The sequence below is a fragment of the Lolium rigidum genome, chromosome 2 (assembly GCF_022539505.1).
Source record: "Lolium rigidum isolate FL_2022 chromosome 2, APGP_CSIRO_Lrig_0.1, whole genome shotgun sequence".
NCBI lineage: Eukaryota > Viridiplantae > Streptophyta > Magnoliopsida > Poales > Poaceae > Lolium > Lolium rigidum.
This window is the reverse complement of record NC_061509.1, coordinates 254,990,134-255,062,222: the sequence shown is the minus strand read 5'-3', so window position 1 is coordinate 255,062,222 and position 72,089 is coordinate 254,990,134. Positions and strand designations below refer to the sequence as shown.

Sequence of the window (72,089 nt, the reverse complement as noted above, 5' to 3'; positions counted from 1 at the left end):
TCCTGGATCACTTTGATATCTGCTAGTAAAACTAACAGCATGTGCTATATCCGGTCTAGTACATAGCATGGCATACATGATAGAGCCTACTGCCGAGGCATAGGGGATCTGATTCATCCTTTCTCTTTCTTCTGCCGTAGCCGGACCTTGAGTCTTACTCAAGACCTTACCTGGCAACATAGGTAAGAACCCTTTCTTACTTTCGTCCATTCTAAACTTCTTTAGAATCTTGTCCAGGTATGTACTCTGTGATAGCCCTATTAGGCGTCTTGATCTATCTCTATAAATCTTGATGCCTAAAATGTACGATGCTTCACCAAGATCTTTCATTGAAAAACTTTTATTCATATAACCTTTTACACTGCTTAATAGTTCTATATCATTCCCAATCAATAATATGTCATCTACATATAATATCATGAATGCTACAGAGCTCCCACTCACTTTCTTGTAAATACAGGCCTCTCCATGACACTGTATAAACCCGAAGTCTTTGATCACCTTATCAAAGCGTCGGTTCCAACTTCTGGATGCTTGCTTCAGTCCATAAATTGAACGCTGAAGTTTGCACACCTTGTCAGCATTTTTAGGATCGACAAAACCTTTGGGTTGTACCATATACAACTCTTCCTCAATGTCTCCATTAAGGAACGCCATTTTGACATCTATCTGCAAAATCTCATAATCGAAAAATGCAGCTATTGCTAACAAAATCCTCACAGACTTTAGCTTCGCTACAAGTGAGAAACTCTCATCGTAGTCAACGCCTTGAATTTGTCGGAAACCCTTTGCGACAAGTCGAGCTTTATAGACAGTAATATTACCATCAGCATCTGTTTTTCTTTTGAAGATCCATTTATTCTCGACAGCCTTGCGGCTATCGGGTAAGTCTACCAAAGTCCACACTTTGTTATCATACATGGATCCCATTTCGGATTTCATGGCTTCTTGCCATTTGTTGGAATCTGGGCTCATCATCGCTTCTTCATACGTCACAGGGTCTTCATCATTGTTGTCCACAATCATGAAATTTCGACAAGGATCAAACCAATCAGGAGTGGTACGTTCCCTTGTCGATCTGCGAGGTTCAGTAGCTATCTCGTTCGAAGTTTCATGATCATTATCATTTGCTTCCTCTGTTACCGGTGCAGGCGGCACAGGAACATCTTCCGGTACTGCGCTACTCTGATCAATGAGAGAAGGTTCAAGTAACCTCGTCGAGTTCTACTTTTCTTCCAAGTCACTTCTTTAGTGAGAAATTCTTTCTCAAGAAAGGTTCCGTTCTTAGCAACAAAGATTTTGCCTTCGGATCTGTGATAGAAAGTATACCCTATAGTTTCTTTAGGGTATCCTATGAAGACGCATTTCTCCGCTTTGGGTTCTAGCTTGTCTGGTTGTAACTTTTTTACATAGGCTTCGCAACCCCAAACTTTATGGAACGACAGCTTAGGTTTCTTATTAAACCATAATTCATACGGTGTCGTTTCAACGGATTTAGATGGTGCCCTATTTAAAGTGAATGCAGCTGTCTCTAATGCATAACTCCAAAACGACAATGGCAAATCAGTAAGAGACATCATAGAACGAACCATATCTAAGAGAGTTCGATTACGACGTTCGGACACACCATTACGTTGTGGTGTTCCCGGCGGTGTCAACTGTGAAAGTATTCCACATTTCTTTAAATGCATGCTAAACTCATAACTTAGATATTCACCTCCGTGATCAGATCGCAGAAATTTAATCTTCTTGTTACGTTGATTTTCTACTTCACTTTGGAATTCCTTAAACTTCTCGAAAGTTTCGAATTTATGTTTCATGAAATATATATACCCATATCTACTCAGATCATCTGTGAAGGTTAGAACATAACGATAACCACCGTGCGAGGCTACACTCATTGGTCCGCACACATCGGTATGTATGATTTCCAATAAGTCTGTAGCTCGCTCCATAATACCAGAGAATGGAGTCTTAGTCATTTTTCCCATTGGACATGCTTCGCATCTATCAAGTGACTCAAAGTCAAGTGATTCAAGTAATCCATCGGAATGGAGTTTGTTCATGCGTTTCACTCCAATATGACCAAGACGACAGTGCCACATATAAGTAGAATTATCATTCAATTTAATTCGCTTAGCATCAATGTTATGAACATGTGTATCACTACTATCGAGATTTAATAGAAATAAACCATTCTTCTCAGGTGCGTGACCATAAAAGATATTATTCATAAAAATAAAACAACCATTATTCTCAGACTTGAATGAATAACCATCTTGCATTAAACAAGATCCAGATATAATGTTCATGCTCAACGCAGGCACAAAATAACAATTATTGAGGTTTAAAACTAATCCCGAAGGTAGATGTAGAGGGAGCGTGCCGACAGCGATCACATCGACCTTGGATCCATTTCCAACGCGCATCGTCACTTCATCCCTCGATAGTCTTCGTTTATTCTGTAGTTCATGTTTCGAGTTACAAATATGAGTAACCGAACCAGTATCAAATACCCAGGTACTAGTACGAGAACCAGTAAGATAAACATCTATAACATGTATATCAGATATACCTTTCTTCTTCTTCTTGACAAGGCCGCTCTTCAGATCAGCCAAATACTTGGAGCAATTACGCTTCCAGTGTCCCTTCTCCCTGCAGTAATATCACTCAGCATCAGACTTGGGGCTAGTCTTAGGCTTCACAGGAGGCGCGATAGCTTTCTTGCCGCCCTTCTTGAATTGCCCTGTTTCTTGAAACTGGTGGTCTTGTTGACCATCAAAACTTGGTGCTCTTTCTTTATCTCAATCTCAGCAGATTTCAGCATGGCGAAGAGTTCAGGTAACTCTTTATTCATGTTCTGCATATTGTAGTTCATCACAAAGTTCTTGTAACTAGGTGGCAGTGATTGAAGGACACGATTAATCCTCAGTCTGTTAGGAATCACTATTCCTAAGTCACTGAGTTTCTTTGCATGCCCAGTCATGATGAGCATGTGCTCACTAACGGAGTTGCCCTCTTCCATCATGCAACTGAAGAAGTGTTTCGATGCTTCATAGCATTCCACGGCCGCATGAGTTTCAAAAATAGCTTTCAGCTCATTGACCAACTCATGAGGATCGTGGTGCTCAAAATGTTTTTGAAGATCGGCTTCCAGACTGCATAGGATGGCACACTGAACTTGAGAGTACCGAGTTTTCCGAGTCTCGTAAACATTCTTTACTTCATCGGTTTCAGTCTCGCGAGAGGGTCACCTAGCGGTGCTTCGAGCACATATTGCAAGTTTCCACCAGCGAGGAAAATCCTCACATGACGGAACCAGTCGGTGAAGTTGCTACCATTGCTCTTAAACTTTTCTTTCTCTAGGAACTCGTTAAAATTGATTGATGGGGACGCCATCATCAACAACATATATTTGCAATAGTTTAGACTAAGTTTATGACAAATTGAGTTCAAATTTTAATTCAACAAAATTAAAAATCTAGGTGAACTCCCACTCAAAACAATATCCCTCGAATTGTCTTGGTGATCACACGAACCAAATCCATCACACCAAGTCCGATCATCACGAGACAAGATGTAACTTCAATGGCGAACACTCAAAGTGTTCACCATATCAATCATATGATTCATGCTCTACCTTCGGTATCCCGTGTTCCGAGACCATGTCTGTATATGCTAGGCTCGTCAAGGCAACCTTAGTATCCGCGTGTGCAAACTGGCTTGCACCCGTAGTATGCACATGTTGAATCTATTACACCCGATCACCACGTGATGCTTCGAAACAACAAGTCTTGGCAACGGTGCTACTAAGGATGAACACTTTATTGTCTTGATATTTTAGTGAGAGGGATCATCTTATAATGCTACCGTCGCGATCTAAACAGAATAAGATGCATAAAAGGATTAACATCACATGCAATTCATATGTGATATGATATGGCCCCTTTGTCTTTGCGCCTTTGATCTTCATCTCCAAAGCACGGACATGATCCCCATCATCAACGGGCATGATCTCCATCATCATCGGCGTAGCGTCAAGGTCAATGGCGCCGTCTTCATGATTGTTCTCCCATGTAGCAACTATTACAACCTTTTTGAAATACTACTCAACATGAAATTTAAAGACAACCATAAGGCTCCTGCCGGTTGCCACAATACAATAATGATCATCTCATACATATTCATCATCACATTATGGCCATATCACATCACCAAACCCTGCAAAAACAAGTTAGACGTCTCTAATTTGGTTTGCATATTTTACGTGGTTTAGGGTTTTCGAGTAAGATCTAATCTACCTACGAACATGAACCACAACGGTGATACTAGTGTTGTCAATAGAAGAGTAAATTGAATCTTCACTATAGTAGGAGAGACAGACACCCGCAAAGCCACTTATGCAATACAAGTTGCATGTCGAGCATGGAGCAAATCTCATGAACGCGGTCATGTAAAGTTAGCCCGAGCCGCTTCATCCCACTATGCCACAAAGATGCAAAGTACTCAAACTAAAGACAACAAAGCATCAACGCCCACAAAACAATTGTGTTCTACTCGTGCAACCAATCTATGCATAGACACGGCTCTGATACCACTGTAGGGATTCGTAGCATAGAAAACAAAAAAATTCCTACCACGAGAACGCAATCCAAGCCAAGATGCAATCTAGAAGATGGTAGCAACGAGGGGATGAACGAGACTAACTCTTGAAGATTTCCAAAGCCTACGAGATTAGATCTCGTTGTTGCAGAAGATGATCACTTGCCACTTTCAAAAGCGCGTAGAAGATCTTGACGGTGCCACAATCGGGCAGCACCTCCGTACTCGGTCACACGTTCGGTGTTGATGAAGACGACGTCCTTCTCCCCGTTCCAGCGGGCAGCGGAAGTAGTAGATCCTCCTTGGAATCCCGGCAGCACGACGGCGTGGTGGCGGTATCGATGGAGATCTCCGGCGGAGCTTCGCTAAGCGTATGCGGGAGAGGTGGTGGAGGAGGGGCGGCTAGGGTTTGGGAGAGGGGGGCGCCGGCCACTATAGGGGTGCGGCCAACTAGGGCTTGGTGTGGCCGGCCCCTCCCCTTGCTCCTCATTATATAGGTGGAACCCCCAAGAGTTGGTCTACAAGTCTTCGAATAAGACCCCAACCCAAAACCTTCCATGTGTAGGGAAACCTACCCAAGGTGGGATTCCCACTCAAGGTGGGATTCCCACCTTTCCTTGGAGGGGGGTGGCCGGCCACCTTGGTGGAGTCCACCTGGGACTCCACCCCCTTAGGGTTGGCCGGCCAAGCTTGGTGGAGTCCCTCCGGGACTCCGCCTTCCATAGTGATTTCTTCCAGACTTTTCTAGAACCTTCTAGAACCTTCCATAAATGCACCGGATCATTTTCAAACTTATAAAATGACTTCCTATATATGAATCTTATTCTCCGGACCATTCCGGAACTCCTCGTGATGTCCTGGATCCCATCCGAGACTCCGAACAAAACTTCGAACTCCATTCCATATTCCATATCTACTTAAACGACATCAAACCTTAAGTGTGTCACCCTCGCGAACTATGTAGACATGGTTGAGACTTTTCTCTGACCAATAACCAATAGCGGGATCTAGAGATCCATAATGGCTCCCACATATTCAACGATGACTTAATGATCGAATGAACCATTCACATACGATACCGATTCCCTTTGTCACGCGATATTTTACTTGTCCGAGGTTTGATCATCGGTATCTCTATACCTTGTTCAACCTCGTCTCCTGACAAGTACTCTTTACTTGTACCGTGGTATATGGTCTCTTATGAACCATTCATATGCTTGCAAGTTAATTAGACGACATTCCACCGAGAGGGCCCAGAGTAGGGATGGCAATGGGTACCCATGACCCGCGTACCCGCCGGGTAAAAACCCAATAGGAGTACGGGTATGGGACAAAATATTACCCATGGGTTTGTAAATGGGAAAATATTATACCCATCGGGTAGAGTGGGTACGGGTATGGGATCATAGAACCCATACCCGCGTACCCATGTACCCATCTAAAATTAACAAGTAGGTCATTGTAATATTCTAAACTACTTAATTTTTTCCTAATCATGCCTTCATGTTGCTAGACTGAACCTCGCGATTTCCGGTCTCACAATCGTTGGTAGGTTAGTGAGGATTAGACCCCTATTTATGATCGCTTCACCTCCTGTCATTTTTTTTTGATCAATTTGATGTGTTGTAAGCGCGAGTATTTTCACCCGCGGGTACCCATTTACCCTGTCGGGTGACGGGTATGGGAAAAACTTGTACCCGTTGACGGGTATGGGTACGGGTGACGGGTAAGATCAAATGTGATGGGTACGGGTATGGGATGGCTCTACCCGTACCCATACCCTGCGGGTGCCATCCTTAGCCCAGAGTATATCTATCCGTCATCGGGATGGACAAATCTCACTATTGATCCATATGCCTCAACTCATACTTTTCAGATACTTAATCCCACCTTTATAACCACCCATTTACGCAGTGGCGTTTGATGTAATCAAAGTACCCTTCCGGTATAAGTGATTTACATGATCTCATGATCGAAGGACTAGGTAACTATGTATCGAAAGCTTATAGCAAATAACTTAATGACGTGATCTTATGCTACGCTTAATTGGGTGTGTCCATTACATCATTCACATAATGACATAACCTTTGTTATTAATAACATCCAATGTTCATGATCATGAAACTATGATCATCTATTAATCAACAAGCTAGTTATACAAGAGACTTACTAGGGACTCCTTGTTGTTTACATAACACACATGTATCAATGTTTCGGTCAATACAATTATAGCATGGTATATAAATATTTATCATAAACACAAAGATATATAATAACCACTTTATTATTGCCTCTTGGGCATATCTCCAACAAGGAGGACCAAAAGAGGAGATTGACGTTCGAACAAGAGTCGCCATATGAAGAGAAGAGGTGAGGCAACTAGAGGGGCATGAGCGTCCTTTGGGGTCACATGATGTAGGGAGGTACATGTTGAGCAGTCGACCAATAGATGGGATCGACATGCTAATACGTAGAAATTTCCTAAGTTTGGTTAACATGATCAGCAATTTTTATGGTATTAATTAAATCACTTTACTTTCTTTCCAAAACCAATATATGTGTGGTCGAGATCCCCGTTGTGGTTGAGACTAGATTAACAATAGAAACATGCCAGTAAATGAACACAATCATTAGTAGTTGTACAAACACTTGCAATAGACACCTAGAGTCAGCGCAACATTTCACATGAGTGTTTGCAATAAAATGCCCATGTGTGTACAACATGTCAAAATAACATATGAAGCATTTGAAAATCTCAAATCAGTAACCTTTGATTAGGAGCATTGACCTAGTCAGAGCCACAACGGCACCGAATGCAGAAACTGCAAACCTATTATCAATAATCACGTGATTTCTTAGAGCTTGGCAATGTATGGTATTTAATTTGGATTTAAGATCTCGCTTGACATCATGGCAACAAGATCTTCCCCTTCTGGATAAGGATGGGAACCGAAGATGGATAAGTGGAGGAACACTAGCAGAGGAATGGCAGAGGAAATTCACTCTGGAAAGGAGACATCGTAGGAGGATATGAGGTGAGGTAGTGGGAGGGACGAGAGCACCGGTGGAGAATTTGGGGCGTGGGGGGTTTGCGGGAGCTGCGGGCCGATGAGATCAATGCGTTCATATTTTTTTTGCAGGGAAAAGAGGATTTAATTAAACCAAAGTAGAATTACAATCATTTGTTATGGTCGTTCTACCATTTACTCTACCATGACGTGCAAGGCCGTGAGCTATGATATTCGCCCCACGGGCGACCTTTGCACAAAGAGTTCCTCTTTCCTGAACTAGTTCTCAAATATACAAAATTTTAAAGTCATACACTGAATTATTTGTGTTGCCTATCTTTACAAAACCAAGCGCTACACAATAGTCTGATTCCATGACAGTTACTTCAAGTGTCCAAAGCAAAGCGAGCTTTAGCCCCTCCTCCATAGCTTCTAATTCTGCTTACGTGGAATCTCTACAACTTCGGAGCTAGCAATATGCATCGAAGATTGCATGACCCTCATGGTCTCATAGTACCATTCCAGGCCCGCTCCCCGTCACGACCAAAGGCTCCATCCAGATCAAGCTTCACCATCCATGTGTCCGGTGGCGTCCATTTCAAGCATATATTTTGGCAGCTGGTAATCATCCTTATGTCTGATTGGAAACCCTGATCATGCGATATGACCATCTTCCGTTTTGTTACATCAGCTGTCAGGAACTGTCTAATCAAGATTAAAGAGGTCATGTAACTGGTGAGGGATCGTCGAGAGCCTTCCACTCGTGGTGCTGGTTTCTGGTGTGTGATCTCGTTGTGTACATGCCAGATGCGCCACAAAAGCATCAGAGTGGCAGCTCGCTGAAACTCAGTCAGGACTTGTTTGGCGCTAGAGTATGGGGATAATCCGCAGAAAACTCCAAGTCCCCACTTATTCTAAATGCATGTTTGATGCTAGAGTATCGAGCGAGTTTAATCCTTGCTTATCCCCACTTTTTCTCAAATCTTAGTGTATTTTTTAAATCCCCAATACTCTACCACTACCTAGTGGATTGAGGATGAGGTTTTGCGGGAATTGGGTGACAATAGAGGTTCACCTAATACTCTAGAGTATTATCCCCACTAATTCCCATAAACACTCTAGTACCAAATAAGACCTCGGGCTTAGCAGTAGATGAAGCATCCAATCAGGTCATATATGCCTGAGGAGATCATCCTCCGACATAACCCACATTTCCCTCTTCACCTGGCACAAGTTCCTCGCGTGTGGGTAGAGGATAAAGACATGGAAAGTGTCCTCATCCGCTTGTCCACAGATTTGGCATAGGACCAGTGTATTCATTCCACGATGATGCATATTCACTTATGTTGCTAAGCCATTGCGGCAGCTGCGCCATGCTAAGTTCTGGACCTTTGGAGGCAAATGGCACTGCCATATCCTATCGTTCTCCAGATAGGTCTTTCACATCCTGGTCCGTTGCTTGTAGCTAGACCACCTTGTGCTTTTAATTGTTCACCGAACATCATTCGGTAAGCACTGCGTACAAAGAAAATGACTTTCTTCTCCCGGTACCAATCGATGAAACCATTTTCATTCCGCGCAGAGGTCTTGATTTTCACGATGTCTTCGGCTTCAGTAGGTAGGAAATATTCCATGTCCCATCAGCAATTAGAAAATCTGCTACACATTTAAAACGACAGCATAGCTTACGTGAGATGGCCTTGCGGTTGGTATCCTGGGGAATCCACGGATCCCTCCAAACTCGAAGGTTCGCACCGTTGCCAACCTGCCAGATTACTCTTTTCTTAGAAGAGCTATCCCATGTTCCATTGCATGCCATGTTGAAGAACCATTACGTGAAAACACAATGTCAAGAATATGGTCATCAAGATAATATTTAGCTTTTAAAAGCTAAGCACACGGGAAATTCGGGTACTCTATCAGCCTCCATGCCTTCTTGGCCAACAACGCTTAGAATTGAGTTAATCTAGTAAATAGGTGTAGATCTTTGAAACACATCCCCAATGGTCCTTAGATTTCATCACATGGTCCCATGCCAACCAATGGGTTTTGGCTTACCGTGTACTGCTTCCTAGTAATAGCTTCTTATCAGTTTCATAAGCTCGTCTCACAAACCATAAGGCAATTTAAACACCCCCATCACATAGACAAGTAGAGCTTGGGCAATCGACCTAATTAGAACCACTTTTGCAGCGTGAGACATAAACTATATCATCCTACACCATATTATGATTGCCCATGTTTTCTTGTGGACTTTAGAACTTTTGTTTCCCCATCCTTCCATCCGAAGTTGATAACCCAAGGTATTTGGGTTCAAAAGCTTCATATGTAACCTGCCCAAGTTGATAATTTTTTTGTGTTGTCAACTTCCCCGTGGTTGTTGAGAATAGCATTGAGAGCAGAAACTTACAATTCAGTGACACCGTCATATGTGTCATGGTAAAACTAATTATAGCTGACTTTCCGCTGTTCTTGCCAGCAGAATGAATGAACATACGGGGACGAACTGGTTTCTTGTAAAAAAAAAGGAACTTCTTAGGGTAATACAGTTGGCCTGTCGCCATCTAACCGTCACCATGAGATCAAGATCATGCAAAGCTAGCATAACAAAATATTTAACCAGCCAAATGCTTTCTTTCCAAAAGCGAGAGACACCTAGAAGAGTTCCCACACTCTGACGGCGACGTACGCCCGCGATTTACCGCCGCGCTGTTCGATCCGCTCAGGTCAGGGTCAAACCAAATCACATCGTCCGTTTCACATTCTATCCGAACGAAGTTTACCGGCTCCTTTACTTGTGGTTGGATGGTTAGGATAGCAGTGGCACCCTAGTTTATCACAGTTTAAATCTCAGATTTAATATTTTGGTGTCTCATAAAGTCATAAAGACGGAATATTCTTTAGTGGGAGGCGACGCCCCATCGACAGCGAAACGCATGTGATGACTTCATCAATATCAAGACCTGTCAGATCAGTTCTTCGACGCAGTCTCTTAGAGGTGCCCGTAGAGGTAGGGTGTGCGTGTGTGCGTTCATAGGGATGCGTGTGTACGCATATGTGTGAGCGTATATGATTGTAATGTATTTCGCAAAAAAAGGTAATTTCTGTCAAACCAACAGCGAGTGTAAATCGTGGTACGTTTTTCATTGACAATCACCGAGTGCTGGCCCTGTCGGGTGGGCGGGCGGTAAGACTTAGGTCAAGGCGTTGTTGAGCCTAGCTACATCAGCGGACTCGAGCGAACAGTGGTCTCGGCCTCTTCCATTTTTTCGATAAGGACTATATATTAATATCAAGAAGATACCAATTACACCCAGCCTCTGCAACAACGCAATACTCTAATAGCATTACGGATGCACACAGCCAAAAAAAAAGAATAACATAAAAGAAAAGTCCTGCTATTGTATTTTAGCCCTAGCAACAATGGTACATCCACCACCAAGACAACACCTGAACTCCAGACTCTTCAAAAGCGACGCCTCCAAGAAGGTAACAGTGCACAAAAACTATCGTCACCTGATCAGAAGATCTTAGGTTTTCACCCTGAAGCTAGTCCCCGCTTTCAAAATAATGCTTCCAACAAGGTCATTGTCAGACACAATCAGTTAAGGCCAGACCTTGGATTTTCATCCTGAAAGGTAAGACTCTGAAGTTCACCTATATTGCCGCCCCCTCTTGCATACAGTTGTTGCGAAACCCAGAATACCAAGCAAGCTCCTCAATAGCGCTAAAAAACTTGAACCTCCATAGCAAGTCCTCCAATCCGGCCCTCATGGTATTCTCCGCCTCTAACTTCATCATGGAGCATGTTTCCATATGGCAAGAAAGAACAGAGCTTCACGATGCTTCCTCCAGAACCAATCGGCCGGAATAAAAACATGGGTGCATCCGACCGAATACCACCGATCTAGCGAACTCCAGGCAAAAAAAGCGATGTTACATTCACCGGTGGAACTTTCCGGAACACACCACTCCGGCCAGATCAAGAGGGACTGACTTCAGGAAGGTCTCCATCTTCGCACAAGAAAGGCCCTAGGACCACCACCTTTATTCATGCCTGGCTAGCAGCCCCCACGCCACCAACCGGCTGCGGAGAAGACGATCGAGCACGGGATCCAACACGATTGCGGGGCAACAGGCGAGAAGCCAGCAGACATGCAACGGAACGATCCTCCGCCAAGTTGTAGACGCCGTCCCGGGCGCGAGCAGCTGCCGCACTTCGCATCCCGTCGCGGCGCCGCCCCACGTTGCACCGCCGACCACCGTGCTACCCTGGCCGCTCGCCTTCACCGCCTCGACCTGCCGCACCACCGTAGCCCTCCACCTCGGCCTCTTCCATGATTTGATCAAACTAAAAAAAATACTGTATTCGATTTTTAGAAATGGAAAACCTACATTTATTTGCGGACGTAGGGAGTAATTGTGTAGCTTTAGTGCTCAGTCCACTCGGGAGTTCGTCCATCAGCAGGACGACCCTGATCAAGCAGGACCAACCATAATTGAATTCAGTGCGATCGATATCGATCAAGCTAGCATATATCGATCGGTGGCGCGTCGGTGTGGCGCCTGATGTGACGAACGGTTTCCACGTTCTACCCGTGCACCCACTACGGGGATTCATCTGGCCGGGCGGTCACACTGAACTTCCTGATCTCTCCAGATTTGGCATCGGCAGAGGAGAGTTGTGCAGGGAGACGCACACACGGCAGATCGCGCGACGCCATCACACGATCACACGATCGGCTCGATCGGATTTCCATTTCCTTCCGTTTGGTGCGTGTTCATCGTCATCGCCGGTGTACGTTGCTTCTGTTTAGACTTGCTACACACACATAGAGACGCCAGTGGTAAGTTTTGACCTCGGAGTTTAGGAGTAGTAGATATGATTTGACGCGGCGAGAAAGAACAGTCGTACATCGTGTTGACCTCGGCTAGCCAAATTAAAGACGTACGCGTGTGAATGAATGAGTCGCTTCTCGCATCCGTAATTACCTGTAGAATGTCCCGATGACTTCGGTTCGGCGAAATGGTACTGGCAGGCGTACCTAGTAGATTGATGCATGCATGCAGTTAATCCAAGTTTTGGTCAATCGGCGCAGACGTTTCCATGGTCTCGGCAAAGAAGAGAGCTAAGCTGGCTGGCTAGCTAGCTTCGAGTTACCACTTCAAAAACTTTGAGCTTGCCAGATTGGGTGAAGAGAAGTTGCATGACCCCCAAAAAATGTCAATCTTAATTAAGTTGGTAACACGAGGGAAAGCAACGCAAGAGCTTTCTACAGATTCTCCTCGCAGAACCAAACAGCTAGCGCCCCACCGTAAAATACTACACAGACCAAACATATTCAAAGGTTGACAGGTTCGTTCGGATAAGGTTACTCCCTCCGATCTATATTAGTTGCCACTAATATAGATGTATTTTGACGTATTTTAGTTCTAGTTAGGGCATCTCCAGTGAGGCGACGCAAACGGTCGCTCCGTGCGGGCCAAAAATGCGTCAAGAACCAAGTCCAGCGGTCCGACGCATATTGACCGGGCCGTTTGCGGAGACGCAAACGTGGCACATATTTGCGCCTAGGATACGTCGCGGTGGACGTTGCGCGGACGCCCCAATTGACCGCTCGCTTTTCCACTGGGCCCGCCTGGCAGCCAGCCATAGGGCTGTATCGAGCGCATCGCTTCACGGAGGAAGAGGCCCTACGACGGGCGCTCGAGGACTCGGCCCCGCAACCGGTGCAACCGCCGCCTCCACCTCCGCCTATAACCCGTGGGCGGCTCCACCTCCACCTCCGGCGTGGGCTGCTCCACCTCCACCACCAGCGTGGGCCGCTCAACCTCCACCACTGGCGTGGGCTGCTCAACGTCCACCTCACCGGTGTGGGCTGCTCCACCTCCACCACCGCTGGCGGCACCGACGTATGTTCCGCCGCTTGCCAACTAGCCGTGACCGGTACCGGAGCTCATCATGATCGACGACGACGACGACGAGTAGGCGCAGGCGTTATTAGGTTTTATATTTTATTTTCCTTTCTTTACTATGTAAATTATGTTTTTATATTGTAAAAATAAAAAATCAAAAAAATGCGTCCAAAATCTCAGAAATGCGTCCAAAAATGGGCAAGTAATATGAATTGGTCCAAAAATGGGCAAGTAATATGAATTGGAGGGAGTACTAAAGCTTTCATTAGCACATGCTAGGTTATCATAGATGACAAGCAGCGATTCTTGCGTCTCCTTTTTGGGAGTCAACGCTTGATAGTCCCCGCAGAAAGAAGGATTAGATACTAATACCTCCGTTTGGAAATATATAAGCTTTTTTAGATACCTGAGTTAGCTTTCTAAAAACACTTATATTTTGAAACGGGGCCTATATTAAGCAGCAGTGACTACTTTGATGTTAGCTTTTCATTCCTAATGATTATTGAGTATGTGAAAGTAGCTCAAATGTGCATTACCATGTCCACACCACGGACGGACAACATATACTATATGGGGGAAAAACCTGATCAACAATAATTGGTTTAGTTAGGTTCATATATATTTTAAAACAGTGGGGTTGTTGCATTTAGCCTCAATATTTTTAGAAGCTAATAAAGGTTGTAGTCCAGCTATAGCAGGCTAATTCATTTAACTTTTTAAAAAAATAGGCAAAATTGATGTCGTTTTGCCAAAAAAAAAATAAGGAAAACTATGACTCAAACATGATTCAAGGTACAACTCATTCACCTATTCAGCATGAACAAATATTCAACTATTTAACTTACAAGTTTTATCGAATCAGATTGAAAGGAAATTCAGAAAACAGGAAATATAGAGAAGAGAAGGGACACTAAGAAAAAAAGGATTTCAACAGCTACACTAGAGGCTAAATAATGCTATAGCCGGATATTAGTGGATTTTTCTCATTTAGCCTATAAATGGGATAGCCATAGCGGGAGGTATCCAAAAGGACTATAGTTGGGCTATAGTGGGAAATGCATTTTGGCTCATAGGTGCAGATACACCTATTATTAAAAAATCTATTTTAAAATGTCAAAAAAATCTGAAAAAAAATTCTAGGTGTACACACATTCTATGTCCGCACACAAATTTTCGCGAAAGAATGATATTTTTGTGACATGTGTAAAAAAGACAACTTTTGGTGCTCCAAACTAGCTTCTCACGAGAAATTTGTTTGCCTAGAATTTCTTTTCTTTCCCCACAAAATTTTGTGTACGAACATAGACTGTCCGGATGTACACCAAGGTTTTTTGAGGAATTTTTGTTTTGGTTGAAATATATTTAAAATGCATTTTTTATAACAAGTGCATTTGGACCTATGAGCCAAAATACCATATCGGACTATAGTCAGTTATTTAAAAAAATTGTTCGGATGTTAGTCTCTCTAATCAATGCCCAAAAAGTAATAAGTAAATTCTGATATTTAATATATGCACAAATTTTAATTTGATAAATTAGCATGCGCTCTTGTACACATCACATGAAACTAAGTGCATTCATGTGAGGATACCTAGTAAGCAGATGGTATGCATGCCAAGTAGGATCTATGCAAATTTTATGGTCATCATCAATTACTATAATAAATGGTATTTCAATACCAAAGTGCAGAGGATGCACATGCTTTGAACTTATTATGATTGAGCAGGCCTTCAAGACACATTGTTCCAACGGCAGAAATTATATTCTAGTATTTTCTATAATTATACTTAAACTAATCATACACAAGAATCTCTACCAAGATATTTAGTCTGGGGTACGCTGTAATAATCTCTATATAATATTTGAGGATATAAAAATATATGCATGAAAAAACATACATGTTCACAAATACAACTATTTTATTTACGCAAACATTGAAAATTAGGTCAAAGAAAACTTTAATTACAATATATAGTTCAAACTTAACACCATCAAACTTCCACAATGAACTACATAAAATGTATAACAAATTACACTATAACTAATATTCTGATATATTGTGATGGGTTAACTATGGCATCCAAATAATAGAAGTTCATAATTATTAGGACTATATTTTAATGCAAACAAGTATAAATGTTTATTATAAAATATATGTTACAATTTTCTCGGAGTTCAAAACTTATTTGGCCGGTCGTGGTGGTAGCACAAATAATTACTTAAACCACTGTCCACAATTTGGGTTTGTGATCAGATCATCACGTATGTTACACGCACATATTGCATGCATGATTCCTTGAGTTCACTAATATCACGACCATATAATTTAAGGCAAACAATTAGGCTAGCGCAGAAGACCGTTTGTTTTCTTGGACAACGCGCTTATCAATCAAACAAGAAAGTTTCTGCATTGTTGTATAATCTTTGACATGTACATGTGTTTCATCTACACTAGTACATCACAATGTATCATTCAAGCTACCAGACTAGTTTTTGGAAAGCCAAGGGAAGACGCCTCTTGTTAGAAGTAAATTCATTAATTTGGTTTAGTTTTTTGAACTAAAACATATCAAGTAGTGATAGTCTTACACGCAATCAAGATGCCATGCAAGTTTTGCTTAATCACCTTGAATTCAACTTGATATGTCATATCCCCTCTATCATATCTCACTTAAGTGCAGGACCATCCGACTATTACAACATACACATTGCCGACGGAACACTTGGGTATATGTTTGCAACATTGTCGCAATAGTTCTTTTCACGATGTATTAAATTGATGAAAAAATAGTATCACAATATCTCAAAAATACTAATGAGATAAGATAATGTGTATATGCAATAGATCTCCATAATGCTCGCACTAAAAAATCCATAAAAGATTATTGCACCATGCAACATACAAACCAACGCTTGCAGCATGAACGCAATATTTTTAGGAGATACCAAGTCATCACAACATGTCACCTGAGTGTTTGCAAAAAATGCACACAAGTTGTTGTATCAAAAAATCACAACTCATTAATCTTCAATTTCGAGGGCCGAGCTCATAGGAGCCCCTTGCATGCGAAAAGTGACTACCATGAACCCCTTCATCATAGTCTTGTTCGTTCCCGGACCTTGGCGACAAAAGGCTTCCAATTTGATATCTAGCTTAGAGTCCAAGGCAACGAGCTCTTCCCTCTTGTGGATAAAGGGGACTAGTAGCGTGGGCTACGGGACGAAAGAGGAGACGTACATGACCACTGACCAATAGATCGATGGGATCGACAGGATGGTGCATAGCATTAATTCTCCTATGTTTAGTGAACACAATCATCAATTTTGGTTTTAAAAATTGAGTCAGACTTCCCTCTCTTTCCAAAAAAAAAAGTGATGTCCAGTTCCCCATTGTTGTTGAGAATAAATAACAACTGAAATGTACCACTCAGATTGCAATAAAAACACTTGCACCGGACACCCGGAGTCATCACAATATGCTGCCTGAATGTTTGCAATAAAACACTATCATCGGTGTTAATGTGTGTGATCGACAATTGAAGTCACTTTCATCTCTTTTCAGAAAATAAATATGTTGTCAAGTTCCCCATAGTTGCTGAGAATAGTATTGAAAATACAAACTTATCATTCAGTGAACATCATGATCCGTGTCATGATAAAACGAACAAGATGACTTTCCGTTGTAGTTTCCAAATTTAAAATATATGCAGTCAAGTTCCCCATTGTCGTTGAGAGCAGAACGAATGTCAGACACATACGCGGGCGAACTGGTTTGTCAAAAAGAAACTTCTTAAGATAATGGCCGTGTCGATCGCCATCTAACCGTCACCATGAGAAGATCATGCAAACTAGCATAACAAAATACGTAGCCGGCCAGATACCTCTTTCCAGAAGCGGGAGACGCCCAGAAGAGTTCCCACACGCTGACGGCGACGTACGCCCACGGTTTCTTCCAAGCACATTTCTCCATCTCAAATGCTAAAAAAGGGCTTGATTTGTTTGGTTTTTTCTATGTGTGATCAGATGTGTATACCCGGCCAATGTTTCGATCCAATCACTGTTGTTGGAGATGTAGTGGTACTTACTTTGAAGGGAAAAAATTAACATGCTCCGAAAAATTGCGTTGCATCCCACTGTGCAGTACGTGCCCAACATGAGACTATCTACGATGAACTGTACACGTACATGCATCTTTGTCAGCCAGCTACACGTTCACCATTTTTCCAGAGCGAACTAGCCAGTCACATTCACCTTTAGCAGAAACAGCACACAGCAACTAGCCGAAACAGCCGACGAAAGCGAAAAAGCTTACTACCATCAACGTCGCCGCTCAAACCACACGGATCGATTGATTTACAAACGGGCTGCTCGATCGGCTAATACCAAGGTCAAAACCATACCTCATCCCCCGTTTCACATTCTATCTGAACCCGGAAACTTTACCGGCTCCCGTTTTTTTTTTCGATATGGGAGCAGAGCCCCGGTCTCTGCATCAATCGATGCACACAGCCATGTCATTTATTTAAAATTGTTCACAATGTATACTTATTACAATCATGCAGTATCCAAGGTCACGACAAGGACCAGCCAAACAAAGATGACAAGAATACAAAGACTATCCATCTTCAATTCTTCTAATATGCCGCCATCCAGTAGCCTGGAAATAACAATCCCGTGTGACCGTCAATAGATGGTTGCATCCAGTAGCCATAGTATCCCGCTGCTCCTCCGGAAGTAGATATGCCCATAGCTGTATCCAATGCACCGCACGAAGAATAACCTGCAAAAAATTGGTTCCCTTCTGTTTATTAAACACAATATCATTTCTACTAGTCCATATCGACCAGCAAATGGCAGAAACACCAATACGTATATGTTCTTTATCTTTCTTATTCACTCCATTCAACCAATTACCGAACATATTAGTAACGTTGGATGGAGGAGGAATATTATAAGAGAAGAAAACCATCCTCCAAATTAGTTTTGCGAACGGACATGAGATGAACAAGTGATCAATAGTCTCATTCTCATCACAGAAACAACATTTTTGACAACCCGTCCATTTTCTCTTGATCAAATTATCTTTAGTTAATAGCACCTTATTATTTAGGAACCACATGAAAAAATTTATCTTCAGCGGAATTTTGATCTTCCAAAGATACTTACGCAGAAATCTAGTATGACCGTTCATAAGATCCGAGTATATAGATTTAACTGAAAATACACCCGACTCTGTTAAGTTCCAGATAAACTTATCAGTTTCATTAGTTAGATGTATCGACATTAGACGCTCACAGAGATGCAACCACCGATTCCACTTATGTTCATTTAGAGATCTCCTAAAATCAATGTTAATAGGCACTTGACCCAAAACCGTAGAAACCAACACATTTTTTCTTTGGACAATATTGTACAAAGATGGATATTGTTGTGCTAACGGTACATCACCCAGCCATACATCTTCCCAAAACCTAGTTCTCGACCAATCGCCTATTTTGAATTTGCCCCTCTTGAAAAAATCAGATTTAACCCGCATTAAGCCCTTCCAAAATGGAGAATCAGTGGGTTTCTCCTCAACCTGGGCTAAAGTCTTATGTTTGAGATACTTAGCTATACTTTGCGTTTTCACCGTTAATTCATATTTTAAAATCCTTACATACTCCCTCCTGGACAAATGAGCCTTGTGTTGTGACGAGTGGTGGGCTTGTCTCTTCAGAGATTTGAAAGGAGCGCAATTCAAGAGTTTTCCCCCACCACTCCTCCCCGCAGCCACGTCATCAAAAAGATCAAAGACGAGGCACGAGACTGAACTTTTAGCCGATGCTGAATTTTTGGGCAATGTAATTCCAGCAGAGTAGCCTTCGGCACCTAAAATGTCCAGGGCTTGCCCTAAGCATTTTTTTTTTGTATCTAAACCTTATTATATATTAATAAAAATTGCAAATATTTTGTCTCGTTTAAAAAAACATACTCCCTCCTTTCCATAATTCTGGCTATGGTTTTAGCTTAAACTACAACCACGACATAAAATATGAAATGGAGAGAGTATGTAATAAATTCAGTAAAACATTATTCACTACAGGAATGGAGCTCTACGCCGACGGCCGGCTGCCCTCGGCGTAGCCACGCCTGGCCCTCGGCGTAGGCTACGCCGACGGCAGCCCTCGGCGTACCTCGTCGGCGTCCAGGTCCCTCGGCGTAGCCCGGCCTGCCCTCGGCGTAGAAGTAGCCGTCGGCGTCCTCGCTCTATGCCGACGGTGAAGAAGACCCTCGGCGTCGCTGCCGTCGGCGTCTGGCCACGGCGCGCCGTCGCCGTTAACGGAGGTGATCCAGACGCCGACGGCTTTCCCCTCGGCGTAGCCACGCCATCTGGGGGCCGTGGGGCGACGTGGCGCGTCGCGAGGCTGCCACGTTCGGCGTCTACGCCGACGGCCAGGCCCTCGGCGTCTGCATGTCCCATGCAGTGGACACGCGGCACACGCTGGGCGCGGCTGCCAGGTGGGGGTATACGCCGACGGCAATACCGTCGGCATAGCCCTGACCATATGGTCGCAGCTGGGGTCTATGCCGACGGCATTGCCCTCGGCGTAGACCTGCCCAATTTTTTTTTTTGTTTTCAGCAGTTTAGTTTGCACCGTTCCAGCAGTTCAGTTTGCATAATACAGCAGTTCACACATACAAATTCATCCAAATTCACCATAATTCACATAAATAGCATGAGATCCACATAGTAGCATACATGGTGCACATAATGCATACAAGAGGAGAGTGCCATGTCATCCAAATACATAGTAGTAGCAAGCAAACCCTAGTTCTAAGCTGACTAGCGGAGGAAGGACCCGGGCGGGGTGTGTCCGCCCACATCGTTGGCGAAACGAGCAGCCCGGGGTTGCGCTCCGGTAGAAGCTGCAGAAGAACCACCTGGAGAAGGACCGGTAGCACGCCCAGGAGAAGTCGACGGAGAGGCACCGGGAGTAGTCCCAGGAGTAGTCGACGGAGAGGCACCAGCAGAACGCCCGGGAGACCGACCACCTTCATGAACCGGTGTGACCTCGCGCCCACCCGGCGATGCCTGGTTCCCGGACCATCCCGTTCCCTACGTGTTCCCTACATGTTAGCAACTTGCGAGACAAAGGAAAGTGGTAACTACCGGTTTGGCAAAGAACTTACCTCCGGTGTGGATCCGTAGTAAGTCGCAGCGAAAGCTTCCTTCGATGGCATGATAGGCATGTCCCCCGCCACGGTAACTCGAGCCGGTGGCGGTGTACCAGTAGACATAGAGATCATCATTTCCTGCAAGATAGGTTACAAGTTAGGCTTTGCAGAAATAAAGCATCAAACTGAGACTTGTCATCTACTTGCGCGAGAAGAAAGATTCAGACTTACTGATATATACGACATATAGGCCGTATTCTGCCTATTCCACTGGGCAGCGGCCTGCTGATACGCTTCATTGCAGGCTTCGAAGGCCGCCTCGAAGTCAGGCTACAATTTCAGAAACAATGAATCTCGTAAACACTTAGCCATGTAGGAAGGAAAACCGGAAAGAGGATGAAAATGAGGAAAACTTACATCGTAGGCGGGTGGACGAGCAGGCCGTGGACGAGGCTGGGGGTTGTCGGCGGTGAGGGTATGCTTGAGACGCGTGTAGCTCGTCGAGTGGGTAGGCTTGACCGCCTTATTCAGAAAGGGGAAACGGCCATGCGGACGCCCGTGCCCCGACAGGACCAACGACTCCTCGTCGACCGGAATGCTCAAGGGGTCATCCACCTCGGGGTGACGAGACTTGACCATGTCGCGATAGTCCTCCTTGGCGGCCTTGGCATTGCCGTAGCACCGTGGCCGAGGCAATGCGGGATTGGGCTTACGCTTCGTCCGCATCATGTCATATATCCGGGCATCATGAAGCACCACCCCGGTGGTGCCTCGGCCACCTGCATCGCGAAAAGAAAAGTTAAGCGTACCACAAATGAGACATGGCGGGAAATGAATGAAGGTCGTTCCATGTATATACATACCTTTTTCCCCTTGAAGCGGGTGTAGTCGCGGTTTCCCGCGCAGTGTGTGCCACCGGTGCCTCGGTTCTCCATGTTACGCCTCGACACGGCTGCAAACTCCTCATCCTGCCTGAGCCACCTCGCCCTAATCAGCTCCTCCCATGCCTCCCTATGCTGCTCGGCCCACTCGGGACAAACCTGAAAACGCAATACTCAGCTCAAGATAATTCAATGAAAACTTAGCAGCAATGTAGAATCTCATTGACATTTTACTCACCGACATGTACTCCTCAATGGTCATTGCCCATTCCTCCGTAGGCTGGTTACCAACATAGTACTCCTTCTTGACCCTCTTACCCTTGTTAGCCCAGAAGGCACTAGCGCTGGTGAACTTTTGGTTGTACCACTGCTGCGGTGTCAACCTCTCGCAAGCGCCACGCAAAGTGAGACGCGCCTGCGTATCATGCTCCGGGTCCACACGATAGAAGCACTTCAATCATGCATAAATCAGTTGTGAAAGTCATGAGTTAGCACATTAGGGTCATCAACTATGAACGGTGCTCGAGAAATATATGCCTTACCCAGAACTTGGTGGTCACAGCCTCGGCAGTCGTCGCGAAGCCTACGGCGAGGGGCATCCTCATAGTCCGCCCAAGTAGTGGCTAGCTTCGTCGGGCCACCGGGGACCGTGCTAAGGGGAGTGTATCTGCCGGGCCAGAACTTCTTAATCGAGCCCCAAGCAAGCCGTTAGGCATGCGGGGGGCTTGGCATCCCATGTCCGAGCTTGCTGCAAATAAATCACACATTAGTACACATGCCAAATTGTTTATTATGCCCAAGATGAAAATACATGTTCGAAATTTCTGAAGTAGTACACTTACTCATCGCTCGAAGGAATGATAAGGGCCTTGTCATCATGGGTCTTCGGCTCCTTCCTCGCATCGGGGACTCTAGCTTCTCCACGAAGCTTCAAGGGCTTCGGCGCACCTTCACCCTCCATGACCTCCAACTCAGCCCTAGAGTCCGACTCGTGTGTAGACTCCGTCTCCATCTCCACCTCCCCACTAGACGGACCCTCAAGGTACAACTCAGGAGCCACATCGCCAGAAGCGGAGGGTGGCTCGTCGAAGTCCATGTGTACCCCGCCGCCACCTCGTCCTCCACCTCGTCCTCCTCGTCCTCGTCCTCGACCTCCACCTCGTCCTCCTCGTCCTCGTCCTCCATCGGTACCATCGGCGTAACGCGGATTTTGCACCGGGGCTCGATCACTCCGTCTAGGCACTCTAGGAATATTCCTCTTCACCTGCGCCAGCGTCTTAAGCAAGCTCTCGGAGTCTGCCTTGCCGCTGCTCATATTGTTCAGTCACCTGCATTGAGAAGAATAAAACAGCTTAAGCACAAAGACATATTATATGAAGATACTAAGAATAAAAGGCACAATGCAATTAAGAAGCATGTTGACATAATAAAATGAAGATACTAAGAATAAAAGGCACAATGCAATTAAGAAGCATGTTGACATAATAAAATGAAGATACTAAGAATAAAAGGCACAATGCAATTAAGAAGCATGTTGACAAATAAATACTAAGAATAAAAGACCCTCACCGACCATCATCGCTCTCACGCTCACTCTCATACTCCATCTCTTTTTCTTTCTCTTTCTCTGGCCCACTATCACTATCACTATCTTGTGAGTACAAAGTTGAAGGGTCGACGGGTGGAGGCTCATCATAATTGTCATTCGCCTCAAGTAACTTCTCGAGCATAGATATGTCCTTTAGATCCACCACTGACTCACCACGAGTTTCCGCATCGTTCCCGAGGTCCTCTTGAACAAACGGTTCTAAAATATATTCCCCGAAGTCCTGTTCCTCTTGATAGAAAATCCCCTCGTATGTCACGGGGTCAATGTTGTTGTAATCATCCTCAGAGGGAATCGGTAGGTTACCATGTGGCGATACCCGGAAGACGACTTCCCAACCCTTGAGTTCCGCTTTCCGGCATGGGTAGGGCAAATAATAAACTTGCTTGGCTTGGTGAGCCACAACAAAGACATCGGCTCCGCTATAGGTGGTTGAAGGCTTAACTTCAACTAACCCAATGGACTTATCACTTCTCTCGTCCACCTATTGGGTCGAACCAATGACACTTGAACACGACGATATTGAGTTGCACGTTCGTACGATTGAATGTCAACTCGTATACACTTTGTAACCTTCCGTAGTAATCAAAGTTGTTGGCTCCTTTGGTGAAGACCCCAGTATTTATCGTTTTGGGATTCGCCCGGCCCTTCCGGTGCGTCTCCGTGTGGAAGCGAAACCCATTCACATCATACTTCTCATACTTGGTCACCTCACGGCTACAACCTTGGGAAACACATTTCAACTCATCTATCATATCAACGTTTCTCTCACGGCCCTACAAGAACATTTCAAATTTGTTGTGTGCATTAGTTACGTGTAATAAGAGGGACAAGTCACATGTTGCAATGTAAGAGGAAAGGTTAGAAATTACTTTTTCCATGAACCATGTCACAAAGTTTTTATTAATTCCGGGAGCACCGTCTTTCAGTAGAGTGTCCATCTCCGAGGTTTCGGGCAATTCATCATACGGCCACATTTCATCCGTGAATTCGCTGAAAGGAGAAAATAAGCATTAGACCGAGACGAGGTTACTAGCTGCAAAGTAATTTGTTCACCATTTTACCTTACGAATGGGATCACTTCCTCCATGTTCATAAGCACATATAGCATTATACAATCCTTCTCTTCGTTCTCCAATTTATATTTTGTTCCTTTACCAGCCTTGCCACCGGGGAATTGGAATAGTTTTAGCTTGGGGTCATTCTCGGGCACGTCGACATTGTAACGAGTGACCGGGTTATGCTGAGTGGGAACATCATCGGGATAGTACGTTGTCGCGGCATCTGCCATCTCCCGAAGGCATATTGCCTCAGCTATGCATGCTTCAATCTTGGCCTTGTTTCCGGTTATCTTTCGAATATACTTAAACTCTCTCTCAATACAGAACCGCCAACGAAACCGCACCGGACCACCCAAGAGTGCCTCGTTGGCGAGGTGCACAATGAGATATGCCATCGGAGTAAAGAAGCTCTGGCGGAAATATCATCTCCAAATTGCATAGCAACTCCGGCACTCGTATGTTGTAGCTTTGCAATAACCTTGGGACATATCCGCTAGCACGGAGCGTGCGGAAGAAATGGCTCAACTGCGCAAGCACTCGCCGGACTTTCTCGGGGATATACCCTCGAAGCATCACCGGCATGAGCCGCTGAATCCATATATGATAGTCGTGACTCTTGAGCCCGGTGACTTTTCCCGTCGAAAGATTAACTCCCTTACTCATATTCGAGCAATAACCATCCGGGAACATCACGACGTATTTGAGCCACCTGAATGCCTCCTTCTTTTGGATGGAATCAAGGCAGAAGTTGGCATGCGGCTTGAACCAATTCTTTTGACGGCCAATAGGACGCTTCATGTGTAATTTTTCCCTATCACGGAGGATCTCAATATCGACTCTAGCCTTGACATTATCCTTTGACTTCCCGGGAATGTTCAGGCATGTGTGAAAGACGGACTCCGCGACATTCTTTACGAGTGTGCATCACATCGATGTTATGGGGAAGTTCGAGGTCCTTGTAATACTCGAGCTTCGTTAAAGCCGCCTCGTGAGTCCAGTTGTGCGTTACACCATATCCCTCAAATTGATGGCCAGTTGGCGTCGCTGCCGGCACGAGAGCACGTAGCTCGGCTTCAACAAGTGTACCATCAAACTTCGGCACATCTTTTTTTTCATGCACAACTTTGCCCTTCTTGAAGTTCTTTTTGTCTTCTCTAAACGGATGCCTCCTTTTGAGGAACTGTCGATTCGTGTCAAACGCAACATACTTGCGACCCTTACGTAGCCAAAGGAACTCAAGCCGATGCTCGCACACTGGGCATGGCCACTTACCAGCTGTACACCATCCACATGTTAGGGCGTACCTGGGCATGTCATGCATGGTATACTGCAACCAAACTCTCATGTAGAAGTTTGTCTTCGATGCTCGGTCGTACGTCAATGTCCCGTGGTGCCAAGAGTGGTTCAAATCTTTCACAATCAGCTGCATGTAGACACTCAAATTCTTCCCCGGGTAATGAGGGCCTGGAATGATCAGCGACAGAAACATGGTCTTCCTCGTCATTAGGACTCCGGGAGGGAGATTGAGCGGAATAACAAACACGGGCCAGCAACCGTAATTGGCATTGGACATACCATATGGATTGAAGCCATCTGTTGCTATCGCAATTCGACATTCCGAGCCTCGGCTGCCTTAAGGCGGTGTTTTGTATCGAAGTTCTTCCATGCCGTACCATCGGATGGATGTCCCATCTTCAACTTCTTGTTTTCGTCCACGAATCTCTTCCCATACTTGTGCCACGTCATCTGTTTGGCTGTCTCCTCGTGCATGTAAAGCCGCTGGATTCTTTTTATGAATGGGAGATATCGAAGAATCGACTTTGCGGTGCTTGACTGCCTCACTGACCATCCTTTCCCGTTACCTCTTCATACCTAGACTGCTTACAGATGGGACAGTACTTGTCCTCCGCATACTGTCTCCAAAATAGAACGCAGCCTTTCGGACAACAGTCTATCCTTTGATAATCCATGTTGAGGTCCTTCATCATTCTCCTCGTCGCGTGCAGGCTTTGAGGCAGACAATGATCTTTGGGCAACATGTTACCAGCTTGTTTTCGGACTTGCTTCAAAGCCCTCACGGGTGGTGTTGTACCGGGTCTTGTCGGCTAGACATTGGGAGATGGCATCGAGCTGAGAAATCGCGGCGCCCTCATACAGAGGCCTCTTAGCCGCGGCAATCATATCATAGAAGGCCTTCGCGGTTGGCTCTGGTTCCTCCGGTTCTGGCGGCGCCTCCGGTTCTGGCGGCGCCTCCGGTTCTGGAGGTGGCGAATCCGGGACATCGGCATGGACGAGATCATCTAGAAAGTCTCTAATTCCATCGTACGCATTGCCATTGAGCCGCTGCCGCATCACCTCACCTCTGTCACGTTCGCGCTCATCAAAGTCGATTTCCGTGACGTACCCATGCATATACCCATATTGCAGAAGGTGTCTATACATTTCATCCTTCCCACGACGTTGACGCTTCACGCAGCGAACACGGGGGCAAAGTGCCCGAACCAGCCCCTTTGTACCACGCGCTAACTCATTCACTAGAAAATGGGTCTTCCTTATCCACTCATCTGTTTTCTCGGTCGCACTAACACGCTCATTGTACATCCATCCATTATCAGCCATCCTCTCGCTTTATTGGGAGCCAAACCACGGACATAGCATTTATATCAAATAGGAAATTAAATGCATCATATTTTTATTTATTTTACCGGGCGAAACGCATGCATCAACCTACATCTCTACTAGGTGGGCTCCTAGCAGCCGCCGGATCCGTAGTTGGCTACGTTCTCCATGCTCTACCCCGGTCCAAGTCAGAATTTCGGCAGCACCTCCCCGCTGCTCTCCCGATACACATCTCGGCAAAAAGCCGAGAGGATGTGCATCCGGAGAACAACGGGGAGGCGCCGCCGAAATCCTGACTCGGACCGGAGTAGAACATGGAAAACGTAGACAACTACGCATCCGCCGACTGTCCCGTAAATGCCGCAAGCGTTACGGTTCAAAATATGCGGACCACTAATGCATATTTATCCGCGTAACGCTCGCGGACGGGAAGTGACACCTAGGTTACGCAACTGGACTTGGAAAATGAATCTAGTGACATAAGAAAATGCGGAGAAGGGGAGGCGATGTTTTAGCTCACCCTCGGCTGTAGAGGAAGTAGTCCAACAACCGAGTGTCGATGTCGGCGACCGTCGAGAAGTGCGTCAAGATCCCGGATCGTCACGCCGGGGTGCTCATGACGAGGCGGTCACCACATGGCCTATTATAAATTCACATTATTAGAACAAATTCCACATTCACATTTCCAATTTCTATTTCTATTTCTATTTGCAATTTCTATTTCTGTTTGCAATTTCTATTTCAATTTCATTTCTATTTCACATTTGCAATTTCCATTTCATTTCTATTTGCAATTTCATTTTCTATTACTATTTCTTTCTTTCTATTTCATATCAATTACACAATTTAATTTCTATTTCTATTAATTACAACAACTAAACCTAATGCAAAAATAAAAAAAGAGGACCCTTACCGTGAGGGCGACGGCAGGCCGGGGCGCGAGGAGGAGGCCGACCAGGGGACGGCGGGCCGGGCGCGAGGAGGAGGAGGAGAGCGGCGCGAGGGGGCAGGGGAGAGGAGGCCGGCGGCGGGATAGGGGAGAGGAGGGCGGGGCAGGGGAGGAGGGCGGCCGGGGAGGGGAGGGGCAGCGGGCGGGCGGAGGGATAGGGGAGGGGAGGGCGGGGCAGGGGAGGAGGGCGGCCGGGGAGGGGAGGGGCAGCGGGCGGCCGGCGGCGGGGCGGCCGGCGACGGCGAGGGGCGGGCGCGGGCGGCAAAGAGGCTGGCGGCGCGGGGCGAGTTTGGGCGCAGAGGCTGGCGGGGCGAGTTTGGGCGTTTAGGGTTGGGAGCTGGTCTGGCTCGACCAGCTCCCATGTAACGGTGCGGCGCGGGCACCATATGCCGACGGCCGGCTATATGCCGAGGGTGGCCGTCAGCATAGAGTTTTTTTCTATTTTTTTATTTTTTTCTCTTATTTTTCTCTTATTTTTTCTCTCTTATTTTTTTTGGAATACAAAATTGACCAAATTTCTTAGGAACCGGGTGATTAGAATAGTTTATCAAAAGTTATACACCTCAAATTTAGAAGCTACATAAACTTATGAACGAATGCATCTTAGATATTGAATTCCATGTGTTTGTACCAAATTGCTACCACCACTACACAAGGTACAACTGAATGGAGATAAAAGAAACATCTATCATCAGGTGTTGTCAAGGGTTAAGCATAGATCCGATGCTCGATTTCCGACGAAACCCTAGTTCTGTTGACCACGCGGTCTACCCCTTTGACTGCATCCCATCGGGGGTCCCCCGGTGGGCATATGCCTCCATTTGAGCTTGGTTAGGTCATAGGTACATGTCGAAACAAGGATCATCCCATATGATCTCAAGTTTCTCTCCGGTTCAACTCCGAGGAGTTCCCCCTATACATGCGGAATCCGCCTAAGTGTAGGAACCCCCGTCCGAGAAGCCGGACACACACGGGGGGTAGCCTTGGATATAAAACCATCTCAAATCACTTTTGTGCATTCCATGTGGACACACACAAGTTTTGGGGCCATTCCCTACATCCGATGCTCGATTTCAGACGAAACCCTAGTTCCGTTGACCGCGCGGTCTAACCCTTTGATCGCATCCCATCGGGGCTCCCCGGTGGGCATATGCCTCCATTTGAGCTTGGTTAGGTCATAGGTACATGTGGAAACAAGGATCATCCCATATGATCTCAAGTTTCTCTCCGGTTCAACTCCGAGGGAGTTCCCCCTATACATGCGGAATCCGCCTAAGTGTAGGAACCCCCTGTCCGAGAAGCCGGACACACACGGGGGTAGCCTTGGATATAAAACCATCTCAAATCACTTTTGTGCATTCCATGTGGACACACACAAGTTTTGGGGCCATTCCCTACATCCGATGCTCGATTTCCGACGAAACCCTAGTTCCGTTGACCGGGCGGTCTACCCCTTTGATCGCATCCCATCGGGGTCCCCGGTGGGCATATGCCTCCATTTGAGCTTGGTTAGGTCATAGGTACATTTGGAAACAAGGATCATCCCATATGATCTCAAGTTTCTCTCCGGTTCAACTCCGAGGAGTTCCCCCTATATATGCGAGATCCGCCTAAGTGTAGGAACCCCCTGTCCGAGAAGCCGGACACACCTGGGGGTAGCCTTGGATATAAAACCATCTCAAATCACTTTTGTGCATTCCATGTGGACACACACAAGTTTTGGGGCCATTCCCTACATCCGATGCTCGATTTCCGACGAAACCCTAGTTCCGTTGACCGCGCGGTCTACCCCTTTGATCGCATCCCATCGGGGCTCCCCGGTGGGCATATGCCTCCATTTGAGCTTGGTTAGGTCATAGGTACATGTGGAAACAAGGATCATCCCATATGATCTCAAGTTTCTCTCCGGTTCAACTCCGAGGAGTTCCCCCTATACATGCGGAATCCGCCTAAGTGTAGGAACCCCTCGTCCGAGAAGCCGGACACACCGGGGGGTAGCCTTGGATATAAAACCATCTCAAATCACTTTTGTGCATTCCATGTGGACACACACAAGTTTTGGGGCCATTCCCTACATCCGATGCTCGATTTCCGACGAAACCCTAGTTACGTTGACCGCGCGGTCTACCCCTTTGATCGCATCCCATCGGGGGTCCCCGGTGGGCATATGCCTCCATTTGAGCTTGGTTAGGTCATAGGTACATTTGGAAACAAGGATCATCCCATATGATCTCAAGTTTCTCTCCGGTTCAACTCCGAGGAGTTCCCCCTATACATGCGGAATCCGCCTAAGTGTAGGAACCCCCGTCCAGAAGCCGGACACACCCGGGGGTAGCCTTGGATATAAAACCATCTCAAATCACTTTTGTGCATTCCATGTGGACACACACAAGTTTTGGGGCCATTCCCTAGATCCGATGCTCGATTTCCGACGAAACCCTAGTTCCGTTGACCGCGCGGTCTACCCCTTCGATCGCATCCCATCGGGGCTCCCCGGTGGGCATATGCCTCCATTTGAGCTTGGTTAGGTCATAGGTACATGTGGAAACAAGGATCATCCCATATGATCTCAAGTTTCTCTCCGGTTCAACTCCGAGGAGTTCCCCCTATACATGCGGAATCCGCCTAAGTGTAGGAACCCCCGTCCGAGAAGCCGGACACACCTGGGGGTAGCCTTGGATATAAAACCATCTCAAATCACTTTTGTGCATGCCATGTGGACACACACAAGTTTTGGGGCCATTCCCTACATCCGATGCTCGATTTCAGACGAAACCCTAGTTCTGTTGACCGCGCGGTCTACCCCTTTGACTGCATCCCATCGGGGCTCCCCGGTGGGCATATGCCTCCATTTGAGCTTGGTTAGGTCATAGGTACATGTGGAAACAAGGATCATCCCATATGATCTCAAGTTTCTCTCCGGTTCAACTCCGAGGAGTTCCCCCTATACATGCGGAATCCGCCTAAGTGTAGGAACCCCCTGTCCGAGAAGCCGGACACACACGGGGGGTAGCCTTGGATATAAAACCATCTCAAATCACTTTTGTGCATTCCATGTGGACACACACAAGTTTTGGGGCCATTCCCTACATATGATGCTCGATTTCCGACGAAACCCTAGTTCTGTTGACCGCGCGGTCTACCCCTTTGACTGCATCCCATCGGGGGTCCCCCGGTGGGCATATGCCTCCATTTGAGCTTTGTTAGGTCATAGGTACATTTCGAAACAAGGATCATCCCATATGATCTCAAGTTTCTCTCCGGTTCAACTCCGAGGGAGTTCCCCCCTATACATGCAGAAATTGCCTAAGTGTAGGAACCCCCTGTCCGAGAAGCCGGACACACCTGGGGGGTAGCCTTGGATATAAAACCATCTCAAATCACTTTTGTGCATTCCATGTGGATACACACAAGTTTTGGGGCCATTCCCTAGATCCGATGCTCGATTTTCGACGAAACCCTAGTTCTGTTGACCGCGCGGTCTACCCCTTTGACTGCATCCCATCGGGGTCCCCGGTGGGCATATGCCTCCATTTGAGCTTGGTTAGGTCATAGGTACATGTGGAAACAAGGATCATCCCATATGATCTCAAGTTTCTCTCCGGTTCACCTCCGAGGGAGTTCCCCCTATACATGCCGAATCTGCCTAAGTGTACGAACCCCCTGTCCGAGAAGCCGGACACACCTGGGGGTAGCCTTGGATATAAAACCATCTCAAATCACTTTTGTGCATTTCATGTGGACACACACAAGTTTTGGGGCCATTCCCTAGATCCGATGCTCGATTTCCGACGAAACCCTAGTTCTGTTGACCGCGCGGTCTACCCCTTTGATCGCATCCCATCGGGGGTCCCCGGTGGGCATATGCCTCCATTTGAGCTTGGTTAGGTCATAGGTACATGTGGAAACAAGGATCATCACATATGATCTCAAGTTTCTCTCCGGTTCACCTCCGAGGGAGTTCCCCTATACATGCGGAATCCGCCTAAGTGTAGTAACCCCCTGTCCGAGAAGCCGGACACACCTGGGGGTAGCCTTGGATATAAAACCATCTCAAATCACTTTTGTGCATTCCATGTGGACACACACAAGTTTTGGGGCCATTCCCTAGATCCGATGCTCGATTTCGACGAAACCCTAGTTCCGTTGACCGCGCGGTCTACCCCTTTGACTCGTATCCCATCGGGGTCCCCGGTGGGCATATGCCTCCATTTGAGCTTGGTTAGGTCATAGGTACATGTGGAAACAAGGATCATCACATATGATCTCAAGTTTCTCTCCGGTTCACCTCCGAGGAGTTCCCCCTATACATGCGGAATCCGCCTAAGTGTATTAACCCCCTGTCCGAGAAGCCGGACACACCTGGGGGTAGCCTTGGATATAAAACCATCTCAAATCACTTTTGTGCATTCCATGTGGACACACACAAGTTTTGGGGCCATTCCCTAGATCCGATGCTCGATTTCCGACGAAACCCAAGTTCTATTGACCGCGCGGTCTACCCCTTTGACTGCATCCCATCGGGGGTCCCCCGGTGGGCATATGCCTCCATTTGAGCTTGGTTAGGTCATAGGTACATGTGGAAACAAGGATTATCACATATGATCTCAAGTTTCTCTCCGGTTCACCTCCGAGAGAGTTCCCCACTATACATGCAGAATCTGCCTAAGTGTAGGAACCCCCTGTCCGAGAAGCCGGACACACCTGGGGGGGTAGCCTTGGATATAAAACCATCTCAAATCACTTTTGTGCATTCCATGTGGACACACACAAGTTTTTGGGCCATTCCCTAGATCCGATGCTCGATTTCCGACGAAGACCTAGTTCTGTTGACCGCGCGGTCTACCCCTTTGATCGCATCCCATCGGGCCCCCGGTGGGAATATGCCTCCATTTGAGCTTGGTTAGGTCATAGGTACATGTGGAAACAAGGATCATCCCATATGATCTCAAGTTTCTCTCCGGTTCACCTCCAAGGGAGTTCCCCCCTATACATGCAGAATCTGACTAAATGTAGGAACCCCCTGTCCGAGAAGCCGGACACACACGGGGGTAGCCTTGGATATAAAACCATCTCAAATCACTTTTGTGCATTCCATGTGGACACACACAAGTTTTGGGGCCATTCCCTAGATCCGATGCTCGATTTCCGACGAAACCCTAGTTACGTTGACCGCCCGGTCTACCCCTTTGATCGCATCCCATCGGGGGTCCCCGGTGGGCATATGCCTCCATTTGAGCTTGGTTAGGTCATAGGTACATGTGGAAACAAGGATCATCACATATGATCTCAAGTTTCTCTCCGGTTCACCTCCGAGGAGTTCCCCCTATACATGCGGAATCCGCCTAAGTGTAGTAACCCCCTGTCCGAGAAGCCGGACACACCTGGGGGTAGCCTTGGATATAAAACCATCTCAAATCACTTTTGTGCATTCCATGTGGACACACACAAGTTTTGGGGCCATTCCCTAGATCCGATGCTCGATTTCCGATGAAACCCTAGTTACGTTGACCGCGCGGTCTACCCCTTTGATCGCATCCCATCGGGGTCCCCGGTGGGCATATGCCTCCATTTGAGCTTGGTTAGGTCATAGGTACATGGGAAAACAAGGACCATCCCATATGATCCCAAGTTTCTCTCCGGTTCAACTCCGAGGGAGTTCCCCCCTATACATGCAGAATCTGCCTAAGTGTAGGAACCCCCTGTCCGAGAAGCCGGACACACCTGGGGGGTAGCCTTGGATATAGAACCATCTCAAATCACTTTTGTGCATTCCATGTGGACACACACAAGTTTTGGGGCCATTCCCTAGATCCGATGCTCGATTTCCGATGAAACCCTAGTTCCGTTGACCGCGCGGTCTACCCCTTTGATCGCATCCCATCGGGGGTCCCCGGTGGGCATATGCCTCCATTTGAGCTTGGTTAGGTCATAGGTACATGTGGAAACAAGGATCATCCCATATGATCCCAAGTTTCTCTCCGGTTCAACTCCGAGGGAGTTCCCTCCTATACATGCAGAATCTGCCTAAGTGTAGGAACCCCCTGTCCGAGAAGCCGGACACACCCGGGGGTAGCCTTGGATATAAAACCATCTCAAATTAACTTTGTGCATGCCATGTGGACACACACAAGTTTTGGGGCCATTCCCTAGATCCGATGCTCGATTTCCGATGAAACCCTAGTTCTGTTGACCGCGCGGTCTACCCCTTTGACTGCATCCCATCGGGGGTCCCCCGGTGGGAATATGCCTCCATTTGAGCTTGGTTAGGTCATAGGTACATTTGGAAACAAGGATCATCCCATATGATCCCAAGTTTCTCTCCGGTTCAACTCCGAGGGAGTTCCCCCCTATACATGCAGAATCTGCCTAAGTGTAGGAACCCCCTGTCCGAGAAGCCGGACACACCTGGGAGGGTAGCCTTGGATATAAAACCATCTCAAATCACTTTTGTGCATTCCATGTGGACACACACAAGTTTTGGGGCCATTCCCTAGATCCGATGCTCGATTTCCGATGAAACCCTAGTTCCGTTGACCGCGCGGTCTACCCCTTTGATCGCATCCCATCGGGGTCCCCCGGTGGGCATATGCCTCCATTTGAGCTTGGTTAGGTCATAGGTACATGTGGAAACAAGGATCATCCCATATGATCTCAAGTTTCTCTCCGGTTCACCTCCGCCCTGCTACTTCTCTCCCGCCCTTTTTTCCCGCTCACCCTTTCCCACTGCTTCTCCCCCGCCCTTTTTTCCCGCCATGATTTCCCGCCAAGTTTTCCCGCCCACCCTTTCCCGCTCATTCTCTCCCGCCAAGTTTTCCCGCCCACCCTTTCCCGCCCATTCTCTCCCGCCAAGTTTTCCCGCCGTTTCGGCCCCTCGTCGGCCTATATATAGCCATGTCTTCTCCACTAACGACACCAGCAACATTTCTCCCCTCATCACTTCTCTCATCCAACGACACCACAAAATCCTCTGAGCTGAGCTGCCGCTGAGATGGCTCCTCGTCGCCGTAGCAACACGGGCTTCATCGGCGTTTGCCTGCGGCCTGCGGGACATTTCGCGGCTGAAATCACCGCCGGTAGTACGCGTGTGTGGCTCGGCACCTTCTACACGAAGGAGGCTGCTGCCCGCGCATACGACGTTGCGGCTTGGAGGTTTGGCCGGTCGCGCCACGAAATGAACTTCCCGGAGGTCAGGTCTCTGACGGAAGCTCAGAGTCTCTCTACCGAGCCGCTACTTCGCTCACGGGGTGAAGCGCGGCGGTACGAGTCTGGCCAGCGGCGGATTGATACCACCGAGGCGGACGAGCAGTTCATGGCACAGTGGCGCAGAGACCATCCCGGAGCCGTCGAGGCAGAGCGCGCATTCTGGAAGGACAAGCAGACGTACAGGAGAGAGAGGAGGGCGGGAAAGCGGCGAGAGGAAGGCTGCGGTTGAAGCGCAGTACGCCAAAGGAGAGGCGTCGACATGGGGGAGGATGATGAACGGTGGTCGTGGATCTTCACAACCACCGCTTCAGAGGACACCCCCAGCGAGGACGAAGATTTCGACTTCTCTGATTAATATGTGTGTGTGTCGAGTCCGTGTGTCTAGCGTTAAGTGCTTTATTCGTGTGTGGGTGTAGTTCTTTAAATGTTTTGGTTTGTGTGTGCGTCTAGTTCTTTAAGTGTTTTGGTTCCTGTGTGGGTGTAGTTCTTTAAGTGTGTTGGTTCCTGTGTGTGGGTGTAGTTCTTTAAGTGTTTCAGTTCATGTGTGGGTCTAGTACTTTAAGCGCTTTGGTATGTGTGTGGGTCTAGTTATTTAAGTGTTTTGTATCGTGTCTGGGTCTTAAGTTCTTAAATGTATCACTTTTCTCTCCAGTTCACCTCCGAGGGAGTTCCCCCTATACATCCGAGATCCGCCTAAGTGTAGGAACCCCCTGTCCGAGAAGCCGGACACACCTTGGGGGGTATCCTTGGATATAAAACCATCTCAAATCACTTTTGTGCATGCCATGTGGGCACACACAAGTTTTCTAGCGATTCCGACGCTCCGGTGGTCTGTTACTTGGAAAACCCTAGGGCGGGGACCCCACACATCTACCCCTATAGCTTTCTCCGTGCGAGGGTTTACCAGTGGACTTTTTTATTTATTTTGCTTTGTTTAGGACATATGTACATGGAAACCATAGGTTGGGCATACTTTACCATAAAATAGGCTCCGTTCGAGCCATGGCGGGGGTTTCCACATACAGATCCTGGATTTTACCAACTGGTAGCCCATTATGCGGAAATCGTCAACGCCGGGTACATCCAAGGTTAGCCAAACCTTACATCACACTTGTACATGTATGTTAGGGGCAGAAGCAAGTTTTCCAACAATTCTGACGCTCCGGTGATCTGTTTCTTGGGAAACCCTAGGGCGGGACCCCTAGGGTTAGGGTTTTACCAAGTGATCTGTTAGGGTTATAGTTAGGGTTAGCAATGTATGTGGAAACCCTAGGGTTAGGGTTAGAGTTAGGGTTAGGGTTAGGGTTAGAGTTAGCAATGTATGTGGAAACCCTAGGGTTAGGGTTAGGGCTAGAGTTAGGGTTACGGTTAGGGTTAGAGTTAGGGTTAGAGTTAGGGTTACAGTTAGGGTTAGGGTTAGGGTTCGGGAAACCGTAGGGCGGGGACCCCGCGGATCTACCCATATGTACATCGATAGCAAATGTTGGGCCTAGTGGCTCCGGTTGATCCGTCTGCGAAGAGCGTCACCCATGGGACCTACATATGCCATCTACGAATTCTAAAAAAATAGAACCATTTTTTACATAATTCATACTAGTAAATAAATAATAGAAACATATTATAAAGTAATATGAGAGAGGGAAAAAAATAAAAAAAATCCTATATGCCGAGGGTGGCCGTCGGCATAGGGTGTCCATGCCCTATGCCGAGGGTGGCCGTCGGCGTCTGACTGACGCCGTGAGCGGGCGACGACGGCGCGGGCTGGGCCAGAGGCGATGCCGGTGCTACGCCGAGGGCCAAGGTGACGCCGACGGCTGCCCTCGGCGTAGCCTCCTCTACGCCGACGGTATGTGTACGCCGACGGTCGGCTTCCTGAGCTGCCCCGGCGAGGCCGTACGCCGACGGCCCCGATAAAAAGCCGTCGGCGTACAGTTTGGCCGTCGGCGTCTAGCTCCATTCCTGTAGTGATTGCTTTGCAATTGGTCGATGTCATATCTCTGCTCAAATGCATTCATTAGGGCATGTACAATAGTAGAGAAGACAGTCCACATTATCTAGAGAAAACATTAAATAAAAATGGTAAAATGTGTTATCTCCTATTATTATCTTTATAAATTAATTAGTTTTAGTGGGAAATTGTGTTGACATGGAATACACATGGTAGCATTCTCTTATTTTTTTAGGAGATCGTCTCTTAGGTAAAGGAAGATAATTTTTTTTCATTCTCTCTTCTCTAACTAAGCAAAAAATCCAACGCGCCAAGCATAATAAAAAGCTTACATCATTCCATTGTACATGCCAAAACAGCTTCGGAAAAGTTAATAAACAAGCATTCCCCACACATCCTAGCAGCCCCTGACCCAACCCATCCATGCTCCATAAGACCAACCCCGCTGCGACAACTAAATTCCGTTGAATTACCTAGATCTGTATAAAAGAACAAGTCTTTGGTGTAGTAGTCCAGGAATTTACGGCATTGCCTAAAAAATGAATTGACAACATACTGTAACTGTCGTGACGAACTCTGATACAGTATCATATATCACCGATCGCTGTAATTCGTATCGGTATTCCTGATGTTAATATATTTCTTATTGAAAAAAATCGTATACGTATATGAGATGCCGTCCACCTTCCTCTGCCACTGTCAATCATCTTGTTCCATAGAGCGAATAGTCGTTCACCTTCACCTGTTCGGTTTGAGAGTCGCGTTCACCTTTTCACCAATCCAGCCAACGAAAGAAGCTCCTCCACCATCCATCAGGCATCAACGTTACACCGCAAACTTTTTTGGGCAAGTGCAAGTGCAACACCTGTCCAACATGAGACTAGCTACAGAGTACGTGAAGTACAGTTTACATGCATATCCTTGTCAGCCAGCTAGCTAGCTACACGTTCGCCATTTTCGCAGAGCGAAGTAGCTAGTCACATTCACCTTTAACAGAAACAGCCGAGATGAAAACGAGAAAGCTTTCCTCTCCATCAACATCGCCGCGCAAACCACACGGATCGACCAATTTACCGCTCTCGCGCTGCTCGATCCGCTCTGGTCAGGGTCAAACTAAATCACATCATCCGTTTCACATTCTATCCGAGCGCAGAAAGATTACCGGCCGGCTGCCTTACCTATATCAGTATGTATCAGTATATGGTTTCACACCTAATTCATACCTGATCACGTATGTACGTAGCTTCAGTAAAACATTGTTGATTCGAGATGGATCGATGCCACGAAGCTTGTACTGTATAAAACTTGGAGTAACCTGTATGCATTCATACCGAAACTGGTCCAGTCCGCCGACCCAACCCATCCATGCTCGATCCGACCAACCCGACGCCACGACTAAATTTCGTTGCGTCACGCTAGCCCGTAAAATAAGAGGCGGGTGCACCCGTTCGAATACTCATATTGCCCTCTTTTCTCCATTAATCAGTTTTGAATCAGCTATTACTGGCGCTGTTAGAGATTATAAAGCTGGCGCATATTCCAAAGTCGTAAATACCGATGTAATAAAATTTATATATTGTAAAATATATATGTTCTACTTGAGTCGCACTATTTGACCTAGGGTGCACAATAGCTATTCTACACTCACCATGTATCTTTTAAACCGTAAATATTTTTTACGTTACGTAAATTTTGCCTTACTTCGAGTAGAACATAAGAAAAAAAGTAGAGATGGCAAACAAAAAATATTTACATGAAGTACAGAAATACGACATAAAATGCGTATTTTTGATGTATTTTACACTGTAGTGACTCATACATTGAGTTTCTTATGTCGATTTTTTTGTTGTGAGCCAATATGAACGTAATTATTTGTATACAACAACATAATATTATGGATGTAACAATGTAAACTATGTTGGGTGCAAAATAATGTTTTGCACCCAGAGAGTCAAATAGCATTTCTATGTTCTACTTTCTAATAGTAATGTAATTTTTATGATGTACAATTTATTTTATATTTATCAAATTAATTAATGGTTTAGGGATATACGTAGGCCTTATAATTCCTAATGAAAGAAGCGTGTGTAGTGGAAGGATTCACAGCACTGCCAAAGCAACAAATTGACACCACACTGTAGCTGTCATGACAAACTCAGATATCACACATACATGCATCGATCCGTCTCTATCTCCATTTTGTCTTTTATTTTCTTCTTTTGGGCGTGTTTTTTTGTTATTGACGAGCATTTTCTTTGGTTTCTAGACTCGGCGACCTACAGAAGTAGTATATTAATAATATAGCGGGACGATTTCCAAGAATAGTACAGGAAAGAACTATTCTTTTGTGCAGTCGAAGAATTCACAGCATTGCCTAAACAATGAATTGACAACACACGGCGGTAACTGTCGTGACGGACTCAGATATCACATATACATGCACCGATCGCTGTAATACGTACATACTACATGAGATGCCGTCCTGCCACTGCCATCCATCCATCCAGCTGCTTCTTCTTCTTCCATGGAGCGAATAGTCGCTCACCTTCACTAGTTTAGTTTGAGCGAGTCACGTTCACCAATCCAGCCAACGAAAAAAAGCTTCGCCACCATCAGGCATCAACGTCACCACTCAGCAGGCAAACCACCCAGATTAAATTAACGCGCGCAACGGCCGCGTCGCTCAGGCCTGCAGGTCAAATCATCACGCTCCCATGACGACGTCCGTACCCCATCCGACCAACCACACGGCGCGCGACGATCGGTCCACACCACACCAGCTGCCCCGTTATATATACCCCTCCAGATCTTGTCAACTCCATCATCCATCAATTCCACCATTCCTGATCCCATCAAGCTCCTTCAGAAACACAAGAACGCGAGAAACATCCACCTTCCAACAAAGAAAACCAGCTGCAACACCACCATGAGGGCGATGCTGTTCGGCTGCTTCGCCCCGCGCGGCGCCGTCGTCGACCCAGCGGCGGTGGGGAACGACGACGGGACCACCCCCGCCGCCGCCAAGAAGTCGCCGTGCACCAAAACCAAGCCCAAGAAGCGGTCCATGCGGCGGGTGCAGAGCTCCACGGCGCGCCTGCGCACCCTCCCCGTCGACGACCTCTCCCGGACCCTCGCCTCCTCCGGGATGCACGCCTTCACCTACGCCGAGCTCCGGCTCGCCACCCGCAACTTCGCCGCCACCAACAAGGTCGGCGAGGGCGGGTTCGGCCCCGTCTACAAGGGCTTCCTCGACGACAGGATCGTGCCGGGGATCGAGCCCCAGCACGTCGCCGTGAAGGCCCTGGACGCCGACGGGCCCCAGGGACACCGCGAGTGGCTGGCGGAGGTGGTCTACCTCGGCATGCAGCTCACCCACCCGCACCTCGTCAAGCTCGTCGGGTACTGCATCGAGGACCACCACCGGATGCTCGTCTACGAGTTCATGGCACGACGAAGCCTCGAGGACCACCTCTTCCAGAGTAAGAACAGAGTTCTTGTTCCTTGATTTAATCACGGTTAGGTTTTTCATAGATGGATGCTAATTTCAGATGATTTCTGTTGTGCAGATGTGCTGTCGACCTTGCCGTGGGCGACGAGGCTCAAGATCGCGGTGGGGGCGGCCAAGGGGCTGTCCTTCCTGCACGAGGCCGAGACGCCGGTCATCTACAGGGACTTCAAGGCCTCCAACATCCTGCTCGAATCGGTCAGTACCTACTACCTACCTACCAGCTCCATTATTCCCTTCATAGTATATACTTGTATACGCACGCACGACTATAGATATGGTGAACCGTTTCCATGTATATCCTACGAACAGGCAAGCACGTTTCAGACTAGCTATAGTTGGCAAATCCCTGTCGGTTTCTGTTATTATACACTATACTACGGGACTAAATCTTCCGTAATGCCGGCCAACAAACCATTGCGATTTTAAAACTAGCTACTTACCAAAAGCAGCTAGCATAGAATCGGTTTATCGCTCACACCGAGTCAGGATATGTCCCTGTCACGATTAGCAGGTATGTTGAGAATACAAAATTGGTTGTTGGCTTAATTCTCCTAGATCAGGTTATATTAGCGCCGTCTGGAAACTACAAGTGTACTGTATGACATAGTCGCTCATGTCTAAATCAGTTGCCTAGTCAACTAACCACCTTGCTTGACACACTAGCTAGTTAACAACGCGAAAATGTCAAAAACAAAACAGTTCGGTACACTTCCACTATCAGCAAAGCAAATAAGAATTGTGCATGAACATCATGTTAAACACGCGTACACGCCGGCATCAGATTCTTTTCAAACACGAAATCAGCGTGCGTAATCAGTATATACACGTTGATGTGATCTCAACTAACCGTGACGCTTGCGTATTGCAGGACTACACGGCGAAGCTGTCGGACTTCGGGCTGGCGAAGGAGGGCCCGGTGGGAGAAGAGACGCACGTCTCCACCGCCGTCATGGGCACCCACGGCTACGCGGCGCCGGAGTACATCCTCACGGGCCACCTCACGGCCAAGAGCGACGTCTACAGCTACGGCGTCGTCCTCCTCGAGCTGCTCACGGGCCGCCGCAGCGTCGACAAGCGCCGCAAGGGCCGGGAGCAGAACCTCGTCGACTGGGCGCGCCCCTACCTGCGGCGGCCGGACAGGCTGCACCGCGTCATGGACCCGAGCCTGGAGGGCAGCTACTCGGAGGAGGCGGCGGCCAAGGCCGCCATGGTGGCGTACAACTGCCTGCGCAGCGTGCCCAGGACGCGCCCCACCATGTGCGAGGTCGTCGACGCCCTCGAGCCGCTGCTCAGCATGCGCGACGGCCTGGGCGCCGGGACCTTCGTCTACACCGCGCCGCCGGTCGACGACGTCGTCCCTGACACGTGTGAGGCTGACAAGGAAAACGGCCGTGGCGGCAGCGAGGCGACGGCCATGAAGAAAATGGCCGTGCAGAGGGTCGGCAGGCACCGGCCGTACGCGAGCTCGGTGGCCGGAAGCGAGGGCGCCGGCTCGCCGAGGCAGAGCAGGGATAGAGGGGCGTAGGTAGTTGTTCGAGTGAGCGCGTGTGCTTATTTTTATGTCCAAATTGTTGAAACTGTACATAGTGTCAAGCAGGAAGTGTAAACGTGTTCGTTGATTCTTTTCTTGGTGATGGTAATTCTTCATCACAAGAGCAAAGGGTGTTACTAGTTTTTCAGGAGCAAAGAACTCTTGCTTTGTATCTTGCCATGGTGATCGTATTCTCGATCCCATCATTTGTTATCTGCGATGTGTCTTTTTAACGGAACATCAGCAGCAACAAGACCTTATTGTCATGCAGAGCCATGAAGAAACCGACTCAAAAACACTGTTAAAAAAAACAAGTTCTTGGTAAATTATGAACGTGTTGGGTAGCCTAAAGTGGCTGCAAAGTTCATTGTGCGTTCGGAACGAGCCACGGATTTTGCCATCCGTTTGGTTACTCACCAAGGGGTTTTCTTTTGCCGCTGGAGATTTCGCTAGAGGTTGTTTAGTAGCTCAATTTAAAGGTCATGGAGCAACCCAATACCACGAGCCACATGTTTAGTTGCCACCAGAAATATGAGTCTAGTTACCTCTTCTTTGCCACCAGACATAGTTGAATAGCACATAAGAAAATAACATTGCAATTCAGTTAAGATTCAGTCACAAGTACTATGATGATAGTTCATGGACACACATGACCAAGTTTCGAACACAACTACACTGATGATAGTTCAACGACACACAAGTTTCAGACACAACTTAAACGACCTTAGTTCATCGACACGAGCAAGACATAACAAGAAAACTTCAAACTTCTTCTTCCATGACGACCAACCTGGTGGCATCTCCGTGGTCCGGGCACTTGGTCATGACCTTAGTGGATGTGAAATCGAAGATGACGACTATGTAGATTCTCGGGGCCTCCTTGTGGAATGTCAGGACCTGGCCAACATCTAGTTTATGGGCGACGGCAAAGGCTTCCTGACAAGGGGCTCCTCGGCAATGCCCACCATGATGGGCATAGGGTTGACGGAATCCTGCATGTTAGCACGAGACATCGGATACAAGACGAACAAAAGGAGAGATTTACCCAGGTTTGGAGCCCTCGATGAGGTAAAACCCTTACTGTTGGTTGTCTGATCTTGATTTATCAATGAAAAAGGGTTACAATGGGGCAGCCGATGGACTGCGTTGTGGTGAACTCGCCGGAAGGCAAGATTTCTAGGGTTTGGTGTATGCGGGATTGTGTTGGTTGAATCGATGTCCTCCGGCATGCCCTCTCCTGGCCTTTATATAAGAGGCCAGGTCCCGAGAGTTCTGCTCGGATTCAATTAGGTTACAATGAGATCTAATCTATCCTTTCTGTATTCAACGTTTCCTTGCCTTGTCCATCAAGGATCTGTCTCCTTCTACCTTTCCTCCATCGCAACCAACGTATTGATCTATCTTGGGTTGTGGTGATCTTCATGGATCCACATACCAAGTCTAGTCTATATGCAATGTGCTTGCACATGCGACTAGATTTACTAAGAATACCTTGCCTTGCATTGTGCCACATTGCAATCATTGGCCAACGAACACAAAGAACGCATTATAGAAGAAAACATGTAAGGCCTCATAATTAAATCCCAGTGAACCCCACAATTAATGCTATTCAACCAAGCACAATGCAGAAGGAGTAGTGCTTGTGCATTGTGCAAGGTTGGGTAGCACCACCGTGGTGTTATTAGCTTTCCACGTTTAATCACCCTCCATGTAGGGCAAATCACAATCAAGCAATTAATGTGCCTCATATTAACCATATGGCGGCATGAATGATTCTTTCTGGCCAAGTGATGTGCATAGTCATGTGTAACTATACAATGCTCAAGGTCAGAAAATATCATTATGCCACCAAATATGTGACAAATTATAATCATTGGCTCATCACAACAACCGAATAATGGTTACGGCCTCATATAGTCGTTGGACACACAAATCTTAGGGATGGGGTCAGCGAACCAAGTGAATTGCTAACCTTTAATGTTTCCTGGCTTATTTCGATCTTGGTGAGATCTGATAAGGTTGAAAACACCCACCAACATGCAATTTTGATCAGATGGAATATGCATATTATGTAACCACTGAAGGAATTCTAATTTTTCAGTATCAACACATGGAGCATAGATATTAGTCAAAGTCAAGTAGGTATCTGATTTTGTTGCATGAAATTTAACAGAGAGAGCATAACCATTACGAAAGACTTCCATCCCAGAAAAAACAGAACTACACAGACAGTGATAATCCCACCTGATCTGCCAACAGATGGGACATACGCAAATGAATCCAAATTCCTAGGATAGAATTGCCTAAGAAAAGAGGTATCCACATTCTCTCTTTTTTAATCTTGAAAACAGATAAGACAAACACTCTCAATTTTTTTTATTAAAGATCAGTGTCCATTTAGCCGGATCATTGAGACCCTGATATTCCAATTCAATACTTTCCACACAAAAAATCTTATGCATTGGAGACTAAATATGAGAGGAGCCAAACTGACAAACATTAAGCTAACAACATTCAAGCAAGGGGTAAAGATTATAGGAAACTCACAATAACCATTACATAGATATATCTGATAGTCAAAAAGGCAATATAGCAAGTTAACTGATAGGTGTTGGAGAGCACCAGAGATAATCTTACAAGGCTTTAGAACATTTCTCACGTCCAACAAAAGGGAGAAAACGAAACCAAAAGAGTGAGGAAGGAAACAACAGGCTCAATTCCTCTTGGGAACCTTTTGTGAACTTGCATTGACATTCTTTTTGGAAGATGCATTTTTCTTGGTTCCAGTTGACAACTGGAATGTCGTGTTTGGACTCCTCTTCAAATTCTATTGTCTCTGTTATACTGAATTTCTCACAAAGATTCCTAACAACAGAATGTTTGATGGATGGTGCCGCAACAGCACAAGCTAGCCAGTTTTTATCAAAGCATGTCCTTGCCTTATATCCCATATGCATACCCTTAATTCTGCTGCTCCATCTTACTTCAGAACAAGCCAGAGGTGCCTTCCTATTATTTTTCTTGAGCTGCAGGGCCGAGGTGGATGAATGATATTGTTCCTTTTTAGAAGCCCCTTTTTCTCATGAGGAAATTGATGCAGTTGTCAAGGAATTTTCTAAAAACAAATCTCCATGGAAAAAATGGTTTCAATGTTGAGTTTCTACAAAAATGTTGGCATATTGTTAAGAATGACTTTTATGATTCGTATGACCAATTCCATCAAGGCACCCTTTGTCTCCAAAGTATTAACAGATATTTCATCACTCTTGTGCCAATAAAAGGTGTTGCTGACTCTGTACATGATTTATGACATATCTCTTTGCTGAATTGTACCCTCAAGTTGTTAACAAAAGTGTTGGCCAATAGGCCTCAAACTGTGATCAAGTGCATTATACATGAGAATCGGTATGGGTGCATTAAGACTAGGACAATTCAAGATTTTCTAGCCTGGGCATATGAATACCGCACCATTCTCACAAATCTAGGAGATTTTGAAAAGGCTTTTGGTAAGATTGATCACTCCTTCATTATGGCAGTGTTGTAGGCTAAGGGTTTTGGTCACCAGTGGTGCACATGGATTAGGCAAATACTTGATTCTGCTACTTCATCTGCTTTGCTTAATGGAATTCATGGTCAACTTTTAAGTGTAGGAGAGGGGTGAGGCAAGGGGGCCTCTCTCACCTCTTCTCTTTGTGTTAGATATCGATGTTTTACAGTCTCTTGTCAATGAGGCAATGAACAATGGGCTTCTTACCAGACCGTTGGCACTACAGTGTTCAGTCACCTTTCCCATTTTGTAATATGTAGATGACACACTAGTCATTCTTCAGGCTGATGTGTAGCAACTACATCATCTTCAGAAACTACTCCAAGATTCTGGGGATGCATCTAGATTAAGAGTTAATTATGCAAAGTGAAATCTCATATCAATCAGTATTGTTGCGGACAGTTTTCTGTTTATTGAGGCCCTTCAAATCTCATACCAATCACTTATGTGTGGTTGCCTTTAAGCACTACTAATCCCAAAAAGGAATTCTTCATGCCCCTAATTTAGAATGTTCAACGAAGATTACAAGCTTCTGTCTTGTATCTCAATTATGGTTGTAACCTTCGCGTAGTCAACTCAATTCTTTCATCACTACCTATGTTCTATCTACTCTGCAGGTTTACCAATGGGTAATAAATGATGTTGATAAATACATGAGTCACTATCTCTAGAGAGAAAAGGAGTCACTATATCTGGGATTTGGTTTGTTGGCCAAAAGATCAGGGTGGCTCTACTCTACAAATTTAGAGAAGTGCAGGGTCGCATGTGCATATTTGCCTTGGTGGCAGAAAGATTCCATGTCAAATTCAATCTTGTCCCTTGGAATAGATCAAACGACCCGTATTGTTCTGGAATCATGTAGCACCCATGTCCCTGGTAGTACTAGATATCTTCTCCACCACCTGGTGTTATTAGCTTTCCACGTTTAATCACCCTCCATGTAGAACAAATCACAATCAAGCAATTAATGTGCCTCATATTAACCATATGGTGGCATGAATGATTCTTTCTGGCCAAGTGATGTGTAACTGTAAAATGCTCAAGGTCAGAAAATACCATTATGCCACCAATAGGTGACCATATTATAATCATTGGCTCATCACAACAACCGAATAATGGTTACGGCCTCATATAGTCGTTGGACAGACAAATCTTAGGGATGGGGTCAGCGAACCAAGTGAATTGCTAACCTTTAATGTTTCCTGGCTTATTTCGATCTTGGTGAGATCTGATAAGGTTGAAAACACCCACCAACATGCAATTTTCATCATATGGAATATGCATATTATGTAACCACTGAAGGAATTCTAATTTTTCAGTATCAACACATGGAGCATAGATATTGGTCAAAGTCAAGTAGGTATCTGATTTTTTTGCATGAAATTCAACAGAGAGAGCATAACCATTACAAAAGACTTCCATCCCAGAAAAAACATAACTACACAGACAGTGATAATCCCAGCAAAGGGTGTTACTAGTTTTTCAGGAGCAAAGAACTCTTGCTTTGTATCTTGCCATGGTGATCGTATTCTCGATCCCATCATTTGTTATCTGCGATGTGTCTTTTTAACGGAACATCAGCAGCAACAAGACCTTATTGTCATGCAGAGCCATGAAGAAACCGACTCAAAAACACTGTTAAAAAAAAACAAGTTCTTGGTAAATTATGAACGTGTTGGGTAGCCTAAAGTGGCTGCAAAGTTCATTGTGCGTTCGGAACGAGCCACAGATTTTGCCATCCGTTTGATTACTCACCAAGGGGTTTTCTTTTGCCGCTGGAGATTTCGCTAGAGGTTGTTTAGTAGCTCAATTTAAAGGTCATGGAGCAACCCAATACCGCGAGCCACATGTTTAGTTGCCACCAGAAATATGAGTCTAGTTACCTCTTCTTTGTTGTGGTGAGGTTACCAGACATAGTTGAATAGCACATAAGAAAATAACATTGCAATTCAGTCAAGATTCAGTCACAAGTACTATGATGATAGTTCATGGACACACATGACCAAGTTTCGAACACAACTACACTGATGATAGTTCAACGACACACAAGTTTCAGACACAACTTAAACGACCTTAGTTCATCGACACGAGCAAGACATAACAAGAAAACTTCAAACTTCTTCTTCCATGACGACCAACCTGGTGGCATCTCCGTGGTCCGGGCACTTGGTCATGACCTTAGTGGATGTGAAATCGAAGATGACGACTATGTAGATTCTCGGGGCCTCCTTGTGGAATGTCAGGACCTGGCCAACATCTAGTTTATGGGCGACGGCAAAGGCTTCCTGGCAAGGGGCTCCTCGGCAATGCCCACCATGATGGGCATAGGGTTGACGGAATCCTGCATGTTAGCACGAGACATCGGATACCAGACGAACAAAAGGAGAGATTTACCCAGGTTTGGAGCCCTCGATGAGGTAAAACCCTTACTGTTGGTTGTCTGATCTTGATTTATCAATGAAAAAGGGTTACAATGGGGCAGCCGATGGACTGCGTTGTGGTGAACTCGCCGGAAGGCAAGATTTCTAGGGTTTGGTGTATGCGGGATTGTGTTGGTTGAATCGATGTCCTCCGGCATGCCCTCTCCTGGCCTTTATATAAGAGGCCAGGTCCCGAGAGTTCTGCTCGGATTCAACTAGGTTACAATGAGATCTAATCTATCCTTTCTGTATTCAACGTTTCCTTGCCTTGTCCATCAAGGATCTGTCTCCTTCTACCTTTCCTCCATCGCAACCGACGTATTGATCTATCTTGGGTTGTGGTGATCTTCATGGATCCCTTGTTGGACCATAGGAGGTAGGCCAATGTTGGGTACCCGAAGGGTAATGCCCACATCACTTCCCACCCGTGATCGATGATCGCCCTATTTTCATGGAACTTGGTGGTCATCCTCCAGCTGCACCCAGTGTTGGTGACAACGGTGATCTTCCCGGGGATGGGTACGAACCCTTCCACGAACTTCGTAGGAATTGGGAGAAGCCCATGGTCCGGTTTAATATGATGTGGAGGAAGCTCTCTTGACCCACGTCCTCGTGGAAGTGGACGACGTTAGCCTTCCTTCCTCAAGGCCTCTTGCTAGGACCCTCACCGGCAACCTCCACCGGTGTGCCAAGGTCGATATGAGCATGCAGAAGAAACATAAATGTATCATACACCTATAGTGCAATCAACAACGTCAACAATTAACATCGACATGCATCATAGGCTCACATCAAGAATGAACACAAGAAAGCCTCATATATAGGGTCACACAGAATGCAAAGAGACTGTCCACATACCAAGTCTAGTCTATATGCAATGTGCTTGCACATGCGACTAGATTTACTAAGAATACCTTGCCTTGCATTGTGCCACATTGCAATCATTGGCCAACGAACACAAAGAACGCATTATAGAAGAAAACATGTAAGGCCTCATAATTAAATCCCAGTGAACCCCACAATTAATGCTATTCAACCAAGCACAATGCGGAAGGAGTAGTGCTTGTGCATTGTGCAAGGTTGGGTAGCACCACCGTGGTGTTATTAGCTTTCCACGTTTAATCACCCTCCATGTAGGGCAAATCACAATCAAGCAATTAATGTGCCTCATATTAACCATATGGCGGCATGAATGATTCTTTCCGGCCAAGTGATGTGCATAGTCATGTGTAACTATACAATGCTCAAGGTCAGAAAATATCATTATGCCACCAAATATGTGACAAATTATAATCATTGGCTCATCACAACAACCGAATAATGGTTACGGCCTCATATAGTCGTTGGACACACAAATCTTAGGGATGGGGTCAGCGAACCAAGTGAATTGCTAACCTTTAATGTTTCCTGGCTTATTTCGATCTTGGTGAGATCTGATAAGGTTGAAAACACCCACCAACATGCAATTTTGATCAGATGGAATATGCATATTATATAACCACTAAAGGAATTCTAATTTTTCAGTATCAACACATGGAGCATAGATATTGGTCAAAGTCAAGTAGGTATCTGATTTTGTTGCATGAAATTTAATAGAGAGAGCATAACCATTACGAAAGATTTCCATCCCAGAAAAAACAGAACTACACAGATAGTGATAATCCCACCTGATCTGCCAACAGATGGGACATACGCAAATGAATCCAAATTCCTAGGATAGAATTGCCTAAGAAAAGAGGTATCCACATTCTCTCTTTTTTAATCTTGAAAACGAGATAAGACAAACACTCTCAATTTTTTTTATTAAAGATCAGTGTCCATTTAGCCGGATCATTGAGACCCTGATATTCCAATTCAATACTTTCCACAAAAAAAATCTTATGCATTGGAGACTAAATATGAGAGGAGCCAAACTGGCAAACATTAAGCTAACAACATTCAAGCAAGGGGTAAAGATTATATGAAACTCACAATAACCATTACATAGATATATCTGATAGTCAAAAAGGCAATATAGAAAGTTAACTGATAGGTGTTGGAGAGCACCAGAGATAATCTTACAAGGCTTTAGAACATTTCTCACGTCCAACAAAAGGGAGAAAACGAAACCAAAAGAGTGAGGAAGGAAACAACAGGCTCAATTCCTCTTGGGAACCTTTTGTGAACTTGCATTGACATTCTTTTTGGAAGATGCATTTTTCTTGGTTCCAGTTGACAACTGGAATGTCGTGTTTGGACTCCTCTTCAAATTCTATTGTCTCTGTTATACTTGAATTTCTCACAAAGATTCCTAACAACGGAATGTTTGATGGATGGTGCCGCAACGAGCACAAGCTAGCCAATTTTTATCAAAGCATGTCCTTGCCTTATATCCCATATGCATACCCTTAATTCTCTCTGCTCCATCTTACTTCAGAACAAGCCGGAGGTGCCTTCCTATTATTTTTCTTGAGCTGCAGGGCCGAGGTGGATGAATGATATTGTTCCTTTTTAGAAGCCCCTTTTTCTCATGAGGAAATTGATGCAGTTGTCAAGGAATTTTCTAAAAACAAATCTCCATGGAAAAAATGGTTTCAATGTTGAGTTTCTACAAAAATGTTGGCATATTGTTAAGAATGACTTTTATGATTCGTATGACCAATTCCATCAAGGCACCCTTTGTCTCCAAAGTATTAACAGATATTTCATCACTCTTGTGCCAATAAAAGGTGTTGCTGACTCTGTACATGATTTATGACATATCTCTTTGCTGAATTGTACCCTCAAGTTGTTAACAAAAGTGTTGGCCAATAGGCCTCAAACTGTGATCAAGTGCATTATACATGAGAATCGGTATGGGTGCATTAAGACTAGGACAATTCAAGATTTTCTAGCCTGGGCATATGAATACCTGCACCATTCTCACAAATCTAGGAGATTTTGAAAAGGCTTTTGGTAAGATTGATCACTCCTTCATTATGGCAGTGTTGTAGGCTAAGGGTTTTGGTCACCAGTGGTGCACATGGATTAGGCAAATACTTGATTCTGCTACTTCATCTGATTTGCTTAATGGAATTCATGGTCAACTTTTAAGTGTAGGAGAGGGGTGAGGCAAGGGGGCCTCTCTCACCTCTTCTCTTTGTGTTAGATATCGATGTTTTACAGTCTCTTGTCAATGAGGCAATGAACAATGGGCTTCTTACCAGACCGTTGGCACTACAGTGTTCAGTCACCTTTCCCATTTTGTAATATGTAGATGACACACTAGTCATTCTTCAGGCTGATGTGTAGCAACTACATCATCTTCAGAAACTACTCCAAGATTCTGGGGATGCATCTAGATGAAGAGTTAATTATGCAAAGTGAAATCTCATATCAATCAGTATTGTTGCAGACAGTTTTCTGTTTATTGAGGCCCTTCAAATCTCATACCAATCACTTATGTGTGGTTGCCTTTAAGCACTACTAATCCCAAAAAGGAATTCTTCATGCCCTATTCAGAATGTTCAGCGAAGATTACAAGCTTCTGTCTTGTATCTCAATTATGGTTGTAACCTTCGCGTAGTCAACTCAATTCTTTCATCACTACCTATGTTCTATCTACTCTACAGGTTTACCAATGGGTAATAAATGATGTTGATAAATACATGAGTCACTATCTCTAGAGATAAAAGGAGTCACTATCTCTGGGATTTGGTTTGTTGGCCAAAAGATCAGGGTGGCTTGGGGGTTTTGAATCTTTCGGTTCAAAATGATTGTTTCTTGATGAAGAATTTACACAAATTTTATAATAAGGTTGTTCTTCCATGGACAAGATCATTTGGGAGTTATACTACTCCCAATCCATGCCTCATGCTAGAACTAGGGAAATTTCTTTTTGTTGGAGAAATTGCTTAAAACTACTGCACACTTACAAGCAAATGGCACAATGTGATTTTATTTAGGGCAACTCCATCATGCTATGGCAGGATAATTGGTCAGTTCGGCCGGGTCTCAGAGAAATGTGGACACACCTCTTTTCCTTTTGTAAGGATGAAGCAATCTCCACAATTATAAAAGTTTCCAAGGTCTATAATTCTCTTATGACCGCTGATGGAGTAGTGCCAACAAAAACACAAGGTTTTCTTCTGGCTCCTTATACATAATCGCTTAAATACAAGACCATGTTGCAGCAAAAACATTTCTTCATGGATGATTATTCTTGTATTTTGTGTGGGGTTGGTGAGTTGGAAACTAGTGATCACTTCTTCTTTCATTGTCCTTTCGCTCGCATGTGTTGTGTCGTGGATATGACCACGGCAGATGCTACAGGGGGTAGCACTTCGTTGATGCGGGGGCAAGGGAACATTGCCATCTGCGGGTCGAGGTGCAAGGGACGCAAGGTTTTACCCAGGTTCAGCCCCTCCGGAGAGTAAAAGGCCTACGTCCTGCTAGATCTTATTGCTCAGTGGAGAATTACAATGGGGGGGCTCTGTCGGCGATGAGCCAAGAGCTTACAGGGGGAGATCGTATCTCGGATGTTGTGTCCCTCTAGGGTTTAGCCCGGGGGTTTATATATCCACCCCCGGTCTAGGGTTACAAGGACATAACTCTGAATCATATCAGTTGCTACTAATCCGGGATACATCACCCTTCTACAAGTAATCTTCTTATCCGGCCGTACGGATCTCCTCCTTGGGGCTCCGGCCCAGTCGCCTCCGGGTCCAGTCGGCTAGGCGACTGGCAGTCTTCCTGGGCCTTCGTCCTTGTGGCGAGTGGGACTGGCGACCCACCCCCTATGGGCATATCCCCATCAGTAGTCCCCGAGCGCGGTGGTGACGAGGTGTGGATCCGGCGCGGGTCGCGAAGAGGCACGGGGACGGGTTAAGGTGAATCGCCACTGGGCTCCCCAAAGAAGGAACCATCAGCTGGCCGCTAGTCTCCAATCGCTTGAACTTGATTAGCCAGTCGATGTATGACAGTCGGCGTGTGCCCAGTTGGTGAGAGCCAGTCGGCGTAGGCCAATCGGCGTGAACCAGTCGGCGAGGGCCAGTTGGCGAGGGCCAGTTGGCGAGAGCCAGCCGGCGTGTGCCCAGTGTGCGGACACGTGGAGGAGCCAACGGCTAGATTTCACGTGTACCGAGGCGCGAGCCGTTTGCATGCAGTTGACCGTTCGGCCTGATGTGACCGTTCCGCCGAACCCGTCGTTAATCTCGACCGTCAATCACAGGGCGACGATTTCGCGGCGAATCAACGGATGGATCTGATGCTTATCTTGAGCGAGTGTGGCGGTATAAAAGGTCGAGTCCGAGGGTTAGGGCTTATCACTCCGCCGCATTCTTCCCTCCTTCTCTTCTCATCTGCTTCCTGCTGAGAGCTCCAAGCGCAATCATGGCGGCGAGAGGCTGGGGCAAATCCAAGGTCACGCGCGAGTCTCACCTCCCGTACGTCGCCTCCGGGGTCATTCCCGAATTCAAGCAGGAGCGTTGGCGGGTCCCGACGCCGAACGAGGTGGAGCCGCTTCCGAGGCCGGGCGAGTTCGTGCTCTTCCTTAGCTTCTTGGACCGCGGATTCGCGCTCCCCTCCTCCGACTTCATCCGGCAGCTGCTGGCCTTCTACAGCATCAAGATATGCGACCTTGGGCCACACAGTGTGCAGCAAATCTCATTGTTTGTGGCACTGTGCGAGTGCTACTTGGGTTGCCCGCCGTACTTCCCGCTGTGGGTATCAATCTTCCACAGGCGGGCGACCCGGGTCAGCAAGAACAACCAGGCGCTCATCCCAAATGGCGGGATCACCTTCCAGGTGAAGTCGGGGGAGAGCTTCATCGACATGGCGCTCCCCAAGAAGGCGCAATCGCAATGGTTCCGATTCTGGTTCTACGCCAAGGAGTACACTCCCCACGGCGAGGTCTGCATCCCCCAATACGACCCTGAGCCCAGCGTCCCGCGGCGTCTCAACGTCCGGTCGCTGCCGCGCGAGCAGGAGGAGGTGGTGAAGGGGATGCGCCAGGCGATCCAGACGCTGAAGGACGACGGCTTGACGGCGGCCAACATGTACAACTGTTGGCTCGGTCGTCGCTTGATCCCTCTGCGGTGTCGAGCCCACTCTATGTGGGAGTACCGGGGGCAGAACGACTGCACCCGGTCGACGGAGACCGAGTGGGACGAGGCTGAGTACCGGAAGGCGCTCGCCAAGATCACCACGGCCGCCTTTACTTCCTTTGAGGATGGCCTGCAGCCCTTCTCCGAGGACAACCCGGCGCCCCAGGTATCGAACTGTCCGCTGCTGCGACCCCGGACGCCTAGGTTGCGCTTCTCCCTTTCTAACTCGTTCTCTCGATCCAAATGCAGCGATGGCGGAAGGTCGCCGATCACCTTCCCCCCTTGCGGGGAAAGAGCCTCCGTAAATGACCGAAGGCGAGGAGGAGGAGGTCGACGACGAGGAGGAGCGCACCGAGTCGGACTCCGAAGCGAGGGACTTTGTCCGACTCCCGCGCGGGGTGAAGAGGGGCGCAACGTCTTCGTCGCAGGGCGCGCCGAGGCCGCCGGAGGGTGACGGGGACGAAGAGGTGACCTCACACCCGGAGGACGGGAAGGCCTCGAAGGGAGGGGCCGAGCCGCAGCCCAAGCGGCTGCGCCCGACTATCCTTGAGGGTTCCATAAAGCTGCAGCGCCCTCTGAAGGACGCCATCGACGCTGGAGCCCGAGCCGGTCCGGGCGTGAAGGCGATCCCCACGGTGAAGTAGGTATCTCTTGTCGAGCTTTGTTTCCTTATGGGCGGGATTTACGAATGACCCGCCTCAATCCTCCGCAGGTCCAAGAGGAAGGTCTTGGCAAGACCCGCCTCGATCGGGGCGGCGGCCATGAGAGCGGCCGAGGCGAAGAAGGCGGCCGACCTGAAGAAGGCCGCTGAGACGAAGAAGGCTCCCTCCGACCTTGTGGACACGGGGTCGGCTTGGGAAGAGCCCGCCGCTGCGAGCAAGGCGGGGGATGCGAGCGCCAGCCGCGCCGAGCCCACTGTTGAGGCTTTCTCCTTGGCCAGCGTGGGTCGCGGGGGCGCGGCGAACGCGGCGATGGGGCCAGGCGCCGCTCCCCCCATGGTAGAGGAGGAGTTAGCAGGCGTCGGATCGACTGAAGCCCAGGGAGCGGATGTCGTGGCGCCTGAGGTCGAAGAAGACACCGCCGAGGAGGGCGGCCTTTCGGCGCCGATGAAGGAGCGTTGGTCCAAGGCCGCTAGGGACCGAGTCCGTCCCAGCGACCCCGAGATGCGAGCGGAAGGGGCACCGTCGACTGAGGCGGTGATGCAGGCGGGTGAAGCGGCCGAGTCGCGTCGTCCTCCGCCTTCGACTCTGACCTTCACTGAGCTCCACACAACGCTCGGTGAAGTGCATGTGGTAAGCATTCTTGTACTCGCAGTCCGGTCCTCCCCCAGTCCCCGAGGGTCGAGTTGGCCTGAAAGGGCGAGTCGAGGCTCTTTTGTGGACCTGGACTGCTGTTGCTGACCTTCGTGCCATTCGTTGTGCAGGCGGAGGTGAAGCGATTGACGGCGCTTGTGGAGGAGGCAGCGCAGAAGAACCGCAAGCTCATCGCCCTCGGCAGTAAGTCGTGCTCACTTGTCTCCCCTTCCTTGTCGCGCGTATGCGTGTTGTCCTCTGTTCTCATCATCCCTTTTCCTGTAGCAGAGGCGCAGGCGAAGGCGCTTGCCGAAGCCCGGGAAGGATTCGTGAAGGAGTCCTTCTACCGTGAAGCCGAGTTCCGAGCGAAGCAGGCCGAAGAGGCACGGAAGAAGGCGAAGGCGGAAGTGGCGGACCTGACGAAGGTCCTGGAGGACAAGAGTCGGGAGCTGGATGTAATGTCCCAGGTTTAGAAACGATCGAGGGGTAGATTTCAGAAAGGGATGTGCATTGCATCGTAAATTACGGGGAAATTTCGCGCTTTTAAAACAAAACTGCATCGAAGGGGAACAGGTTTCTCTCTCGACACCTTACAGGGTTAGGGTTTCGAGAGTGCGATGAACTTGTTCTTACTTAACTAGATTAGGGTTTTGAGAAGAGAGAAGAGAAGATGCATCACAATCTTAAGTTGCATGATTGAATTCTAAATTAAGTTGTATGATTGAATTCAAACCAAATTTGAATTTGAATTTCAAATTCAAACATCAAATGGTTATCACAGAATTCAAACTTGAGATAATTTAATAAACAATTATCATTAATCAAGATTATAAGTAATACAACAATTATACAAAGCTCATTAAGGAAAATTGGAGCTTTATTGATAATCACACATGATACATTGTCATTTACAATATTCAGAATTGAATTATAAAATATTACAACACATTACATGAATTGAATAAAAGGAAAAAAGAAATAGGAAAATTACAAGTCAATTAAATGTCCTAAACTACATTGTTGATCATCATGTAATTCTTGCTCAAGAAGATCTTGATCTTCATCTTGATCATCACATTGTCCCTGCACACACACACAAAGACCAAACAAGGATTAAGCCAAGTGGCAAAGCCACTTGGCAGGTTAGCAAGAAAAGTGAAAATGAGAGGATATGACCATGATCAGCCGAGCTGATCCACTCACTGGACCAAGTACCAAGCAGCAAACACACAGGCAGCTCACTAGCTAGTGTGCATGCCTCACAGCACACAAGCCTGGGAGAGTCACCAAAAAGGACCAGGCCTTGCTGTCGACCAGAGAAGCAGAGGAGAGGCATACATAAGCTGTTCACAGCCAAACCCTAATCATTCCATCGACAAGGAGCATCAGGGTAAGAACAGCAAGAACACATCAAGAACAGCTAGAACAGGTGAACAGCAAGAGCTGCTCCACCTATTCCAGCAACCACCAGAAACCAACCAAGATTCACAAGCTTGCAAGGAGGAGCAGGGCAAGCAAACCAAATCAACCAGAAGCAATCCTCTACACCAACAACTCATACTAGGAGCTGGAGTGAGGTATACACTGATGAACATGAGCAAGCCAAAGTTTTGCTCATAAAACAAGCATATGCATAATCACAACAACGAGAAAAGGGTAGAAACCCCGTGTGAGTCATCATATGGCTAACGGCCAATTGGTGCAAGTAAAAAGAGAGAAACCAATAGGAAGTCACCCTGGGAACATTGATTATGCCAACACAATGGCATAATCAAAGATATCCAGCAAGGAAATGATCCTATATAGCTAGCCAGAATTACTTAGCACCTATGACCACTACACCATCAGACAGATAGACAAATTGTGTCTATTTTTGTTTGTCAGCATCAAAAGCTACTGGCAATCCAACAAAAGGATCACCCAGAAAGCATCTAGTGAGCCACGACGAAGCCAACAAGAGGGGAGCTACCCAGAAGCAGTATATGATTACTGCTAGGGTCACCTCAACCACTGAAACAGCCCAAACCATCAAGCCAAGCACTTGTATCATCACCCAGATGGGTTCAAAGAGGAGCTAGGGTCCCCAACAACTGTTGGCATCCCTCTAGCTCAATCAAGATAACTGTAAGAGTCATCACTGCAAGCAGTTCATCTCATTTATCCAATAAACAATGACAAGCTATACAGATAAATGAAATACATAAGTCACCAGCAACTGGAACACTTGCGCATGATCCAGAGGATCACTGCAAGCATCAACTGATGCTTGAGCAAGCACCAGCACACACCAGCACATGTCTGTGACACACACACACATCACAGATTGAGCAGCAGTAAGGCACAGTAATGAGCACAACAGCTTTTACAAGCAACTGATGATCACAAGATCATCAGAAGCTTGCTACAGCATGCTAGAATCCATTCTAGTATCAACACATGGACAGATACTTAAATCAGCCACAGGACATGAACAAATGTATCACAGATAAGTAAATAAAAGCATTACAATTGTATCCAGAAGCACACCATCAAGGGATGGAGCTGTCAAGTCAACAGCTAGGCTCAATTGAGCATGTCCATGAATATAAGCACAAGAGATAGCACACACTTGCAAAAAAATGCAAGGATCATGCATCATGATCAAGCCAGGGGCAAGGAATTGCACACACAGGAGAGGCAGGAGTCATTTAGCAACAACAGGAGTAAATGAATTAAGCATAAGCATCACAGTATGCTCATGAGCAAGAGCTCATGAGCTACAACAGTAAGATATAGAGAAGAACAGCACAGCACAGCAGCTAGGATCCATGGCAGCAGCACAGCAGCAGCATACGCATAGCAGTAGCACAAGCACAGCAGCTAGAATAATGGCGCAGGTAGGCAGCAGCAGTTAGCACATCAAGGCAGCACCAGGGCAGGCATGGCGCAAAGCACAGAGGCGCAGCAGCAGAAGCACAGCAAGGTGGATGCCAAGGCATCCAGAGAAAGGAGAGGAGGTAGAGAAGACAGGAGAGAAGGAGGCGACAAACCTGGAGCAAAGCACCACGGCGCCACCGTGGTGGCACAGCCTGGCCACGGCAGCGCCAAGCCATGGCCAAGCCAGACGTTCGCCGAGCGCAGAGGCTCCAGCGCAAACACGGCGAGGCACACGGCCACGCCACGGCGCCTGGATCGACGGCGGGCGACGAAACGCCACGAATCACCACGGCCGTGTCGCAGAGGCGTTGGGGGCGAACGGTGGCGGCGATGAAACACAGATCGGCGCGGACCGATCGGTGCGCCGTCGTGCGGCCGTTCGATTGCGACCGAACTCGCCGGCGGGGATGGCCGGAGGTGGCCGGAAGAATTCGGTGACGGTGGAGGCGATTTTGGTGTCGCGGGAGCCCGAAAGGGGATTAGGGTTACGGAGAGGAGGAAGACGACGCGACTGGGTCGGTTGGACCGAGCCCAGTGGGCTGTTCCAACCTAACCAGCTCGACCACCTGACTATGTGGTGGGCAATGGAACCATGGATTGTGTTGATATGGTGGAGGTTCCATTGCAAGGGTTTATATCCATCTAGGATTAACAACAAATGTCGTCCAGTGATTCTTGTGCCGTAATACCCGTGTTAACCATAAGATCCGGAGTGGGACGGAGTAGTCAAAAGTGTTTCCACCTCTCGTTCATCAACGGATGCGCTTTACCGTAGACACTTGTATCTGTCAGGGCAAGCGGTTGGCTGGGGAAGCCTTAAGTCCCCACGGCATAGTCCGTAGACACTTGTCGCTCGAAGAACAAGCGGTTGGCTGGGGAAGCCTTAAGTCCCCACGGTATTGCGGTCTATGATGGGTTGCAGCTACCGGCGAAGGAGTTTGGTTAACGAGTCCCAAACTGTTGTCGTGGTCGGGGTCCACCCGTGAGTGGGAATAATGGGACCGGCGAGGACCCAGGGTCGGGGCATGCAACAAAGGGTGGGTGTTCGACGTAGCGGAGGAACATGATTGGCTAGACCTTATACCGGGCCTCACACCATAGGAAGTGTGGACGGGAGAGCTGCCCGGTTGGCACCAAGGTTAAGATCTCTTATGGGTAAAGCAACACACCTCTGCATAGTGTAAAGAACCGTGACCTATCACTCCCTGTTCCGGGATATGGAACTGCGAACGCGGCCGGAAAGGAGCTCCATGAAGTTCTAGTAAACCGGTGAAGGCTGACGGATATAGCTCTTTGAAATAAAAGCAATCTCTTGAAGAAATGTTTATCAAAACTTGCATTGGTATTAGACTTTATGGTCTAATATCGTAGCTAGTGCATTAAACACCTCTTATCTATAATGAACTTGTTGAGTACGCTCGTACTCATCCCACTCTTAAATCCCTTGCTTAGATTGTCTGAATCGTCTGGAGGAGGACTACGACAACCCTGAAGGAGCCGAGATCATCGGCTATGAAGAACCAGACCTCTCTGGAGGTATTGAAGGTGTAGACTACCTCATAGTCTACGGAACCGGGGAGGCTTCCGGAGGAGATCAAGCCTAAACGTATCGAGTAGAAGTAGTAGCCGAGCAGCGTAAACTCTTAATACTTAGCTGCTCGAAGAAATAAATGTATAACTTAATGAGACTTCTATATTGTAAGTTAAGTTGGGTTCGCCTCGAACCCAGGAGTATTCCTCTTAGGACCCAAGAGGAGCTCCTAGACGATATGTGTAATATGCTTGTAATATTAAATGAATGAGTTATGGACCTGCTATGTTCTGTTGTACTACTCTAAGGGATGTAATATTTGCGAAATGGTACTTCGTGAATGTTATGTCAACGACTGGCATACTACAACATGCAGTGGTATGCAGGGTCACCACAGTTGGTATCAGAGCAAAAGCTTTGACCTTAGGTTGGAACCTAGTAAATGGGACTGAACGTTAGGAGTCAAATAGGACTAGTAAAGAATTCTCTAAAAATATGGTGAATATTCAATTGAGAATACAACAATCATATCTTTTAGTGCGATAATTCTTTATTATCTCTATTATGATGCATTATTACTAATCTTATATTCTTTCTGTTTCTACAGCCAACAATGGCAAGTTCACGTCCGGGACGAAACGTGAAAGTGATGGATTCCACATCGAGTGAATATGAAGGAGGACTCGCGGATATTCTTCGTGCCATGTTACTTGAATTTGGGTGTGATCCCCGGATCCAAGTAAAGAAATACATGTACTATGATGGTACTTGTATTGGCAAAGTGTAGGGTAGGGCTGCGACTTCCCGAATCTTTGGGAATGAGCGTAGTAATGCCGGCGAGTGAAGCCAGAACTATCAACACAGCCTACCATATAGTCGTTATGAGAGCCATAACCGATATTCGGGAGCATAAGACGAAAGAGCTTATGGGTTCCGAATTCACCCACATTCCTCATATGCAGGAGGAAGATGATCCCATGCTTAACCACTTCAAATATGCAAAACGCAAACCAGCAGAAGCCGCAAAATACATGGACAATAGCCGCAACTTACTATCATTGTTCTTTCAGTTGAACCGTCATTTGACGGGAGCAATTGATACAATGCTAGAGGAGTTTACTGAACCCAAGGAGGAGACTAGGGGGAAAGAACCTATGGAGAATGTGGTGCACACACCAGTTTACTCAGCTGGTGACTACATTAGTATTGACCACCCTGACCGAGAAACTACACCTGTTACACCTGGGAACTATTTTAATAGTTCCTATAGAGGCTATGAGGGTGGAGAGGCATCCGGAAACAATCAGCGTTCCGTGACTCCTATAGAAAACTCCACAGGTTGGCGTTGGGGGTATGATACTGGAACTCATAGTACTTCAGTGTATTATGACGGGGAGATGAATGAGGACGCCACGACCCAGCACCAGAGTTATCCGTGGAATGGGGAAGAAGTTGGGGGGTAACCTACACAGGTTGAGTCGGATACGAATGTTGGAAACACCTATGGTGGAGCTACAGGGGAGTACACCCGATGGGTGGACTATGATGCACTGAATGACCAGTTCGTGAACACTGATTTCTCCCTAGGGTCATCATCTGATTCTGACTACCAGCCGACGGGGAAACCTTATGTTCCAGGTTCTGTCAGGAGGACGACACGTTCGACCGGATGGAAGCCTGGGATGTACCGGGAGTGAAGATCGACTAGAGTCCACCAAGGAAGGCGGGACTACAATACACAAGTACCACGTGTATTGTAGTGTGTAATATTTGTAGAAATTTGTACATATACTTTAATAAGTGAGTTTGCATACTCACATCGACTTGAGTATTGTAATAAGACCACTTAAGTATGTATATACATGGTATATGTTTTGTATGATTTGGATTTGCTTCTTGATTTCCATTGCGTGACTAGTTCTGTGCACAATGTTGAGCTCAGAAAACTTGCGCATGGAGTAATTATGAGTATCTTGTGTTGCAGAACTAGGGGGTTATGTCAGGACCGGTAGGAGAGGAGACAGAAGCGCAGCGCATGGAGCGTGAGGCGAAGCAAAAGGAAGAGGCTGACGAAGCAGCTAGGAATCAGTTTCCACCACCACCACCACCCATGACGCAACAGAACTTCGTTCAGTATATGCAAATGATGGAAGAGAGGCAACGTGTCACGTTGGAGCAGCAGAATAAATTCTTCCAGGAGCTGCTGCAACAGAACCGGGTGGAGAGACCCGAGAATCAGGGAGTCACCTTATCAGACTTCCAGAACACAAAGCCTATATCTTTCGCATACGCGCCCGAGCCAATGGACGCGGAAGACTGGCTTATGGACACCGAGCGAAAGCTCAATACTGTTGGTTGCAATGACCAGGAGAAGGTTCGTTATGCTACACACTTGTTGTGTGGACCTGCCGCATCATGGTGGGACAACATCGTAGCCGTTTATCCGGCTGGAAAAGTGTTTACCTGGGAGGAGTTTGCGAGGAAGTTCAGGGAATCCAATGTCCCTGAAAGTATTGTGGAATTGAAGCGTCGAGAATTTGAAAGTCTCGAGCAGAAGGACAAGCCCATCCTGACTTATGTCAGGGAATTCTCAAAACTGTCCCGGTACGCTGTTGAAGAAGTCAACACCGAGGACAAGAAAAAAGAAGAGGTTCTTGAGGGGGTTAAGTCCCCAGTACAAGGTACAGCTCCGAATGATGAGAGCAACTGAGTTCCAAGAGTTGGTGGATGCAGCCATCACTCTTGAAGATGATTTCAAGCAACTGCAAGAAGAGAAGAGGAAGAAGCCCAAGTTTGAGCCTAAGAGCATCCCCACTCGTTGGCGCTCCCCACGCCCAAATCCGGCGAAATTTTCGTCCGGATTGGAGGAAGATTTGGCGTGGGGAGCGCCGAAGTTCCAGCCGTCCCCCGGCAGGAAACCCCCAACCTCGACCATTTGACATATTTCAAACAAATTCAACATAAAATTTAACAAGTTCGGCGACCAAGAGTATGAAAATTGCTGAAACAAATTCGGCGATAATCAGTACAATGTTTAACAAGTGCTGAAACAAATGAAGCACACAATTTCACAATTTTTCAAACAAATTAAGACAGACTAGTTGGCGTCGGCGTTGGCGTTGCCTCGGAGCCTCCATATGTGCTCCACCGGATCATCTTGCAGCAGGCTGATGCATTGTAGAGTCTCGAATCTCCCTGGCGCATAGCAAAGAAGGCGGCCCATGATGGAGGCACTCGGTGATTAGGCTGTGCAAGAGGACCCTCTCTCTCATATGGTGTTTCTTGCTCAGCCGGAGGAACCGGATGCTTTCGCTCATCTTCAATAATCATATTGTGTAGGCACACACAACAGGTTCATCACCTCCCACATCCGATCTTTGGACCAAGTCATAGCGGGGAACCGGACGACAAGCAAATCTCTGCTGGAGGACACCAAATGCACGCTCGACGTCTTTTCGGCAAGCTTCTTGTTTCTTGACAAACTCGCAAAGTTTGGGGGTGCTAGGGTTGGAGATAGTCTTCACAAATGTTGCCCACTTTGGATAGATACCGTCCGCAAGGTAGTATCCTTTGTTGTAGTGCCGACCATTGATCACATAGTCCACCGGGGAGCATGACCCTCAACAAGCTTGGAAAAGACCGGGGAGCGAGTTTAGGACGTTGATGTCATTGCTGGATCCAGGCATACCAAAGAAAGAGTGCCAAATCCAGAGATCATGGGTAGCCACCGCTTCAAGTATCACAAGGTGCAGCCTTTTTTGTGACCCTTGTACATTCCCCTGCCACGCAAACGGACAGTTCTTCCATTGCCAATGCATGCGATCAATGCTTCCAAGCATCCCTGGAAAACCCCTAGCTTCATTTGTTGCAAGGATCCTCTGAGTGTCTTCGACAGTGGGTGATCTCAAGAAATAGTCCCCGAACACTGCTATGACGGCCCTGCAGAACCGGTAGAAACAATCAAGAGCGGTGGACTCCGCCATCCGAAGATAGTCATCTGCAGTATCACCGGGAGCTCCATACGCCAGTATCCTCATAGCCACTCGTGCACTTCGCAGTGACGAAAATCCAACCAAACCAAGTGCAATCCGCCTTGCATCCGAAGTAGGGATCAAAGTGGCTGATGGCATACACAATTTGCGGAAATAGCTTTCTGCTCATCCTGAAACGACGCCGGAAAACACTCTCACCGTTCAATGGATTGTCGGCGAAGTAGTCGGCGTACAACATGCAGGTAGCCCTCCATTCGCTGTCTCGGCTTGCACTTCCGGCGACCTCGTGCCGACCCACCACGTCGACCAGTTGCCAGTCCGGCGTACATGCTTGCCAAGCAACCGAGGATCATCATGTGCTCGTCGTCTTGGGCGGCTGCTGCCATCTCTTCTTGCATAAGCTCGATGAACATCTGCTCCTCCTCTTCGTCCGAGTCCATGGCCGGCGAGGCAAATGGACGAACACCTGACGGGCGTGGTCGAGGCAACCCGAGCCGCGAGCGACGAGGAGCAGGCCGAGCCGGAAAACAGGCCGGCGGAAGAGCAGCCAGATAGGCCGTCGTCCAAAGACGGCGGAATATAGGCAGGTGGGGAAGGAGGGGCGGCGGAATCCGGGCAACAAGCCGGCGGGGTGGTGCCGGTGGCGGAGAGATACGAGGGGTGGGGGAGATTTTGAGCGACGTGGTGGTGGGGTTCGTGCGTCGAGTCACCGACGGATCGGGCCCTTCCCCGCTTTTCACTCGTCCGCAGTCCCCGAGCGCCCCCGGGGGCCGGGGTGGCGTGGGCTCGCCGGATGGATGAAGGGCCAAATCCGGACGAAAACGAGGAAACGGGGGCGCGACTGGGCCGAATTTCGCCGTCCGGATGGGAAAAACGTCGCTCGGGGGCCTCGTCGGGGGCACGAGTGGAGATGCTCTAAGAGGTTTGTTAGTAACAAGCCCAATACCAGCTTGAGTTTCAAGCCAAGGTACAACAACAACAACAACAACAACAACAACAACAACAACAACAACAACAACAACAACAACAACAACAACAACAACAACAACAACAACAACAACAACAACAACAACAACAACAACAACAACAACAACAACAACAACAACAACAACAACAACAACAACAACAACAACAACAACAACAACAACAACAACAACAACAACAACAACAACAACAACAACAACAACAACAACAACAACAACAACAACAACAACAACAACAACAACAACAACAACAACAACAACAACAACAACAACAACAACAACAACAACAACAACAACAACAACAACAACAACAACAACAACAACAACAACAACAACAACAACAACAACAACAACAACAACAACAACAACAACAACAACAACAACAACAACAACAACAACAACAACAACAACAACAACAACAACAACAACAACAACAACAACAACAACAACAACAACAACAACAACAACAACAACAACAACAACAACAACAACAACAACAACAACAACAACAACAACAACAATAACAACAACAACAGCAACTACTACAATAGTAGGAGGAACCAAGCGTTTCAGACTGCCAATCCAATGGTTTGCCGAAGCTGTGGACTTCCAGGGCATTTTGCCAAGGATTGCAAGAAGCCAAGGATTATATGCTTTGGTTGTCGCCAGGAGGGGCACATGCTGAAGGACTGCCCCAAGAGAAATACTGGAGGAGGTCAGTCAGGAGGAGGAGGAAGCCGAGGAGGGAACTGGAAGAACAAGAAACCCTTCGGCAAGTTGAACTGCACCAGCCTGGAGGAGGTGGTCAACTCCGATCAGGCGGTGATAGGTACGCTCCAGATACTCACTCATCCTGGCAAAGTACTTTTTGATACTGGTGCAACTACATCATTCATTTCTCAGCAATTCATCATCAAACATGGGATTAGTTGCACTAAGTTAGATACACCCATAACTATACTTTCCGCGGGGGGAACGATAGTAGTAACCCATACCAAGCAAAAACAAGTCATCATGATCAATAAGTGCGCGTTTGACGCAGACATGTTCATTTTACCGATGAAGGACATTGATGTCATTCTTGGTATGAACTGGTTAGAAGCTAACGGAGCATTGATCGACTGTGTGAACAAGACCGTGTCTTTGAAAAGCCCTGATGGAAGTAGAATGAAATACCAAGGAGACAAGCATACACAGATCGAAGTCGAGCTACAGCTGAACAGCATGAAGGAGGTGAGGTTGGAGGATATACCTGTAGTGAATGAATTTTAGGATGTGTTTCCTAAGGAATTACCTGGAATGCCACCAGATAGGGAGATAGAATTCACTATCGACCTAATTCCAGGAACAGCTCCGATTGCTAAAGCACCATATAAGATGGGGCCTAAGGAGTTGAAAGAACTTAAGGAGCAATTGGATGACTTGGAACAAAAAGGATTCATACAAGAAAGTGTTTCACCATGGGGATCACCTGTGATCTTCGTAGATAAAAGAGATGGAGGTAGAAGGATGTGCGGAGACTACAGGAATTTGAACAATGTCACAATCAAGAACAAGTATCCACTTCCAAGAATACAAGATTTATTCGATCAAGTTAGAGGCGCGGGAGTCTTCTCCAAAATTGATCTAAGATCCGGTTATCATCAGATTAAGATCAAGAAGGAAGATGTTCCGAAAACAGCCTTTGTCTCAAGGTATGGACATCATGAATACCTTGTAGTGCCTTTTGGATTAACCAATGCCCCAGCAATTTTCATGAATCTCATGAATAAGATCTTCATGCCATATCTAGACAAGTTTGTCATCGTATTCATTGATGATATCTTGATCTATTCCAAAGACAAAGCCGAACATGCTGAACATCTGAGGTTAGTGTTGCAAACACTAAGAGAACATCAACTCTATGCCAAATTCAGCAAGTGTGAATTTTGGCTAGATCAAGTGGAATTTCTTGGTCATGTCATTAGTAAAGATGGAATAGCTGTTAACCCGAGCAAGGTAGCAGCAGTTCTAGAATGGGAAGCACCCAAGACTCGTCAAGGAAATCCGAGGATTCCTAGGAATGGCAGGATATTATCGGAGATTCATTGAAGGATTCTCCAAGATAGCAGGACCAATGACGAAGCTGTTAAGAAAGAACACACCATTCGTGTGGTCAGAGGAGTGTGAGAAGAGTTTTCAAACTCTGAAAGAGAAACTCACCACAGCACCGGTGTTAGCAGTTCCTGAAGTTGGCAAGGATTACACCGTGTACTGTGACGCATCCAAGCATGGATTGGGTTGCGTACTTATGCAAGATCGGAAAGTGATATCTTATGGATCGAGGCAACTCAGACCTCATGAAGTGAACTATCCAACACATGATTTAGAATTAGCAGCGGTTGTATTTGCACTTAAAACATGGAGACATTTTTTCTATGGAGCCAAGTGTGAACTCTATACAGATCATAAGAGTCTCAAATACTTCTTCACTCAGAAGGAACTCAATATGAGGCAGAAAAGATGGCTTGAACTGATCAAGGATTATGATTTGACCATCAATTATACTCCAGGAAAGGCCAATGTTGTAGCAGATGCCTTAAGTAGGAAGAGCACTGGCGGAGTGGAACAAGAGTTATCACCGGAGTTGAGGAAGGAATTAAGTCAAGCCCAGATACAACTTTGGGAGAAGGAAGCTCATGAAGGACTATCGGCTTTGCAAGTAGCCGATGAGCTAAATGTTAACCTGAAGAATGAGATAATGATGGGTCAGTTGGACGATCCATTCATCGTAGAGGAGATGAGAAGGATAGATGAGGGAAGACCATCAGAATTTCACCGAGGAGAATCAGGATCACTATGGTTTCAAAAGAGGATTTGCGTTCCGGATATTGCTGAGATCAAGGAGGTAATACTCCGGGAAGCCCACCAAACACCATACTCCATACATCCGGGAAGTACCAAGATGTACATGGATCTCAAGGAGTTATTCTGATGGAATAATATGAAGAGAGAAATAGCACAATACGTGGCGGAATGCCATACCTGCCAGAGAGTGAAGGCTGAACACCAGAGTCCGGCGGGAAAGTTACAACCTTTACCCATTCCAGAATGGAAATGGGAGGAGATAGGAATGGATTTCATCACCGGACTACCCATACCAATAAAAAGAAGGACATGATATGGGTAATCGTGGACCGGTTGACGAAAAGTGCATACTTCTTAGCAGTAAACCAGCAAGATAAAGGAGAGAAACTCATCGATCTTTACATCAAAGAGATCGTGAGTAAACATGGAGTGCCCAAGAAGATCGTGTCGGATCAAGGATCCATGTTCACGTCAGCATTTTGGAGGCAACTACACGAAGCTTTAGGATCCAAGTTGGACTATAGTACCGCCTATCATCCTCAGACCGGTGGACAAACAGAAAGAACTAATCAGATCCTAGAGGATATGCTTAGGGCTTGTGCCCTAGACTTCGGAGGATCATGGGAGGAGCACTTGCCACTAGCAGAGTTTTCATACAATAATAGCTATCAAAGCAGCATCAAGATGGCACCGTTCGAAGCTCTGTATGGAAGGAAGTGTATATCACCCATATGTTGGTATGAAGCTCGAGCAAGCAAAGAGTTCAATCCTGATTATGTCAAGGAAAAGCAACAAATCATCGACATTATAAGAGACTAGGAAAATTGCCCGTGCGTTGCTACGGATTAATTTGAGCCGTTCCTGAGCCTCCTTTAGCATCTTGTTTCGTTCTTCAAAAGGTCATCGTGCTATTTTTCGTTATGTGACCCTTAGCCTTGGATGCACGAGTAGATAGACATGTCAGACAACCGGGAAGTGCATGATATGCCCGAGATGCATGTGTTCCCGAAGGTGACATATGCAATGTAGTATTCACAAGTCACAACCAAATTCATTGGGACACTGTCATCTTATGAATCTGAAAACAAACCTGAAAACATGTTCGAGACATTGCAATCATGTGAAATTTTAAGCACTGATATATTACAACATAAATTCTGAAAGCATGAAAAAAGCACATATTAATTTAGAGCGGAGGAATAATAGAGAAAAGTGTAGCATATCTGTAATAATGTCCATTACTTTGGAACGTTTGATCTTCCAAATGCTAAATGGTTGAAGACTTGAAGTGCATAAATAAATAATATAATGACTGAAGACTATCTTCTTTTGCTATTTGTGAGGTCTCTCCGTTCATGCCTACAACTCGTACTGAGAGCAAATATACATAATTTCTGCCAATTCAACATCGACAAAAACCAGGAAGCTGCCCCCGTGCCTGTTGAATGACGGGTGCAGTAGACAAAACCGAAGAGATCGTGATCGGCTTGAGGTCAAGCCGGGACTCTAGAGTTGGGAACATACTGAGAGCAAACATGTATATACGAAGTTTCTTCCTTCTGACACCGGCGCGCCGTCCTCGCCTTCGAATTCAAGAAGGTCATGCATCCATCCCTGATGTCCAATCAGAGCAAGTCATATGCTAATATGCTATATATGTCCAGTGCAACAATGTTGCTCTGCAGTATCATGGCACAAAACAGCCGGCATGCATGGCCAAGCAGCTCCGCGCGGATTGCCATCACGGCGGTACCACTGACGGAGGGCCGATTCATGCAAGAGCATGTGTAGGACTGTAAGGTATGATTTTGCCCACGTACGCCTGGCAGTAGTCGCTCCTCCTTTCGTTCAACCGCATTGCGTACGACCCACTGGCCTAGGACGCACTCCATTTGTGTATTCGTGTCCACTTACACACCATCACGGTTGCATGCTCAACGAGCTCCGCGTGTCCGGCACACGCCGAGCAGCCACTTCCACACGGTGGCGTCCAACTTGGCCTAGAAGGTCGACCATGCACTTGTTATGGTCCAGCCCGGGCACGATGTGGTGATCGACCTGCATCGACGTGAAGTGAGGGCTGCCGGCGTCGACCAGGTCGTTGTGGCTGCACGCGGGCGCATCCAGACGGAACGATCGTGTCGTATACATGCAGAGACTCCTTGCCCGTCCGTCCTGTGAGCCTACCCGAGATCAGGGCGCTATCCATGTGAGACGGGATCTCGCGCGTGCGCTGGGCGCTGGCCTGGGTCGGGGGACCTCCGGCAGGGACGGCAGAGCTGAGAGATGAGTTCGAGTTCGACATGCATGAGCGGCGCGGAGGCACGCCTGGAACTGGCCGCCCGTCATCTACCGCCGCCATACACCGCAATAGAGATTGTGGCCTCGTGGGGAGCTGAGCCGGCAAGCTCTGGCCGGCGTCACCGCGACGATGCGATCCAAGGACGAAGGACTGGGCGGCCGTTCCTCCTGCGCCTGGTAGACCTCACCTCACGCACCACAGACAGGCGGCCAGCAGGCCACGACGTTGGAACGTCGGATCGGGCGAGCTTCAAAAGGTGCCCCCGCGCAGCGCTGTAGACGCCCGGCCAATGGACGAAGATCTGCAGCAACGCGTGGGTTAGGGCAGGCATCGGGTAGTTTTCCTGGTGGTGGATCTCTCGTCTCCTAAACTCACGTGTATATATAGAGAACCAGGGGCGGGAGGAAGGAAACCTATACCCGATCGATACGGTCATAACTCATATATTGACGAGACTACGTGGATGGCCAAACAGAACGAAGGAACCAGGAGTTTTCTCCTCGTACGGCTCCTGCGGCGAACGATGTGATTGGGCTAAGGCAAGTCGAGGCGATAGACTCGACGGGCTATGGGTAACCACGAAAAATACCTTCGCCACGGTCAACTTAAGAAGACGTATTAAGGTTGGACGAAAGCGCATATAAGACGGACCAAACCACGGAAACGTTAGCTCCTTTATTATTAGGTATAGATAGGTTGAAGATAGCTCAAAGTCGGCAAAAGAGTTATGCCGATCAGAAGAGAAGAACATGGGAGCCACAAGTTGGAGACATGGTATATCTCAAGGTGAGCCCGATGAAAGGACTTCAGAGGTTTGGAGTAAAAGGAAAGCTAAGCCCTAGGTACATCGGACCTTTCAAGATTCTGAGTCAAAACCGAGGGTTAGCCTTTGAATTGGAACTACCGGGAAGGTTATCTCAGGTTCACAACGTATTCCATGTATCGCAACTCAGAAAGTGTTTAAAGACCCCAGATGAACCAGTATCACATGAAGAGCTCGAGTTACAACCAGATTTGACCTACATCGAGAAGCCAGCGAAGATTCTCGAGGAGAACTGGAAACAACTCAGGAATCGAGCTATAAAATACTGCAAGATACAATGGAAGCATCATCCCGAGAGGGAAGCCACCTAGGAAAAGGAGGAAGACCTGAGGAAAACATACCCCGAACTCTTCAGGTATTACAACCACAACTTCGGGACGAAGTTTTCTTTAAGGGGGAAAGGCTGTAATGTCCCAGGTTTAGAGACGATCGAGGGGTAGATTTCAGAAAGGGATGTGCATTGCATCGTAAACTACGGGAAAATTTCGCGCTTTTAAAACAAAACTGCATCGAAGGGGAACAGGTTTCTCTCTCGACACCTTACAGGGTTAGGGTTTCGAGAGTGCGATGAACTTGTTCTTACTTAACTAGATTAGGGTTTTGAGAAGAGAGAAGAGAAGATGCATCACAATCTTAAGTTGCATGATTGAATTCTAAATTAAGTTGTATGATTGAATTCAAACCAAATTTGAATTTGAATTTCAAATTCAAACATCAAATGGTTATCACATAATTCAAACTTGAGATGATTTAATAAACAATTATCATTAATCAAGATTATAAGTAATACAACAATTATACAAAGCTCATTAAGGAAAACTTGGAGCTTTATTGATAATCACACATGATACATTGTCATTTACAATATTCAGAATTGAATTATAAAATATTACAACACATTACATGAATTGAATAAAAGGAAAAAGAAATAGGAAAATTACAAGTCAATTAAATGTCCTAAACTACATTGTTGATCATCATGTAATTCTTGCTCAAGAAGATCTTGATCTTCATCTTGATCATCACATTGTCCCTGCACACACACACAAAGACCAAACAAGGATTAAGCCAAGTGGCAAAGCCACTTGGCAGGTTAGCAAGAAAAGTGAAAATGAGAGGATATGACCATGATCAGCCGAGCTGATCCACTCCACCAGACCAAGTACCAAGCACGCACACACACACAGGCAGCTCACTAGCTAGTGTGCATGCCTCACAGCACACAAGCCTGGGAGAGTCACCAAAAAGGACCAGGCCTTGCTGTCGACCAGAGAAGCAGAGGAGAGACATACATAAGCTGTTCATAGCCAAACCCTAATCATTCCATCGACAAGGAGCATCAGGGTAAGAACAGCAAGAACACATCAAGAACAACAAGAACAGT

General features: G+C 46.7%; 1 protein-coding gene across 1 annotated transcript; it reads left to right on the top strand.

The window, feature by feature from the left end:
• Positions 1 to 39,809: 39,809 nt before the first annotated feature.
• LOC124688591 (serine/threonine-protein kinase RIPK-like) lies at positions 39,810 to 42,124 on the top strand. Its single transcript, XM_047222254.1, has 3 exons — positions 39,810 to 40,430; positions 40,518 to 40,654; positions 41,328 to 42,124. Exons 1-3 carry the CDS (start codon positions 39,878 to 39,880, stop codon positions 41,982 to 41,984), a joined length of 1,347 nt encoding a protein of 448 aa, XP_047078210.1. The 5' UTR covers positions 39,810 to 39,877; the 3' UTR covers positions 41,985 to 42,124.
• Positions 42,125 to 72,089: the final 29,965 nt, after the last annotated feature.

Excerpts from the sequence above, each read along its gene's own strand:
- LOC124688591 (XM_047222254.1), top strand. The coding sequence starts at position 39,878 with ATGAGGGCGATGCTGTTCGGCTGCTTCGCCCCGCGCGGCGCCGTCGTC. Across the intron at positions 40,431-40,517 it reads CGAGGACCACCTCTTCCAGA|ATGTGCTGTCGACCTTGCCG; the intron begins GTAAGAACAGAG and ends TCTGTTGTGCAG. Across the intron at positions 40,655-41,327 it reads CCAACATCCTGCTCGAATCG|GACTACACGGCGAAGCTGTC; the intron begins GTCAGTACCTAC and ends TGCGTATTGCAG.